This window comes from Silene latifolia, chromosome Y, assembly GCF_048544455.1.
Source record: "Silene latifolia isolate original U9 population chromosome Y, ASM4854445v1, whole genome shotgun sequence".
NCBI classification, from domain to species: domain Eukaryota; kingdom Viridiplantae; phylum Streptophyta; class Magnoliopsida; order Caryophyllales; family Caryophyllaceae; genus Silene; species Silene latifolia.
The window spans coordinates 182,924,616-182,996,704 of record NC_133538.1 but is presented as its reverse complement, the minus strand read 5'-3'; the positions used below and the strand labels follow the sequence as shown (position 1 = coordinate 182,996,704).

Here is a 72,089-nt window from a genome sequence, read left to right as displayed (position 1 = left end):
ACCAAACTTCACAAAAATTTGATCGGAACTCACCATAAATCATGACAAATCCAAGTATGTATCTCGTCTTTACTTTAATTTGCATTTGTAGCTTGAATTAGGATAGAAAATTAGGGTTTTCATCCCCAAAATAGTCGAAAATTTAGGGATTCCGTCCCAAATGAATTTGTCCCTTGAAATTGACATTAGAAATACGTAATTGAACATGCTAGGAGCATAACCATGTATTCATTTCGAATTTTCGTTGAGTATTGATGAAATGAGACCAAAATGACACGATCATTTCTAAATCACTTCAAAGGGCTCGAAAATGGTCTTAAACTATCGATTTTTGATAAAACTAGATGTTTTGGAACCCTTGGATTATGGGTAAACTTGCTATCATGTCGAAATTTTGGTTTATGACAGGTCTTCCGGGACACTTTTTGTATGGGTTTTGGCCATAATAGCGAAATGCTGCCGAAATTTCATTTTGTCGCCATGACTAAGCTAGGTTTAGATACATAGGAACATGACATTGTCACATTTTTTTACTTGCTTGATGGTAGGGCTCGAGAAAATGGCTTGGAAAGACGGCTTAAACGGCCTCTAAGTGCTTCGAATTGCTTTCTTTTGCAGAGGACGTACCTTCTACCTTGGGGTGAGACCCCATGGAGGTGGATGTTAATCCCGTTACAGCCATGGTGGTTCATAAAGGGGCCACGGAGGAAATGGAGGAAATGGAGGAAGAGGAAGAGGTGGCCAGGAGGGCCAACGTGAGGAGGAGTGGGCTTCAGCTTGTGCCTGCGCCTCAGTGGGCTGACAAATGGGATGGCCGGCATCTCATTTGGGCAGCGGAGAGCCATTTATCGTTCCATACGGGAAGAAGCATGGTGAGATTTCGATCTTGTCTTGTATCGTATTAAGTCGTTCTTTATATTATCTGCTTTACTTAGCTTAGAAGCTAATAAAACTTTGAAAATGCAAGAGGCCGGGAATATGAGGTCATTTTCCCGGTATATGACCATGATGGAGGCCTATGAGAAGTTATCGGAGGAGGAGAAGGCGATCATCGAGCGTGGGACCTTCAGATTTTTGGTGAGGGGCTGGCGAGAGGTCTAGGGGGAAGAAGATTCGGGCCAACATGTGCCTGATTTGAGCTTTCTTAGATCGCTTTTGGGATACGACCTTGACTTTCTATATGCCTTTTGGAGAGACCGGGGTTACCTTGGAGGACTATGGCATGATCTCCGGCCTGCCTTGCGGAGAGAAGCCAATAGTGTGAACTGTGACGACCATGAGAGCGGATTCAGCTGAGGCTAGGGGTTTGATCGGCTGGAACCTGGCCAAGGCTGCGACTAGGGTACCCGGCCTAGTTATGAGTTCTTACGTCAAGGATTACTTTAACGGTTAGACTCCGGTGAAGGTTCAGATGACTATAGGTGGTGGTATGGTGCCTCTTTCACCGTGTACAGCTGAGCAGCGAGCCCGCTTGTGGCTCTGGTGGTTTCTGTCTTCAATTTACTTTTGAGACAAGGGGGAGAGGCTGTCGGCGAAGCTTCTTCCTTTCCTTGCTAACTTGAGTAGCCTGGGTCATTTAGACTGGGTTACTCCTAGCTTTGCGGTCCTCGTGCGGTACATGAGGGCCATGATTCATCCCGAGCTGATGAAGAAGGGGACTTCTCCTACTATTGTCGGTTCAGGTCTCATTTTGGAGGTATGAACCTTCCATTACTTCTCTTTTATGAATTTGATGAATCTAGAAATGGTAAACCACTTTATAAATGAAAGATCATTTGGAATAAATTTGAAATAGAAAATGTCATTTTTGAAATTGAAGTAGAAATTTTGAAAGATTATTTGAAATGAATTTGAATTGTTGAAATGAGAGATCATTTTGAATATGAATTGAAATAGATAAATAGGAAAAATAGGTAATGAAAGATCATTTTGGATATGAGTTGAAATATTGGCGAGTTGAATGAAAAAAAATTGGATTTTCGGGAAATTTTTAACTGAATAAAGGATTATTCTTGAATGTACGATCATAAACCATTAATAATAAATGATAATTTCTTCTTTTAGGCATGGGTGTACTCGTACTTCCCTGGCTTCGCTCCCAAGAGGGTTGCAGATGTGGCGAGGGAGTACCCCATAGTTAGAGACTGGATCATGTGCCGGCAGAAGAGCCAACAGTCTTCTTATGACACCAGCAGGAGGGGCGTCAATGCTGTGCAGCTTGACAGTGTAAGGACTCCTTACTTTCGACATTATTTACCTTTCTTGAATAATAGTGATCATAGAAATTATCCTTGGTATCCATTTTAGTGGGTGCCAAGACCTTGGAAGGACTACGCTGGCGCTCCAGCTTTCATAGCTGACGTTCTCCGACCTAGGAGTTCGAGTAGGCTGCTTCGGACGACGTCGATGGGACCCGTGTGGTACCTGGATGAGCGATTGGCTCGGCAGTGCCTCTGTGTCGCTTTTGTGGTTTCTTTCGATCCTCCACAGACTGTGTTTAGGGAGCCTTCAGAGGCTGAAAGGACGGTGAGCCTGGGAGGAGCGAGTGGCGACGCTCTTTTCCTTCCCGAGCTTGAGTACTCGGAGTTCGTACGGAGGAGCCTAGCGTACTGGCCGATCGTGGTGAGTATACTTCTTTTTTGGCTATTTGAAACGAAAATGATGAATTCTTTTTATCATAGCTTGGAAATGACAAACTTGGCTTGACAAGAGATTGAGGTGGCGGGCATAAAGCCCCCAGCTTTTCCCGAGTCGTTGGAGTATCCAGGCCCAGCTGGTACGACAGTGTTCATGGAGATTCCGTCTTTTACTGAGGCGGTGACGGAAGCTAGACTCAACAAGTGGCAGCACGTCGTGAGGAGGATAAGCCCCCATTTTAGACTGTCTTATCTTTCTCTTCTGAAATAATCATGTAAGAACACGATATTAATCCTGGTTTTATTTTTGAAATAGAAATGTAGGTGGCACCGTCGAGGCACGCGGAGCTGTGGAGGATGGCCAACCAACTGCAAGCGACGGCTGTGGAGGCTCGTTCAGGTGGCTCGAGTCGACAGGTATGAACCTCCCTTTCTTTCTTGCATGAACATTTGAAGTACTTTCGGAGTGCTTGCCTTTTTATTCCTTGTTATTTATCATTTTTCTTCCTTTCAGAGGGAGCGTGAGCTGGACGAGTCACGTGAGGAGACGGCCCGCCTGTCGAGGGAGCTGGAGGTCCGAGATGCCTTCATCGCCATTCTTGAGGCGATGGTGAAAAAGTTGAGGGGTCGTCTGGCTGATCGTCGCAGCTAGACTTATATTTTTGTACATTTTACTTTGCTTTCAAGCATGAGCCTAATTTTGTAGTACATATAAACATTTTGCTGTGTATATATGATGGCATATGAGCTATTTATTGCTGCAGGGTGTAAAATCTATTGTACCTGTAGGTTAGCTTGGAAACAGGTTTGGCATTTTGACGGTTCACGCCGTTATGCTGCTCAAATTCACATAGAAAAATCTCTCGGCCTTACCACGTAGTTTCCAAGGATAAAAAAATAAATTTAGGGACCTTCAAGGATTGACCAAAGCTGAGGTGGACCATCTTATGACCTCTAAGAGTGTACTAATGTTTGACTTCGTAGACCGTTTCATAGATAAGGAGGACCCTTTTATTTTTGTTATGTTGCGAGGGCAGAGCTGTTGGATTTTGCTTTCTTCATTGCTTTGTCTTAAAGGGCCATGTTGATGCGGAAATGAGGGGTGACCCGCGGTTTTTGGGTATCATTGAGCAAATAGAACTGCGCAAGAGCCCAACTTGCTTGGTATTAGGAGAGACTATCTTAGGGTTGGATAACCGAAAGGCAAATCATGAGCCCCTGTATCTTAGAAGTCCTATCATTTTACAGGTAAAATGCTCCCGTCTTTTCCTTTTTGTTCTTTTTTCTCGTTTTTTTTTTCGTTTTTCGTTTTTTTGGGACATGAGATGGGGAACATTAATACTTGTATCCCTTTTACAGATTTGGCTAACGGAAAGACAGCGATTGATCGAGCCCCCAGTTGATGTGCCTGGATATCGATCACGATCGATAGTGATGGGGACAAGGCTATACATGGTAGATTTTACTCGAGTTTGCAACTATTAGGAGAAGAAACTAAAGAATGAAGGAGGTCCATTGATTAGATGGATTGTCCCTTTGTGGCACCTCAGGGCGTTGACAGAAGTATCATCTCTTGATCCTACTCGATCTATTCACGTCCCAGGTTTGGAGTTCATGGTCAACATTTTCCCAGAGAGGCTGATGAGGTAAGTTGGCATGAAAAATAAAATCCCGAAGCTTGACACCATTCCGCAGACTGCTTTGGCACATACTTCTGAGAGCTGTCGTGAATGGGCATTGCGTTCGACCCAAAGGAACATGTGGTTTATGCTGTCCCAGTTGGTTCGTTGTGGGTGTCGGATTCTTATTTCCAATGGGCCAAGGCTAGCATCTCGGAGGAATGAGAGAAGCTGAGAAAGCATGAGCCGATTGATTATAAGATCCATGAAGTGGTGAAAGAGAACCAGAAATATTTGACCGAAGAAGAAGAAGAAGCTGGATTCCGAGTCGTTCGCCCGAAGAAGAAGCCAAAGAATGCTCCTGTTAAGAAGATGATTGTGGATAAAAATGGGAAGACTAGGCCTCGAGAAAGACCGTTGGTGATTAGGTCAGATATAACAGAAGAGCGTCCCCCTCGAGGTCGAGACAAGAAGTATGACAAAAATGACAAAGGCAAGGGGAAGATGGAAAGCCTAAGTCTTTATTAATTATTGTTGTAATAAATGGTGGGATTTTTAGAATCCTAGCCTAGCATTTTATTTCAGCATTTTTTTTAAATCATTATTTGACGTATTATTAATAGATGAATAAACTGGTCGTTTTCAGTTAGGAACGTAAAATCATTTCCCTTTATTTATTCTTTCGAATTCCAAGTGCCAAAGCAAATGTCCTTCTATTTACATTTTTGATTAGAAATTGATTGGTTATATCCTTTGAAGGATTGCCTACGTATTCATTGAAAATAAAATCAAACTGATAACGTAGTTCGAAATAGAAGATGTAAAAGAATAAATGTTCCAAGCAAGAGCTCGTAATGAACATAGAGAATACGCACGGTGCTTTACTTACTCTTAAGAATGCAATTAAGTCATGTTGATGATACTGAGGATAAATAAAGAAAAAGCTAAAGTGCAAGAGCGAGGTGACACGAATCTCGATGTTGGTCGATGCCATGTATTAAATGTCGCAAGAGCGGCACATGGATTCCGCGTGGCGCGTTTTTGAGGTCAATTCTATGGGTAATAAAGCTTGAGTTGGTCTAGATTAGTTGGATTTGAAAACTCATTCCCATCTGAGTCTGTAATTCTAACCGCACCCCTTGAGAGAATAGATTTGAGTAGATAAGGACCAACCCAATTAGGCTTGAATTTTCCCCTTGGGTCGACTGGTAGAAGAGCTCGGAAAAATTTGAGCACTAGATCTCCCTCCTTAATGTTTTGGGGTTTAGCTTTCTTGTTAAAGGCTCTTCTAATTTGTGCTTGATATGTTTGAACATTATGCAAGGCACGTAATCTTCGTGCGTCCAAGAGGAGGAGTTCTTCATACCTTTCCCTATTCCATTCCGCTTCCGGGATTTTGTTTTCGAGTAGAATGCGTAGAGGTGGGATCTCTAGTTCTACTGGTTGTACGGCTTCCATGCCATATGTTAGTAGAAATGGGGGTTCTGACTGAGGTTCGATATCCCTATAATGCAAAGGGTATCTTGCTGGGCCAATCTTCATAGTTGTCGATCATTTTTTTGAGGTCAATAAGGCGAAGAATGATGATGCTTGATTTTGTACTTGGCCAATAACTGTTCAATTCGGCTTGATAGTGGGACCCGTTATCACTGATTATCTCATGTGGGCACCCATATCGACAGATGATATTGGTTTGTATGAACTTAGCCACATGTTTGGATATCAGAGCAGTATAGGATGCTGCTTCTACCCATTTTGTGAAGTAATTGATGACTACTAAAATGAAACAATGACCACCCGTCCCGGCTGGAGTGATCTTCCCAATGATGTTAATTTCCCAAGTAGAGAACGGCCAAGGAGATGTCATTATGTATAGTATAGATGGTAGGAAGTGTTGCACATTTCCAAAGATCTAGCAATTGTGGTAATGTCTTACGTATTTGATGCAATCTGTCTCCATCGTTGTCCAATAGTATCCTAGACGCATTATTTTCTTTACCATCATTGGTCCAGTCATATAAGGACCGCATTCTACATCATGGACTTCTTCCATAACTTTCTTTGCTTTTGAATGATCAGGGCAAAGCAAAATGATGCCTTGTGTTGTTCTCTTGTATATCTCCCCTTGATTTAGGACATATTGAGATGCTAATAAACGAATCGCTCATTGTCCCCTCTTATCCATATCGGGTGGGTATTCGCTGTTAGGCTTGTAATTCAGAATGGCTTGATACCATGGCTTCTCCTGATTTTCGTTTTCACCGGTAAGAAAATGCACATAAGCTGGTTCGGACCATAGTTCGATGCATAGTGGCATTTCTATCATGCCGTCGGGCATGTTGATCAAGGATGCAAGTTTCCCAAGAGCATCTTCAAACTGATTTTCTTCTCGAGGTAGATGCAAGTAGACCACTTGGTCGAAGAATTGAGCCACTTGATCTATCCTGGCTTGATACGGCACAAGATTTTCACTCTGGATTTTCCAAGATCCAGTAATTTGATTGATGATTAAAGATGAGTCTCCATGGACTCGAAGTCTTTTGATACCTAAACTGACTGCTACTTGTAAACCGACGAGGCAGACCTCATATTCTGTCGCGTTATTGGTTACCTCGAAGTCGAGTTTGATAGAAATTGGTATATGCTCACCTTCAGGAGAAATGAGCAACACTCTTATACCATATCCTCTTAGATTAGAAGCTCCATCAAAATAGAGGTCCCATGATTCTGCATTGGTGTGTAGAATATCTTCATCTGGAAATGACCATGTATCTATCACTTGGGGATCATGAATGGGGTTGTCCGCGAAGAATTCGGCTACTGCTCGCCCTTTAATGACCTTCAAAAGTACGTATTTAAGATTGAACTCTAAAAGCATCCAGTCCATATTGCCAAACGTCCATTTAAGACAGGTTTTCCGAAAATGTATTTGATGGGGTCCATTTTTGAATATACCTTGACGGAATAGCTAAGCATATAATGGCGTAGCTTCTTGGTTACCCACACAAGAGCGAGGCATGTCTTCTCAAATGGTGTATACTTAGTCTCATATTCCAACAACTTCTTGTTAAGGTAGTAGATAGCTATTTCTTATTTCCCAATGACTTGTGCGAGCATAGCCTCCATGGCCGTTTATGTGACTATGAGGTACAAAGATTGTTGGGAAATGTGTCCTCAACAATAGTACGATCACATGATTTAAATATCATTATTAAATCTCATACTAAGAATACGTGAGGGATGATTCTTTATACAGTCGACTGACCGTCATTAATCGGTAATGATTGGCTAACTAGAGTTTGACATTACTGTCGTGTGACGGTGGTGGTCAGTTGATCCCTTTAGGTCACACCTATAGGATGAGGCCCAAATAGATATTTAATTAATTGTATGCGATACGAATTAATTAATTCCTTAATTATGGGAGTGCAATTTTGCGTCTTATTTTAATGTGATTAAATAAGATTAAATTTAGTAATTAAGTGTTTTATTACTAAATTTGTTGAGGTATTATATAAGTTTTGAGGTAGAGTTAATTAGTTATTTAAAGTTACAAGAAGTTGTAATTTTAACTAACTAGTAATTATGGGACCCATTATATGTTGATATAATGGTAGTATACTACTCAAAAAGTGGAGTTTATATTATATTATTAATTGTAATATTTAAGTATTAAATGATTACTTTAATAATTAAATATGTAAGATAGTTAAACATATGACTTATAAGCATTTGTGGGACAAATGACAAAAGGCAAAAATGGACCATATAAGACCAATATTTCGGCCAACATAAGAGCACATAAGATGCTCTTTTGTCTTGTGTTCATGTTGGTTATTGTGTGATTATGACACATCATGCTAGCTCTAATCATGCCTACATCTTACACACTCTACCTACAATTCACAAACAAGTAAAAACAAAAGGCAAAAAATTCCTCCTTTTCCTTATGCTAACCGATTTTGGCATTACAAAAGGGCATTTTGGTTGCTCATTTTGCTACTACTTGTTTTGCTAGCTTTTGCTTATATCTCTCTAACTTTCCTCACATGCAATTGCAACAAAGCTCTCCGTAAATACTAATACACATCATATATTACTTGAGATAGTAATACAAGATCATTAGTATTATTAAGGTAATATTTCTACTAAATATCTAGTTAATATTAGTAGGAATTTTTGGGATTAATCTTGGGTGTAATTTATTGGAGTGGCTTCTATACTTGGAGTCTTAGGAGGATCATCCATCATTATAAGCTCAAGAACAAGTGAAGGAAGGTGACCTTACTTGTGCCCATAATTTCGAACCAACCAACAATGTAAGGAACATTATTTTTCTTGTAAATCTTTCATTTTGTTATGCATGCACTAGATCTAAAGAACAAATAATTAACAAGTTAATTAGTTCACTATTAGAGGAGTCTAATAATAGGTATATGAACCTAACAAGTGGTATCAGAGCATAAGGATGTTGCATGCATAATCGGTTATTGTTTTTCCGAGTTAAAAGGTTAACATATAAAACTTAAAAATTTGTGATTTGTAAGTATAAGCCACGAAATCACCATGCATGTTATATATTCTGGTCCTAAAATGTTTTTAGGTCATTTTTATGATTTATGGAAATTTATTGCTCATTTTAAGGATTTTTTGGTCATTTTATTACATTTTTATGACTAAAATGGGAATTAAAATGCTAAAAATAGTTAAATTTTGTTTCTGACCTTGGAAATATTATATGACCTCACATGCATATTTTACAAGTTGTGTGTAAAAGGACGTGTTAATTTGATTAATATTGCATGATTTATGATTTTTATGAAATAAAAATGGATTAAAAGAGGTAAAATGGTTAAAATTAGTTAAATCTCGAATTAAGCCATGATCTTTTAATATGATGTAACATGAAAGATTTAAAGAGTGTATGTAAATTTATAGATTGAAATATCTTATTTAGCATGATTTATGGATTTTTGAGTAAAAATGGCATAAATAGTGACTATTTTAGCAAAAAAATTAGCTAAAACGTATTGCATGGCTTGAGAAAATTATTTTAAGTTGCATTAATATCCCACTAATCAGATATAAAGTTGTAAAAATTATTGGTTTAATTTTCTTATACTTTATACATTTTATGAGATAAAAACGATAAAAATGCAACTATATTTTCTCAAAATTAATTCGAAAATTTTAACCATGATTTTTGACATTATGAGTGTCATGGATTTATTCCAGAATGTTCAAAAATTTAAAATTAAAATTTTGAAACTTTTATGATTTAATTTAGATTTATTGCATAAATATTGTGTTTTTAAGGTAAAAAATGAGCATAAAATTAAATCAAGTTGAATTATTGTCAAAAATTTAGTGATGACTGATTTTTTAGTCCTAAAATGTGTTAGGATAATTAAATTGAGCTTAGATATGATTTAAGTGTTAATTAGTGATTTTAAAAGGTTATTATCACGCATTTCCATGAAACCGGGTTATATGTACGAAATAAATTAAATAGGGCGATTTGGCACATGATTTTGCATGATAAGTACATATTATAATGCTGCATATTTCAATTGTTGAATGTCTTTTATTTATGCAATTTTGAATTATGTAATTTTATCTTAGTATGGCCTTAGTTTTAATCGATATTACCCGTAATGAAATGGAATATTGATTCGGTTGTAATTTAATGTGATCTCGTTTCACTTTTATTTTTATTTCATTAAGTTTTCCATTTTACAAATGTATAATAGGAATAGTTTTGTATTTTTATTATTATTTGTAATTATGGAGCATCTTCAAAGACGGTGCCATTCAGAAAGGTGATCCGACAAAGACGGTGTCTTGGAAGGCGTGACATTTGATGATTCAAGGGACCAAAGGAGTTGGTTTCCGAATATGTAATAGATTATTTGATTTTCTATTTTAGGAAGGCCATACTAGGAATTTTATTTATTGCTTTGCATTTCTTTTAATATGTTGCATGCAATGCCAAATCGCCATAACAACACATGCATATCATATCGAGTCATCGACCGTGTCAATTATAATTATCGTAGTTCACCGCTTTAGTTCACTTAAAACGTGATAGATAATAAATTGACAAGACCTCTCACATATAATAATTGAGATAAAGCCTTACCAAATAATAGAAACCCATGAAGTACCAATTTCATAAGGGAGTTAATCCGGCTTCACCGTAATACAAACCTTGTTACGTTGGCGAAGTGGGGTAATAAAATGTTATTACATCGAAATTTGGATTGAGCTCAACGGAAGTATTGTTGACCGTAGTCGCATGTGTTCCGGGCTAAAGATGAGAATTAGAGTAATTTTTATCGACCGAGAGTTCTAAAAGTAGAATCGATTAAAGAGTTAATCCACCGAGTTATATTAATAAGGGATGAATCGGCTCACCGTGCCCGAGTTGATATAAATTTGGATCTCGAAATCATTTATGTAGTTGGGTGGAGGTCACTATATAAATGCAATGCTTGTACTTAAATTTACGAGTATTATTAAAACGATAGATGATAATTAATTTCTTCATTTCCTATTTTGTAGTCAAATTTGTTTTATCAACCGCAATGGCAACTCCAATCGCGTCCGCATCCAATAGTTCCACCACGCTTACCAATGTGTCATGGCTCCGATCCTTTATGGATCGATGTAAGTTAGAAAACAATGGGTCCAATTTCGCCGATTGGGACGCGCAACTTCGCTTGGCCGCGCAAGGTGACGACAAGCTTTGTTACCTTACCGAGGCATCTCCCACCGAAATTACTACTAGGTCCACCCCCGCCGCTAGGCAAACCTATGAGGTTTACCAAAGAGAGTCGGCCGCGATCAACAATGTGTTGATCTTTTCTATGGAGGCCGAACTCCAACGAAGTGCTATAAAGATTAGCACCGCTCATGAGATCTATATGAAGCTTGTGAACATGTTTTCACGAGTTCCTAGGGTCATTCAATATGAGGCGGCTTCCGCATTTTTTGATCTTAACATCAAAGAGGGCCAAAAGGTGAGCCCACATGTGCTCAAGTTGATGGAGCATGTTGAGACCTTGAAAATGCATAAGGTGGAAATTCCCAATGAACTCGTAATTGATCGAATTCTTCATTCCCTCAGCAAAATCAAAGCATATGTTCAATTTCGGGTGAATTTTAATATGCAAGATAAGAAAGTTTCTCTTGATGAGTTGCACAAAATGCTTGTGCAAGCCGAAAGGGACATGGGGCTAAGTGTTAGCACCACCAAAGATGTGCTCAATGTCAATCATAAGAGCAAAGGAACTTTTAAGAAGAGCGGGAAAAAGGGAAAGAAGCGAACTCCCAATAGGAACATAGCTAAGACTTATGAAGCAAGCTCCTCCAAGCCCAAGTACAGTGCCCCCTCCAGGGACAAGTGCCACTATTGTTGTGGTGTTGGACATTGGAAAAGAAATTGTTCCAAATACCTTGGCGACATCAAAGCTGGAAAGGTTATTCTAGTAGGTATATGACTATCCCTATCTTTTATGTTTCAATCTCAATTAGTATGTGATACAAGTTGTGATGATTACCCTTTTTATTGTAAATAGGGCCCCCTCCTAGCAAGGACAAAGGCAAGGAGAAGCAAGCCTAGAGGATCATGAGGGAAGCTAGAGTAGCCGACCATGGTGATGGATCAATGGAAGCTTGGCTTTTATTTGCTTTGTCTTTAATTTTATGATGTATTTCATGTTTTTAGAACTATTTTGATTTCCTTGTGTGACTTGGAAATTGGCTTGTATCCTTTAAACACGGGTTGTATTTTGGATATTGGTGATTTGGTTTTCAACCCAAATCACTCGTTTTATTATGTTATTTGTTCTAAAATCATCATTATAAATTACTTGCATAGAGAAACATTAGATTAACAACTTAAATTGATTACATAGACGATTATGATGATGGGATCATTATATGTCCATAAGCTATGAATTTGATTCTCCTTATGTCATTATTACTAAAAGTAACAAGTTACTTATCAATTATAAAGTTGTAATGAGTTTTTGAACTCATCAAGTAGGGAATTTACGATACCATATGGACACATTATTCTAAACGGATGGTCAACCATGAGATACCTAGAATAGAGAGTCTATTAAACCAGATTACATGGATCAGACTGTCATATAATCAAGCTGCCATGTTAGGATGGCCTTTTGAAGGCTAATTCATTGTCTTGGATAAATCCTAATACGGCGTTAAATATATATGTTTGTGCCTCACAAAGCTATCTCTCAAGAAGTTAGATGTATTTCTAAGAGATAGAGTGTGAGTAGAATGTATCGTCACAAACATCTCTTATAGTTGAAATGTTACTTTGTGAAAGTAATAGAATTATAGAGTGGGAGTTGGTATTGAACTATTATCTATGAAGATAGTATGAGAGCATAGTTCAGTGGGTGTTTATCGCACGTGTCTTATTGTTCAAAAATATTACTTTGTGAAAGTGATAGTATCATGACCTAGTTACATACGAGCCGAAGCATTACGATCCGAAAATTGTTGCTCATGATTAGATTTACTTTAAAGTGAGGGTCTATTTAAAGGTAAATAAAGCTTTAGAGTACACAAATGCATAAGATTTACATGAAGATGTTGATCAAGTGTATGTAATAGGTAGCCCACTGAGTAACGAACGCCATTTTATGCATATCTTCTTCAGCCATTTTTGTTAGGTTCATAAACCCCTAATTAGACTCATCTAATTAATCTCTAAATTACTTGTTAATTTAGATTTATAAGATCTAGTGTATGTAATATATAAATAAATGAAATAAGGAGAAAACGGATTTATCCTTACTAAATGGTGGACCGATTTATTTGGGCACAAGGTAGGACACCTTTCTAACCTTGTTCATGAGCTTAATAACCTTGGGATGATCCTCCAAGATCTTCAAGTTTCAAGTATAGAAACACTGCTCTTAGTTGCACCCAAGACTTACCCTTACCACTAATAATATTATTAACTAAATAATATTAATAGTAACTTTAAATTTATTCTAATAAAATTATTATTACTACACTAGTAATGTTTTTGAGATATTAGAATTTTTAGAACAAATTTAAGTATCAAACTATTTTTATCTGAGTAGGTCCCTTTTTTGAGAGATAAGCATAAAAGATAAGATTAATAAAATGAGAACATCACATGCTCATAAAAGGGCAGGGGAGATAGGTTTTTTGTACCTTGGTTAGGGTGGGCGGTTTGCTTTTTTGTCTTACCCGAAAACTAGGGTAGCTTTTTAGGTCATAGGTCTTATGATTATGTTTTTACAATTAAAAACAATCAACCACTAAAAATCCTACCAAAAACCGGTTTCTTACACTAAAATGGACCTCCATTTTATCTTTGTAATTTGTCATTTGTAATATGTTGTGACATGTGACATGTAACATGTCATTAGACATATTAATGCATATTTAAGAAATTAAATATCATTTTTTAACAAATAAATTACATTTAACAAATTAACAAATAATTCACAATACATGTATATAAAATGGGTTACATTAAGTCTAGCTAATATAATCTACCACATTTTGTAATTATGATTAACTAACTATTCTTATCTCAATTGTTTCATAAACATTAATCAATTTTAGTAATATAACATATTAATTACTAAATTGAATCTTATTTAATCACATTAAAATAAGATATATAATTCTCACTCACAAATGAAATTTGTTCAATTTAAGGAATTAATTAATCTGTATCGTCATAGAATCAATTAGCTTATCAGTTAAGGGAATTGTCCTATAGGTGTGACCTTAAGGGATCAACTGATCACCATCGTCAAACGACAGTAACGTCAAACTCTAGTCAGCCAATCGTTACCGATTAATGTTGATCAATTGACTATATATTGAATCATCCCTTGTGTATTCTTAATATGAGATTCAAAAATGTGATCGCACTATTGTTGAGGACACATACTCCAACAATCTCCCACTTGTCCGAGACAAGTGTGCATCACCAATTCTCTTGTCCTATTACATCTCCCACTCAATGCAAGGTGTCTTGCAGGTCGTACTTGCATGTGATCATATCTAGAGTGGTTTCCTCGATCTGGAGAGTAACTGTTTGACCGGAATTATCTACCGTAGATACCTTCCGAGCGTGGCCACGTATTTCCAGTTCACTACTCCTCGAGTGGCCCTCAGATTTAGATAACCCTAACAAGGGGGTGGACAATTCCTATCGCACTATTCCCTTAGTTCAGCCACGGTTCATGATGACCCAAAAGATGCCCATTTGCACTCTATTTTCGAAAGTCGTACAGCAAAAATCAAAGCCAAACAAAAACTGTGCAAACTTGGTCGAACAGTCTCTGGTCAAAGAATCGACTCAAAAAGAATACTATAGTAGCTCTCGCCACGACCCGGCTATATAAAAATTACAAGAACTCTATAAGTGGTCACTGCCCCACAGAGTGTCCCACACAGTCTGCCTATGTGATCGACTAGTCATCTCTCATGACCCTATGGCACTTGAACTTGCCATCAATCGACTCACACTCTAGTCACTTGGAGTCGTCACCTCATATAAACAGCTGGGGGCCTATACTATGTTAATCCAGTTCACTTTAATAGTGTTCAACGTTGTCCTTACAACCTATTTGGATATAACAAAGTAAAAGAGTTTAAAATAAAACTCAAACGTCGAATGTATTATCACATATGTAAAATTAATACAATACCAATTACTACATAATCTATAATCCATAATTAATTTTCTATATAATTGTACATTTCAATTCAATTGAAATGGCATGACTTATCATGTTAAGCCTATGAGAAGGCCTTGTTCAACAAGTTTTAGCAACTTCTTGCACCTTACTTAACCACATTATATACTATTTCCCTTCGTTATCTATAATCTTGTATTATAAAACCTTTTGAGTACGTGTCTAGATCCAATCTAGACATAGGCTCTCTTTCGTTAGGATAGCTCCCACTGTCCTCAGTGTGTGGGATTCATCCTTCTTGCATATCTCACAGTTGCAAGTGTACTCAAGGGATCAACTGATCACCACGTCAAACAACAGTAACGTCAAACTCTAGTGAGTCAATCGTTACCGATAAATGTTGATCAGTTGACAATATAATTTCCATTGTATATTTCTCATTGTTTAACTATCTAAAATGTTCCTCGCAGATTTGCTCCTCAAATAATCATAGCCAAGGTGGTTCTCCAACAATCCTTATGTGTTTAGAATATGGTTTTTTTGTAACTCATTGCAAATAAATCCAACAAATATTTCTTAACATTTAGCTTCATATCTTAGTCCTTCTTGAGTACTAACGGATGAACTATATCGTTATATATATATATCACTACTACAAATGAGCACTTGGGCCACGGCTAAATTCGTGGCGCAAGTACTAAATTTGCGTGGCTAAATCATTTTGCCACGGGAATACCTTCCATGGCGCAAGTGGCCGTGGCAAAGGGATAGCCACGGGAAAAACAAGAACGTGGATATTATTGAATTTTTGGCCACGGATTCTCTCGTGGCTAATAACTCCCGTGGCCAAAGAAATTTCCCGTGGCGAAAAAATAATTCTCGTGGCAAACAATATATATGAAAATTAAATAAATAAAACGTAAAATAATTTTTTTATTTTTCACAATGGGTATTTTATCATATACGGAACCGTGACAATCTAGGTAATTATTTCGCTAGTTAACTTGATTCATTTGAACGTTATTTCGTTTCACGAGTCATGCATTTGTGAGCATCGGAGAGGCTTCCCAGGAGGTCACCCATCCCAACACTACTCTCACCTGAGCACGCTTAACCGTAGAGTTATTTTGATGTGCCACCGAAATTAAATGTTACCTTTGTTGATATAATTAGCACTTTGAATCCTTTTAAGTTTATTTTTTTCGTTCAAAAGTTACCTTTAGTACTATTTAATTACATAAATGTTAAATGTTTTACAATTTTTGAGGGGAAAACATTATTTTGGCCGAAACAATTAAATTTTCGACATTAACCTCCCGATTAATGATTTTGACATCATTTTTTTGCCCAAGTCGTAAACCATTTTCTCCAAAAAGTAAAATTAATTGTGTTTCCCTAACATTTTTTTATTTCTTTTGTTTATCGACATACTTATTTTCATTTCTCATGTACTCATTTTTTCGTATATTTTTCTTCGCAAATTCTTTTGTATAACCGTTGTACCTGCGATATGAAAAATGAGACCATTTTTTGGTAAAATAATGACCGCCTTTTATAATTAAAGGTCTTTTTTCCCCAAAGTGATCACTATTAACCAAAAAATAGTCACATTTTTACCCAAAAACCACGAAAAAGATTATTGTACAAAAGAATCGCTTATTTTCCTAAACTGATTTCTCTTTGTTATGATTTCTCGTTTCTTTTCTTACAATTTTCACATTATTTGCACATGTGACTTTAAATTATTATAATTTATATATTTTTCCGTGTGATGCGCTCATTTTCAATGAAAAAACTTTTCCAAATTTTTTTGTCAGCAAGTTAAATTTTACGTAAATTTTTCACGGTACTCTCGAATTTTGACAGATTACATATGGTACCCTTTTTTTAAATTTTTTACATATGCTACCTCTGTATTTACGTTTTTCAGTCTCAGAATACCCTTTGACAAACTTCCGTCATAACGCCGCTACTCATATACCTTGTGACGCCTTTTTTTGTTATCTAATACACTATCAATTCATCATCTAATAATACCTAAATCCTTATTTTGTCTAATAAACTAACATTTAATACCTAAATAATATAACAATAACAACATAACATGCACAATTACTCATCAAATTACTTATAAGAGTAAACACGTTATGACGAAATTTTCCCAAAGAGTATTCTGGGAATGAAAAAGGTAAACACAAAGGCAACATATGTAGAAACTTAAAATAAGGCGTACCATGCGTAATCTGGCAAAGTTCGAGGGTACCATGGGAAATTTCCGTAAATTTTATATCAAATTCAAATTTTTCTATAAATATCCTATAAATAAAGTTGGAAATAAAATTTTGAATGAAATAGTTTAACAATATATTAATTTTGGATTTTCAAAGATAGATGGTAAATAACTTTTTTATTCAATTTGATATGCTATATCTTTAAATGTGATACGATCATTTAAGATTGTTATTCAAGATTATAAAGTTTAATTTAAAAAAGTAAAAGAAATTCACGACTATAATAAATAGAGTATATATTAAAACAATTTTTTTTAAATTATCAATATTTTGAAAAACCTACAAAACATAAATGTGATCTGTAAAAAATCAAAAAATTAGACGATAAACTTTTCTTTGCTTGCATATAAGTTTATAAAATTTTAAAATTTCTTATTAAATTAAATAAAACAATAAAAAATATTAATTAAATTAATCAAAGTGTTTCTAAATTTTTATATTCAAATGTATTTTCATATTATTATATTTGATTAAATTTCATTCAGATTTAAGTCGGAAAAGATACTCGCCACAGGTGTTTGTTGTTCGTGGCTAAAAAAATATTTGCCACGGAACAATTCGTGACTAAATAAAATTTCGCCACGGGTGTGACATAGGCCGTGGCTAAAATGATTATTTGCCACGGGTGTAGCCTAATTCGTGGCGGAAGTGACTTTTTGCCACGGGAAAAGTTATCCCGTGGCATAAAGTTTTTTCCAAAATAATGAATAAGTTTTTCCCGTGGCTAAGCAAAATTTAGCCACGAATTATGAGTTCCCGTGGCATAATTCGTGGCGCAAGTGATGATTTGTTGTAGTGTATATATATATATATATATATATATATATATAGTGGCTTTCACAAAGATTCGATTTTAATTTCTCGTCATACTCCAAGTATACGAAGGATAAGAATAGTGATACATCTTAGCATAATGAATTAATCCAGCAGCGGAAGCAAATGGATTCAATTTCTACATGTTCAAGACTTTTGAACTTGCCAAGATTCTTATTAACATAAGAATATTAACTTTATGCTAATATCCATCGAACTGGATATCTTAGCGATGTATTATTCCTAAGTCTTTCATCACTTATAGTGATCAATATGTTATTTACATATAAGACTAATAATACCACCCTACTCCCACTAAACTTCATGTATAAACAAAACTACTCGACAAATCGAGAAAGGTTTGTTACATGACTAAAACATACCATTCAACTTCTTGACTTCTACTTAAGATTACTTCTTAAGTTCGCATCCTACCTTAGGATAGTTGTGATTTACAAAACTTCATGCAAGATGATTTTAAAATCCAACAGTCAAATAATATTATGAAATCCGAATTTAACGAAGCGTTGCAATTGGTGTAAACCTCTTACCACCAATCAACCAAGTCATGGAAACATCTTAATGTTTATGTTCACTTCAGACTTTTGTGGAGTTGAAACTAGATAAATCATCTTAATAAGTCACAGGTTTGTTAGTTTGAAAAAGAACATGACTCCTATCCACTTAGGTTTCGAAGAAATATTTACTGATTTTGACCAAGAAAGAACATTTTCCTACGTCTTATGATCAGTCTGTGGATCTTGACATTTTCTCCTACTCTGTCTTTAAAAAATAATCCTCTTTTCTTAATAGATAGCATCACGAGCCAGAAACCCTTCGTTCTCGTGATTATGTAGGAAAAAATGAGTACATGTTTCCTATCGAAACAAGCTACAATTTAGGTACCATGCCTAATCATATCTCATTTGAAATGTAGATGATTGCTTTAACTATGTTTTGTTTTAGTGGAAAAATTAAATGCCAGACAAATTTTATAGCAGAAACTACTTCCAACTCTATTGTAAAGATTCAATGATATCATATAGGATTCTTTGTCACATTCTAACACACCTTATCTAATATTATGTGGTTATGAAGGTGAACTTGTGATATCAAATCACACTCTTTTTAGTGCAAATCAAAGTCATTACTTTATTGTTCCCCACCTTAACAAAGTACTAATACTTTGGTTTTATAATCTCTAGGTTTTGATACTTTTAAAAATTCATTGAACTTATTCAAAGAATTTCTCTTCTTACCTCATTAGATGGATACCAAGTATCTACCTAGTTCTTTGGTAAAAGAAATGAAGAAGTAATAACCTTTTCTGATTGAAATTATATTCGACCATACATTTCAAAGTGTAAATAGGGCGAATATCTTGCTCTATTCAGAATCTTTTTCAAGAAGAAGATGGTCGGACTATCGTTTTCGGTTACTTGTCGTTAGGAGCACCTAGACCAAAGCAATATTTATAACTTCACAAACTAATCTACTATTATTAAAGAGGTAAGTAAAGGCCGGATCCCAAGGGACGGGTATTGATGTAGGATTTTTGATTGCAAGTAGTGGTATCTAAGGGTGTCACAATTTGGGTTAAGATAAGAAGATTACTAAACTAAATAACAATGTAAATAAACAAGCAAGATGATTAAAATGAGATGTAAACAATTTATTAAAAGCACTAGGATGTCATGGGTTCATAGGGGATTCATGGGAATTGATCATACAAACATATTCTCAAATTATAAGCAAGCAATTATTGTTGTGATAGGATCGAGTTGGTTAATATCTTACAATCCTAGGAAGGTTTTGGTCCCGGAGCCAGATTGATTAGATTGTACAAACCCTACAAGTCGACTTAATCCTCCCTACTCAACTATATGCATGGTCTAATGAGACTCGAGTTGGTTTATGTCTTACAAGTCTCATTGAAAAGGTAAGTGATGGGTAAAAAATGCAAGGATTCATAGGCTCGCATTTCATCAAACATAACATGTGCATAAGTTGAGATCACAACAAGCAAGCAATTAAATTATGTGAACATATTAGATTAAGCATGAATCATCCCCCATGTTGGTTTCCCCTAATTCCCCATTAACCCTAGCGAAGAGACTACTCACTCATTATCAAGTTTAACATGCTAACAAGGTTCTCAATCATATTAACAAAGCAAAACATGATGAATGAATGGAAATGATTAACAATAATTAAAAGAAGGGTTAAAAGAATTATACCTAATGATGATTCCAAAATAATACGGAAAGAATAATAGAAGTACTTAATTATTGATGGAAGGTTGTCAATCTCGCAATAATACCCGAATAGTCTTCAATTACCCAAAATAAATGACGAACAATAGAGAAATTAAGGAAATGAGATTTGTATTAATGCTTAATTAAAAGTTGATTACAATATTAGAATGAGATTAAGATTGCATAAGAAGAACATGATAATCCAATTAGTACAATGGGGTATTTATACAAAGGATTAACTACATAAATTAGGGTTACTAAGGGCTTAAATGACGATTAAAACCCTTAAGAAAAGTTGAGAAAGTGCTCCTCTCGAAGGAGATGCTCATCTCTCTTTTGCTAGTCTTCAAGGAATATGCGCATCCCGAGTGGACTGAGGAGGAGACGACTTGCACTGTGAAGGAATCCGAGCGGCCTGAGTCATGGACACTCGGATTGTAGAGGGCTAGGATGAGCGGACTGGCTACGGGACGCTCGGATTGTAGCCAACCAGGGCACTCGTCCCGTGGCCAAGACGCCCGGATAGTAGCTCAGCAAGGTTTCTTCTTCTTTTCTTCTTTTCTTCTTCCAATAATCCTCTAGGATTTTGTTGGGGATTCAAGGATCTTCTCATCATTGCCCATTTACTTCATTATTTATATAGGCCTTCTAGTCTTGTCTTTACTTTGATGCTTGGTTATTAGATTTGATCAATTTAGCTCCATTTTACCATGAAAATGCAAGGTTTGCACTCCTCTCCTACCAAGAAAACAAAACCTCAAAGAATATGCAAAACGAAAGACTAAAGATAGTAAATGACCCAATTATGCACTAAAAAGCATAGGAACGAGGCTAATTCGGGGACTAAATGTGCACAAATATTGGTCACATCAAATATCCCCAAACCGAAAATTTGCTCGTCCCGAGTAAAGAGGTGACAAAACTAGGACCCTTATTTAAACTAACCAACTAATATAGCCAATATGAGACAATTAGCGGGTCTCACTCCGCCCCTTCAACTCACAACAAGACAACCATGAGGTAGGATGCCTTCTTGCAAGGCAAGGTGGGTCTTGCCAAAATGACGATACATCTAAGCATTAAAGCACACAAAACAACTAATGGATGCATCTACAAAAGAATAGCCACTTTCCTCATCTAAGTGGTGGAAATTATCTAAAGGGGAAGCAATTCAAGGGCACACATTCCATCATAGATATGGTTTCTTCAAACTACTAAGCCTAGAATGATACCAATAAATCACCTCCAAGTTGTGTCAAGCTAGGGTACCTTTGTCCTCAATCGTTAAATGATTTTGTCAAGAATAGACTCCCTATGGTGTTACAAACACTGGAGGATCGCGAAATTCCCCTTCTTGCCTAGACAAGAAGAAGGGTCATCCCCTCTCTACCATGCACAAAAGTGGATTCGATGGAAAAGGGATCATTTGAATTTGAGTTTCATATGGGAGTTTTCTTTGTAGTTGTTCCCCCCCCCCCCAATTTCTTGTGGCATATAACATTTTGAGAACATTTCTTTGCCATTTCTTTTGATGTTTGGCATTTTCAACACTTGACAATTTTTTAACTTTTTGCATTTCTTTTGAACATTTTCAAATTCACCCCATTTGTAGTAAGGGTGCTTATTTTTGAAGCATAAGAGTTTTCATTTTTGTTACTCCTCTTTTCTTTTGATGCAATTGCAAACTTTTTCTTTTCTTTTCATTTCTTGAACTCAAATTTTTGAACATTTTTTGTGCCCATTCCCTTTTGTTGACAAAATGTGGTAGAACATGGATGATGGTTGGTTGCGTGGTTTCAAGGGTCACCTTGGAATAAATGGTAACCAAGGAGTTATCACACCACAAGTGTGGACAAGGCCCTCGGGAACTGCGTCCGTGGGATCCACACTAGGCATAATCGACTCGAGGTTCCTTCTAATCGAATTAAGACAAATTAGAGTCGCCACCAAGTTTTATGGGAACTTGGAACCGTTCAAGTCAACTTTACACCTTTCATCGAAAAGCATAAAGCCAATCGACTACGAGTGATTAAAGATAAAGACTTGTACCCTATATCACTCGATTTGAATGACTCTCGTAATCCAATGGTATTTAGACGGATCCACAAACCATAGATCTTGAGTAAGGGGTGAGGGTACGTGTTAGGAAGCCCATAAGGACACCTAACCCCGCCCGTCGATAACGGCCTCTACTAAGTCAAGTGTCGGATTTCAAACAAGGTCATAGCTACTACGATATATGATATGCAAACATCGTTTTAAACCCTAACATGTGACAACAATTTCTATGTCATTTTAGATGCAACTAAACTAACTTTGTCAAAGTTGTAATTTAGCATGTGGGTTGATTAATCTAACAACATACAAACAAAGCAAACAAGGCTTAAGGGGGAATGGGGGAGCCGTGGGATCTACCTATTACAAACCAGGCATTTCATGCCGACACAACAATAAATTAAAGATACAACTCGATCTAAATACAATTGCTCTATACGACACATGGCCATTCGGCCTAAGAAAACGTGCACAAAGGGGTGACTCACGGCCTACATGACTCACGGCCTTGGGTCACTCCTCGTAATGCGTGCTTCCACTTAATCTTATCGAATTAGACATTGGGCCACACACCAAAGCATGCATTAGCATAAATCGGGCCATGTTGCTTTAAACAACATGCGATTTACTACGCTCTCACTTGCATTGGGGCACAACCGTCTAACTAAACAAAACTAAGGTTTTTAGAAATCTTTTGACTCGATAAAGGAGAACTAATTACAAACAAGTTACAAAATGCGACTCGATAAACACAAATTGATTACAAGATACAAACAACGAGGCTAAGATAAAAAAACGAGAAAAGGGATACAAAAGACACGGCCAAACACGACCTCATACACGGCTATCCTAGTTCCTATGTTAGATTCATTAGGTTAGATGGATTTGCAAAGCGATGCGGAAAATACATTAGAAATCGATGACAAAAAGAGGTCAGAAGGCTTCGACTGAAACCGGGTGTTCTACACGGCCTAAGGGGTCAAATTAGGTCAAGTTCGCTAATTAAATTAACTCGTCGAGTGTTAATAAGAAAGTGCTAGTCACGCACTCTTATACTAGCGAGAAATTAGGTGAAACAGAGAGATGCGTTCATTAAAATACAGAATTGTCGATTGATTTTAAAAGCTATGTCGAAGCACCCTAACATGTCTAATTAGGTTATTTAAATGATCGAATGTCGCCTAAATAAGTCATATGTTAACAATCAGAGGTCAAACTAACATGTGAATGGTCCTAAGGTGGGTCGAATCACACGAAACAAAGGAGGGGTCAAAAGCGAAGAACGAAGTAAGAAATCGTTTTATTAATGCCCTACCTTGAACACGAGGATATGTAAATGAGACGGGGGTGTACGACTGACTGATGTAGCGGTTTTTTTCCCATCTCAAGTCAACGAGGGTGTTCATGGTGGTACTTTAACTCATACTCGAACTAAACTAGTTTCATAGTTAATTAAACAATCGATAAACAAAAACGATAAACGAATAAAAACAAACTATAAAAAACAAACATAAAAAAACGAAATAAAAGGGAGAAAGAGGAGGATTTGATGCACCCTCAACCTACATGTATCGTTGACACCGTCTTGGGTCATAATCGATGGTAGATTTTATCTCGAGAGGCCGTCGTCGACGAAGAAACAAAGCAAACAACACGTTTTTATCGAATCTGGACAGCAACTTTCAAACAGCGATTTCTCTCTCTTTTCACGGTGAAAATTCGATTTAAAAGATGTTTTGAAAACTAGAAAGAGAGGAGAATAGAGATATTTAAACAACCCCTGCTCGTTTTGAGTTATTGGGCACGAAAAACGAGCACAAACAGAACTGGACATACAGGAACAAACCGCGAAAACAGAGTGTATAACACTCTGTTTTTCGAGGGATTTCGTGTACTCTCAAGGGCAATTTGGCTCGTAAATCTTTATTTAATGTGTAGATGGATGTTATATGGTTAATTAGGAACAAGAAACTCGAGTTTTGATGGAGGTTTGAAGGAGGAACGAATTGTTTTTCGAAGAGGACACACAAACTGTTTCAGTTTGGATGTCGGTTTTGTGGAGGGTTTTTGAGAGGCAATTAGGGTTTATTTCTGAGGTTTAAAGCTTGTGAGTGAAGGTAGGATGTATCGAGAACTTAGAGGAATGAATGTATGGTGAAGGGGTGGTATTTATAAGGAGTTAAAGTAGGGTAAAAGGGAGGAGAGGCATACGGGCTCGGCTGAGCATAGCTGCTGTCCAGTAGCTTTTGGGGGGTTTTCTTGGGTTCGTATGGGGGGTTTTTTTTGTGGTTAAGGTAAGGTAATATGGATAGGATATTAGGGTATGGGTTAGGGTTAATGGGCACGGGTTTTGATGGTATTTGGAGCGGGTTTTGGACTCGGGTTTGAGCTGCAAAACAGGGGGGCTGCTTCGTGTTTTTGCGGGCTGTTGGGGGTGATTTGGGACGGGATTTGGGCCATGGTTATGAGGTTCGAACTGGGGTTGGATGGGTAGAGGCTTAGGTTGATTAGTGTACTCGATATTCGTGCCAACTCGTAAAGAAGAGGGGCTCAAAAACCGAGCTAAAATCGAGCTCAAAAACGTGCGGTTGAAACGAGTTCTTTTCGATTTTTAAATCGATTTTTCAAATCAATTAACACATTAAAATAAATGACTTTTCAAATCAAATATACTCATAAAATGATTTTTCAAATCAAATATTTATTTTATTTTCAATAAAATAAACTTGGGAAAATAAATTCAAAATAAAATAAAATAAATTGAATTCACCTAAAAAAAAGCCATAATTTAAATATCATTTAAATTAATAAAATGAACTCACTTAAAAAACATTAATTTAAATATCATTTAAATTAATAAAATACTTCATCGATGACGCCCATTCTACATCGTAAAACGAGCTCCAAATAATGACAATGACAACTATAGAATACATGTGTCCTATCATCATCGGGTGTTTGTCGGGTTCTCTATAAATTCCAATATCGACGGATACGGGTATCTACAGAGCCCCCACTTTGACTGAGGCTTGGACAAGGCGAAAGTCAAAGTATACCCCAGTCCCTCTCGACCGAGGATTTAACGGGTCGTTTATAGTCCATTAGACTTGCGTATATAAGCTCGCCAGCGATAAGAAGAGATCATACCTGAAACTTCGTTGGGGATTGACTCTTGCTTCTGCTGTGTCAAATTATCCTCGTTGGTCGTCGACCCACAAATTGCATATATGGTGGATTGAGCCTTATCCTTAGGCGCCTACGTATCCGTTTCTGACGAAATCAAACCGCGTCGTAGTTCAAGAATGCGACACATGCCCAAAGTTTATCATCTGCTGGCATTTGTCCAAAATTCATCATCTGCTGACATTTGCCCAAAATTTATCATCTGCTGGCGCTTGTCCGAACGGGACGGGACTTTCCGAGGAGGTTGCCGCCGCTTTCATCATTTGCTTTCAGCTACGGAATTCTTCCATTTCTTACTCTTGTAATTGAATTGAACTCTTGGTGGATGTCATCCTTTTCATCTTGATAATGGTCTACGAAGCCAACGGCTTCGAGCCCTGATTTCAATGGCTCTAAAGTCGAAGACTTTAGAGCCCCCAGTTGAAGCATATCCTGCTGTATTTGAATTATAGAAAATGTACTAGCAATAATCATCACATAAGCACATTTGGACCATCGATCTTAGAATTGGATTATTTGAAAGATTGGGTCATCGACCCGAACATTGAATTTGAAAATTTTGACTGATTGGGCCATCGACCCGAAGTTTTAATTTGAAATTTTGAATGATTGGGCCATCGACCCGCAAAGATTCTATTACTTGGATCATCTATCCACAATTCGCAAAAGGTTTTTGGAATTTTGAAATTTTGAATTTCGAAAGCTTGGGGTCATCGACCCGAAAAGATTCCACTACTTGGATCATCTATCCATAATTCGCAAAAAGTTTTTGGAATTTTGAAATTTTTTGAAATCGAACCTTGATGGGTGAGCATGAAATACGACTCAGACACTCTGTATGACCCGTAAACAACGTGGGCGTAGCCCGCTACCGTAAAACAAAAAAGGAAAATAAAACCGTAAGTGTGCACGGGTTTTAATTCGATTATTGACTTGTTGGGGGTAGAAATGTAAATTGGCCGTTCCGGCGCCAAAAGATGGCAAATGGGAATCACAAGGTCGTCGAACTTGGGACGGAGATATCGTATGCCATGGTTGTGCTCCCGAGGGCACATGGGAATCAAGATCACTTGGCATTGACAAGGTGGATTAAACTCACGGAGCAACAACGTTGGCTCCGCCCAGACACTAAACACAGACTGGTTTTATGAGAACACTTAGAAATCACACATCACTCTTGTTGGGAACATTCTGTCACTCTTCTCCTCGCCTCCTTTCTTTTCAGCGAGTTTTCATCATTTATTGCCACCGCCTTCTTTCTTTTCAGCGGGCTTTTACTATTTTTCTTCCACGCCTTCTTTCTTTTCAGCGGGTTTTTCATATTTTCTGTTCCCAACACCAACCCACATCTATATGACTCAGCATCTTTGCCTATACCATTAGATAAAGCTCATTCCGAGACTTGACATTACTCATCTGAACCTATATCCTTATCCTAGCTTACATCGAGTGCTAAGACCGACTCAAACAAAGGTGGCTTCATTTGGACTTGGTTAAGACCCGTAAGAAACCGACAAGATGACAACTTGGTTGATGAGTGGATTGAATCCCTTGTTCAGAAGGACTGCCTACGTATTCGCGTGAAGCGAAATCAAATCCGACGTAGTTCGATCAAGGTGCATAAACTTGGCATTTTGATTGTGTGTACACACTCGAAGGTTTCACCTAAGGTATCATGTCGTATCCCATTCTAGCCTGTAAAGTACCGTTAAATCCCGTGTTTAGGGTTAGGTGTAAAAGGCTTGGATTTTTTGGGATGTGGAGCTTGGTAAAAATGGGTTCGTAAGGTAAACCATCATTCTGAAGGTTCGTTTTGTGGTGCTAAGGCCAAGGGCAATGGCTTATAACGTGGTTGGAAAAAGTGTCTCGGGTTTGATGAAACCCGAGTGCAAATGGGTTGAAAAATGATGTGGGTTCAAATTTCCATGTCTGGACCCTAAAGGCTGGGTGTAACAGCACAAGCGGAATAATTCTCAAAATTCCCGACTATCCCTTTGTAACTGTCTCAGGAAGGACTTAGAGGGTAAAGAGGTTACTACTTACGCTTTTGGGCTTCGCCCATTGAACTTCAACTATGGGTACTTGACTTGACTTCTGGCTTCCGTAACTTCGATATTCAACCAAAAGCGTTCTGCAATGACTTCAACATCTTTTTTTTCTCTTTTTTCCTTTTCTTTCATCTTTTTTTCATTTTTTCATTTTTTTTTCATTTTTTTTTTCATTTTTCCAATTTTTGAAAATGATCTTCTATTCATTCTCTTAGCCATAAATGGATACACCTTGAAAACTGGGCTTCGCCAACTAATTTGGGTAAGAACTAACAATTCCTTGTTAGAACGGGTTGATATCTTCTCCCTTCGAGATGGGATGATTTTGTTGGGTAAAAGGCTTGCCTTCCATCATCGATAGGGGAAACAAGGAGCTAGTCCGGGTTTGTCATAGAATCATCTAAAAGCTTGTCATAAACATTGGTTCAGATGGAGGTTTTCTACCACCAGACACAGAATAGGTAAAGGAATCAAACACAGGATCCTAGTGTACCTTACATTTTGAAACGGGACATATTTCTACCCCAGGGATGCCTTTGAGTGTGTTGTGCATTTTATCATGCTTTCGGAATGATTGAGGATTGAAAACAAGACAAATTTGGAAACGAAACTGCAACTTTTTATTGGAATGACAAATGCTTAACAGACTCGAAGGAACGATTCCTAGGACACATCCTAGGTTATCGCGGAACAAACGACTCAAATTCAAGAAAAGAAAGTCCTAAACTCGACTCGGCTAAGATAAGAAAATAGATCCCGACTCATAACTTCAAATCTGGTCATGAGTTTTCCCTTGTTCAGCTGTCAACTTAGATGCTCGGCTTTTGTCCTTGATCCCTTCGATGGTCTGCCTCCATCCCGAGGTAGTCCTCTGAGGATCTACGCCAGTGATGAAAGTTGGTGAATCGAATTGTCTTTTATTAACTTCGTTAACGAGGGGAGTACATTCTAGAGCAAGACTCCCAACTTGAATTTCATTCTTCGGGTTTGGCAAGAATTCAAAGCAATCCACAAATATCTTCCCGATGAACACCCCTTTCAAGTGACATGGGCGTATAAGATGGGAATAATCGACATTGTCTTCGACAGAAACAAAGTTGGAGTGATCGCCAAATGGATTGGTGATGTTATTGGGTTTAACAGTTGGGATCGGGAGTGTTCCATTCTCAATCATGTCTTGGATTTCGTGCTTCAGTCGATAGCACCTTTCAGTATCATGGCCTTTCCCTTGATGAAAGGCACAATAGGCATTTGGTTTATACCATTTACCTTGTTGCTCAGCGGGAGGGTCCGGAGTTGGACCAATAGGCTTCAGCTTTCCTTGGGCTATGAGCATTTGGAGAGCGTATGTATAAGTGCATCCGATATCGGTGAATGCCCTAGGCGTTGGGCGCTGCGACTTCTTCGATTGCCCTTCTAAGAGATTGATGGCTTCATCAATATGGGTCATTGCTGGGGCCTTGCTCTTAGACGATGAGGCCCCTTGGTACCCTTTCGGCTTTTCAACCTCTGCCCTTATGACATCATCTTCTACCTTTATCCGGATTCTTATCAATTCTTTGAAAGAGCCAAAATTCTGGTATTTCAGAGCATTGCGGTAAATAGGTCGTAGATTCTTTACGAACTTATCTACCATTTCAACTTCGTCAGGCTTCTTGGCTAACTTCACGCTTTCAGCGCGCCATCTTGCAAGGAATTCGGTAAAGCCTTCTTTGTCTTTCTGTGTCATCACCTCCAATGTTCTTATGTTGGTTTGAATCTCGACATTATCAGCATAGTGCTTTCAGAACTCCACCGTGATATCTTCGAAAGTAGGGAAGTTCTTAAGGTCCAGATTGTAGAACCACGCCTTCGGGTGTTCATCCAGAGATTGAGCGAAAATTTCCGAGAGCATGTCAGCAGGTACTCCCTTCAGTGCTAAGTACCCTTTATAGGCCTTAACATGGTGGACTGGATCTTCGGTGCCCTTGAACTTTGGGATGTCAGTGAGTACCATGTTCGTGGGCAACTTGTTCTGAACCGGGGCATAGGCCCTAGCATTTTCATAGTGGATGTTCTTCCCCTGGGAGAGTTTCAAACGGTCTTCGATGAACTTGAACCATTTCTCCAGATCAGTCAGAGGTGGAGGGGAATCTTCACCCAGCTTAGATTCGATTGCATCCATTCGGGTCATCATTAGGTTCACGGCCTCAGTGAGCTTGTTAACAGCATCTTCCATTGCTTGACGTCGGGTTTTTGGCGGCCTTGCTACAAGGAAACCCCGTACTGAGTCAATATTTAAAGTAAGAGCCCCTGCACACTTAAGGACACGACCCCAACTTGACTCAAACAAAGACTCGACTTGAGACTGACTAACCAAAGGTTCGACTCACGGTTGGATTTAGACCTTGGTTCATTGGGACTCGACAAAACGACACGACCCGAATCATCATAATTCGGTTCTAAACCGGACTCGGTGTGACTAAACCCGTGATTGGACCAACATAGTCCTTAGGTTCGGGTGAAACGTCCTAAAGGGCCTAGCTTGGACGTGTCTGTGGACTATCCTAGACCAAATGGTCGACCAACATGACTCAAAGCCCAAGAGGTGAGCTTGGGTGACCCAACAGGGTCATGTTCTAGACTCTTAGAATGAAACACACCCGGCCTAACACGGCCATGACCCGGACACGACTCGACGCATTTCATGCTTGGCTGAGGTTCGAGAGGCATTTTGGATTGATTTTGAAAAACGAATGATCGATTTGAAAAATGAGATTTGAAATGGGCAGCATGCCGGCTATAAAAGCTTGTTTTGGCCGAAATTTCTAGTCCTATTTGGGCAGCATTCCGCGTTATTAAAACCATGCTAATTTTGAAAGTAAGTTGTTCAAAAGTTCGGTTTTGAAATGGACATAGAAAATTTTGAAAAGACTTGGGAAAACAACTTGCACATTGTCATTCTCATGTTATAAGGATGTATGCTCCTAGACATCTCTAAGTCTCGGCAAGTCTTCTACAAGAAGGTCTATGCCCTCCATCCTTTTGCGGTCTTATAGAGCAAGGGCCTTAAGGTAAAGTACCTAGAAGAGCGTCCCCACCATCAAGAACCACGCGAGGTGAAGTGGAAGCGAGCAATGTGCAGCTTCCTAGCATAGTGGGACGTCGCCCCCCACGCATCACAAAGAAACGCTGGGACGGCCCGGGAAAATCCTTAAGGGTTTATGCATGAATCGTAGCACTATGAGTAATGTTTTACTTTCCAACACTTTCTTTTCAAGTTTCACCTCGGAGGAAAAGACCCTAGAAACAAAGTGTAACTAGTCCTCTTTTCCCCAATGGAGTCGCCAAAGCGTGGACAAGGCCCTCGGGAACTGCGTCCGCGGGATCCACACTAGGCATAATCGACTCGAGGTTCCTTCGAATCGAATTAAGACAAATTAGAGTCGCCACCAAGTTTTATGGGAACTTGGAACCGTTCAAGTCAACTTTACACCTTTCATCGAAAAGCATAAAGCCAATCGACTACGAGTGATTAAAGATAAAGACTTGTACCCTATATCACTCGATTTGAATGACTCTCGTAATCCAATGGTATTTAGACGGATCCACAAACCATAGATCTTGAGTAAGGGGTGAGGGTACGTGTTAGGAAGCCCATAAGGACACCTAACCCCGCCCGTCGATAACGGCCTCTACTAAGTCAAGTGTCGGATTTCAAACAAGGTCATAGCTACTACGATATATGATATACAAACATCGTTTTAAACACTAACATGTGACAACAATTTCTATGTCGTTTTAGATGCAACTAAACTAACTTTGTCAAAGTTGTAATTTAGCATGTGGGTTGATTAATCTAACAACATACAAACAAAGCAAACAAGGCTTAAGGGGGAATGGGGGAGCCGTGGGATCTACCTATTACAAACCAGGCATTTCATGCCGACACAACAATAAATTAAAGATACAACTCGATCTAAATACAATTGCTCTATACGACACATGGCCATTCGGCCTAAGAAAACGTGCACAAAGGGGTGACTCACGGCCTACATGACTCACGGCCTTGGGTCACTCCTCGTAATGCGTGCTTCCACTTAATCTTATCGAATTAGACATTGGGCCACACACCAAAGCATGCATTAGCATAAATCGGGCCATGTTGCTTTAAACAACATGCGATTTACTACGCTCTCACTTGCATTGGGGCACAACCGTCTAACTAAACAAAACTAAGGTTTTTAGAAATCGTTTGACTCGATAAAGGAGAACTAATTACAAACAAGTTACAAAATGCGACTCGATAAACACAAATTGATTACAAGATACAAACAACGAGACTAAGATAAAAAAAAAACGAGAAAAGGGATACAAAAGACACGGCCAAACACGACCTCATACACGGCTATCCTAGTTCCTAGGTTAGATTCATTAGGTTAGATGGATTTGCAAAGCGATGCGGAAAATACATTAGAAATCGATGACAAAAAGAGGTCAGAAGGCTTCGCCTGAAACCGGGTGTTCTACACGGCCTAAGGGGTCAAATTAGGTCAAGTTCGCTAATTAAATTAACTCGTCGAGTGTTAATAAGAAGGTGCTAGTCACGCACTCTTATACTAGCGATAAATTAGGTGAAAGAGAGAGATGCGTTCATTAAGTTACAGAATTGTCGATTGATTTTAAAAGCTATGCGAAGCACCCTAACATGTCTAATTAGGTTATTTAAATGATCGAATGTCACCTAAATAAGTCATATGTTAACAATCAGAGGTCAAACTAACATGTGAATGGTCCTAAGGTGGGTCGAATCACACGAAACAAAGGAGGGGTCAAAAGCGAAGAACGAAGTAAGAAATCGTTTTATTAATGCCCTACCTTGAACACGAGGATATGTAAATGAGACGGGGGTGTACGACCGACTGATTTAGCTATTTCTTTCCCATCTCAAGTCAACACGGGTGTTCATGGTGGTACTTTAACTCATACTCGGACTAAACTAGTTTCATAGTTAATTAAACAATCGATAAACAAAAACGATAAACGAATAAAAACAAACTATAAAAAACAAACATAAAAAAACGAAATAAAAGGGAGAAAGAGGAGGATTTGATGCACCCTCAACCTACATGTATCGTTGACACCGTCTTGGGTCGTAATCGATGGTAGATTTTATCTCAAGAGGCCGTCGTCGACGAAGAAACAAAGCAAACAACACGTTTTTATCGAATCTGGACAGCAACTTTCAAACAGCGATTTCTCTCTCGTTTCACGGTGAAAATTCGATTTAAAAGATGTTTTGAAAACTAGAAAGAGAGGAGAACAGAGATCTTAAAACAACCCCTGCTCGTTTTGAGTTATTGGGCACGAAAAACGAGCACAAACAGAACTGGACAGACAGGAACAAACCGCGAAAACAGAGTGTATAACACTCTGTTTTTCGAGGGATTTCGTGTACTCTCAAGGGCAATTTGGCTCGTAAATCTTTGTCTAATGTGTAGATGGATGTTATATGGTTAATTAGGAACAAGAAACTCGAGTTTTGATGGAGGTTTGAAGGAGGAACGAATTGTTTTTCGAAGAGGACACACAAACTGTTTCAGTTTGGATGTCGGTTTTGTGGAGGGTTTTTGAGAGGTAATTAGGGTTTATTTCTGAGGTTTAAAGCTTGTGAGTGAAGGTAGGATGTATCTAGAACTTAGAGGAATGAATGTATGGTGAAGGGGTGGTATTTATAAGGAGTTAAAGTAGGGTAAAAGGGAGGAGAGGCATACGGGCTCGGCTGAGCATAGCTGCTGTCCAGCAGCTTTTGGGGGGTTTTCTTGGGTTCGTATGGGGGGTTTTCTTGGTGATTAAGGTAAGGTAATATGGGTAGGATATTAGGGTATGGGTTAGGGTTAATGGGCACGGGGTTTGGTGGTATTTGGAGCGGGTTTTGGACTCGGGTTTGAGCTGCAAAACAGTAATGCTTCGTGTTTTTTGGGTCTGTTGGGGGTGATTTGGGACGGGATTTGGGCCATGGTTATGAGGTTCGAACTGGGGTTGGATGGGTAGAGGCTTAGGTTGATTAGTGTACTCGATATTCGTGCCAACTCGTAAAGAAGACGGGCTCAAAAACCGAGCTAAAATCGAGCTCAAAAACGTGCGGTTGAAACGAGTTCTTTTCGATTTTTAAATCGATTTTTCAAATCAATTAACACATTAAAATAAATGACTTTTCAAATCAAATATACTCATAAAATGATTTTTCAAATCAAATATTTATTTTATTTTCAATAAAATAAACTTGGGAAAATAAATTCAAAATAAAATAAAATAAATTGAATTCACCTAAAAAAAAGCCATAATTTAAATATCATTTAAATTAATAAAATGAACTCACTTAAAAAACATTAATTTAAATATCATTTAAATTAATAAAATACTTCATCGACGACGCCCATTCTACATCGTAAAACGAGCTCCAAATAATGACAATGACAACTAAAGAATACATGTGTCCTATCATCATCGGGTGTTTGTCGGGTTCTCTATAAATTCCAATATCGACGGATACGGGTATCTACAACAAGGTACTCTTGACTAGGCCTTAATTCATGGGTCAAAGGATACTAGCATGACACATCCTAGGGTGTTTTACAAGTATTCTAACAAGCAAAGTCTTAAGAAATAAAAGTATCTACAAGGGCCTTATATACACTTGTCAAGCTTCCCAAATAGATGATTTCACAAAAAATTCCTAAATGCAACTATATGCTATGATGCAACTAACATTTATACAACCTAATGCATATGCTTCTACCAACTAATATGCCAAATAATCTAAATGCAATCCTAAATTCATATTGTTTATACCGCATCAATCAAAATTAAGCCACATAGTCATTAACATAAAGAGGAAAAAGGAGATTGGAAAGATCATACCATGCGGTCTTCTATATCCTTATGTCTCGGATTTGGCGTAGTCGGTCAATGTGAAAAAGGATGAACAAACACAATATGTACAAATAATATATACAAGACTACACTACAAAGGAAATGAACATGTTTTTGGTTTTTTTTGAATTTTTGAATTTTTTGTATTTTGTTTTAATTAAATTAAAAGAAATATTTTTGGATTTTTCAAATTTTTCGATTTTTATCATTTTTGTTTTAAAAAGTCAAGTTAGAATTTCCCATCCCCACACTAGTATGGGCATTGTCCTCAATGGCCAATACGATAGGAAATTACGCAATTTATATGAAAATGCATGATTTCTAAACTAAATGCAAACTATATGATATATAAACAAGAGTGAATGCAAACTAAGCTATGCTATATGATGCATGGTTTTTGTTATGGTTGAGAGCATAATTTAGATTAGCTCTCAATGCATATGCGTAAACTTCCCCAAACCAAAATACACACTATTTCTAATGTCAAAAATTGGGGGAGTTCATGCATAAAAAAAATGCAATGCATGAAACTTAAAATTTGTCATTTTGGATTTTGAAAATGGGAACGATAAAAATGAGCACCTTAATGGAACCAAGGTGTTAGTCCTCCAATGTTGCTAGGACTCCTCAAATATGATCAAGATAAAATAAAAACAAGAGAAGTAGTCAAACCATAAAGGAGGTGTAAGCATGTAAGATCCTTCAAGAGTTTTCTAGTCCTCACCCATCTTGTCAGCATCATCGTCTCCATTATCATCATCAACCTCCTCACTTGAGGCATCATCAACCTCCATGGATGTGGAGTCATTTCCACTCTTACTTTCACTTTCTTGTTCATCCTCACTTTCCTCTTCTTCTTGAACTTCTTCATCTTCACCTTCTTGCTTATCACTCTCATCAATAACCATCTCCTCTTCACCCGGTCTACCACCTTTAGAAGTGCTAGGAAAGAATACCTTCTTATCCGCCCAACTAGGCAAAGGACAAGATGGATCGAGAAGTCCTTGCCTAGAAAGATGTATAAGGGGCGGATATTGTGCCTTGTAAGCATCAAATCTATCATTATAAGCTTGTTTATGCATTTCCCTCATCAATAGATTCAAGTAATCGTTTCCCGCTTTGGCATTTTTGGGGTTGAACTCGTGGTAGTAAAATGGATAAGGTGGGGTGATAATGGAGAAATAGGGCTCGGAAAATTCTTCCCCTTAGTGTTGAATGATGTATTCGGATTCTTCGGAGAGTGGGAGAAGGTAATTCGGCCTATGAACATTCAAGCGGCAAATCTTGCTAGGCAATGTGAAGGATTTAGCTTCATTTGTCAGCCACCCAAATTTGTTATCAAGAGTATCATTCTTGACCCATTTGAACTTTACAATCATGGTGGGCAAATCGATGAGATGGCCTCCTTTTAAGGGTGTATAAGTGTTATTCTTGTTGAAATTCCGGTTAAAGTGCTTAGCCAAATAAGTAACTAATCCTCCATTGGTAATAAAGGTCGTGCCTTCTTTGTCACAATCAACATTAAGCCATTTATCAATTAAAAATCGTAAAGCATTGTATGGCTTGGTGAACTCTCTCCCAATGTTCAAAGCTGATTTAAGAAGAACAAAATCAAGTTCGGTAAGATGATTTGTGCCTTTCCTAGCTATCAAAGTATTCCCAACAACCTTATGACATACTTTTATGCCCGGATGATGGACTAAGAGAGCACGACAATCATGATAAGATGTGAATTTCTTTCCGGAAACGGCCTTCCATAGAGGAGCAGGGTCGTACTTGGTAGGCTTCTTTGTAAAAGTCGGGTTATCACTAAGGCCAAATATCTTACCAATTTCGTCATAAGACAATTTTCTATCAGCATTCTCGAGACGAAACTCATTATTGGTTAGGGTATCCACCTTTGTGACTTTCAAATAGCTCAAAAACTCTAAGGTGAGGGAGGAGTAGGTCAATTCTTGCATTTCAAACAATTTACTCAATCCCATAGACTCAAAAAAGGTCTTTGTTTGCTCAAGAACACCCAATTTTGACAATGTATCTTGACAAATGAACTTGGTAGGCATGATGGTTTTCTTAGCAAAGAGAATAAATTTCTTCCTATGGGAGTCGGAAGTGAAAATTACCTCCGGATAATCGGCTAATTGTTCAATGACCGGAGTAGTATAAGTAGTAGCTTCCATTGGAGGATCTTATTCTTGAATCTCCAACCTTGCATTATGGATTACCAATGCCTTTGATGCTTGTTTGTCTTGAAGAGCTTGTTGTCTCTTAGAAAGGTTCTTCTTTTGGGGTGCCTTGCTTCCAGCTTTTGTTCTTGCTATACTCCTTTGCTTAGTAACACCAAAGAAAGATTGAAATCTTCAATTTCTAGTAATACCCAAATTTATTTAGGATAGATGAATGTTGCCTTGTATCCCAAAAATCGACTTAAAACTTGAAGATTTTGGTGTTTTAAGCACTTGTTGCTAAAGGAGTGATTAATTTTTGTTTTGAGGAAGTTTGGATTTGATTTGGTTGATTTTGGTTGAGAAATTTGATTTTTGTTGATGGAGAGGATAAGGGTTTTGGGTAGTGTTTGTGTTTGAAATAATGAAAATGAATTGGGAAGGAGGGGTCTAAAGACCCGTTGAATTTTGAAAACCAGAGGGAGACGAGCGGCCTGCCCTCGGGACGCTCGGATTCTTCAGTTTATGGGTTTAGGAAAAACGCCTCGGGACTAGCGTCTCGAAGGTAAGACGAGCGGATTCTTGAGCTGGGACGAGCGTCCTATGCTGGAGACGCTCGGATTCCTTTCCAAGGAGAAATCCAAAAATTGGCAGTGTAAAGACGAGTGTCTTTTCCTCTGGGATGACCGTCCTGGCTGAGACGAGCGGATTCCTTACTGGGACACTCGGATTCTCAGTCAGACCCAAAAATTAATTCTGCAGCTTCACAAGACGAGCGTCTTATGCACTGTACGCTCGGGTTCATTTCAAGACGAGCGGATTCTCCTCGCGACGCTCGGATTCTGCCTCTTCCACACGGATTCAAGTCCATCTGTGGGTGTTTCGTAACCCATATTATTTCATTCTTCAATTCTTGTGTTCTTCATTGTGGGGGCACTACAAAGGCATGGATAGCCAAGGCAATTGCTATCCCCACACTAAGGCAAAACACTACACATCAATAAACTCATAAGTCCCGCCCTCACTTCTCTCAAAATGATGAAAATCTTGATCAAGGCATAGAAATATAAATCCAAAAATGACAAAAATGCAAGTTAGGGAGTTAGAATATTTACAAATGGTGGTTTAGGGAGGACTCCACCAAACTCTCATCCAATAATGAGATGTCAAGGGGGCATGTTCAAGGTGTTATTGATGTTACTCAACACCTTGAAGAAGTAGTCGAAAGCTTGTTCATTATCATGATAAAGATTTTCAATAGACCTTTGCACTTGTTGCTCTCCATGATGGTCTTGGGCCATAGCATTACCGATATAGGGATTGAATATCCCTTCAAACTCATCATCCCAAAGACCGCATACTTCGTCCACTTGATCACTAAAAATGTCTTGAGTTGATGAAGACAACTCTCCTTATTTCTTTTCTTGGCAAATGAGGCCTTCTTCTTCACTTGTCATGGTTGATATTTTCAAGCTCTCTTTGTTGCAATTTCCTTCCTCGTTTGATGGAACATCATCCGCTTTCTTCTTCCATTGAGATGCCAACTTCTTTCTATCATCTTTTCGGCTATAGTGATCAGCCATAAAACATGGCTCCTGCAATCGCGGAGCTCTCATAGTTTTGTCAAGATTGAAAGTGATGGTTTCATTTCCCACTTCAAGGGTGAGCTCTCCATGTTTTACATCGATCACCGCTCCCGCGGTGTGCAAGAAAGGCTTCCTAAAATAATAGGAATGTTGGAGTCTTCTTCCATGTCAACAATAACAAAATCCACCGGGATGAAGAATTTGCCAATTCTTACGGGAACATATTCCCATAGCCCTAAAGGTGTGTTTGTTGATCTATCCACCATTTGAAGCATGATGTTGGTGCATTTGATTTCTTCAATTCCTAGCCTCTTGCTTACCGAATATGGCATGACACTAACACTTGCCCCAAGGTCACATAAAGCTTTGTTGATCGTGGTGTCACCAATAGTGTATGGAATGGAGAAACTTCCCGGATCCTTGAGCTTTGGAGGTGAACTTCCTTGTAGAATAGCACTACTCACTTTAGTGAAAGCAATAGTCTCAAGCTTCCGGATTGATTTCTTCTTTGTAAGGATATCTTTCATATACTTTGCATAGGCCGAAACATGATTGATCAATTCCGTGAATGGAATCGAGACTTCTAAATTCTTCACAATCTCCATGAATTTTCCAAGTTGGTCATCAAACTTAGGCTTAGCTTGACGACTCGGGAATGGAAGTCTAATCCCAATAGGCTTCTTTTATTTGGCCTTCTCTTCATCCTTCTCTGAAACTTCTTGAATGGTGGGTTCTTCTTCTTTAGAGTTTTCAACAACTCTTTCCTTGTCACTAGCATTCACAACATCTTCATCAACGGGCTTCTTCGGCCCTTCATACCTTGTACCACTCCTCGAATGGATGGCACTCACCGATTCTTGTCTTGGGGGATTACCTTGAGGTGGTAATTGCCCCTTTTGTCTTTGTGAACTTGAAGATCCTAATTGAGACATTTGGGTCTCCAACATCTTTGTGTGAGCTAGTATGTTGTTAATGGTGATGTCTTTTGCTTGGCTATCCTTTTGCATTTGAGTGAAAAACTCTTGTTGGTTATTTTGCATTTGGAGGACCGCTTTTTGAACATCAAAACCTTGGTCATTTGATTGAATGTATGGAGTTTGATTTTGGTAACCTTGGTTTTGGTTGTAAAAGGGTCTTTGATTTGGGTTTCTCATTGGAGGTGGGGTGTATGTTGGTTGAGGGTTTTGAACATTTTGGCTTTTGTATGAGAGATTTGGATGGAATTTGGTGTTTTCATTGTAATAGTTGGAATAAGGGGTACCACTCTTATATGCTTAAAAAGCATTCACTTGCTCACTTGTTCCCCTACATTCACTTTGGTCATGTCCCAAATTTTCACAATTCTCACATATTCCACTTGGAATTGATGAAGATGCCACCATGGCATTAACATGTTGCTTAGGTGATTTGGAGGCTTCTTCAAGTTTAGCCATAGCCTTCTCAAACTTCAAGTTAATGGCATCAATATGAGCACTAAGTTGAGCACCCCATTGAGTAATAGAGTCTACTTCATGCTTTCCTCCTCTAGTAGCCTTTCGAGGTCTACTATATTATGAGTTATGGACCGCCATTTCTTCAATCTTGTTCCATGTTTGATTATCGTCAACTTCGGTGAACATACCATTTTATCCCATGTTGAGAATGTTTCGGGAGTCTTCATAAAGACCATTCCAAAATTGTTGTACCAAGAACCACTCGCTAAGTCCATGATGAGGACATGAGCGACAAGTTCCTTTGAATCGCTCCCAAGCTTCATACAAAGATTCTTCATCCCTTTGTTTGACCCCGTGATTTGGGCTCTTAGCATGTTAGTCTTTTCCGGAGGGTAGAACTTTTTGTAGAAAGCAAGAGCCAATTTCTTCCAAGAGTCAATACCAAGAGTAGCCTTATCAAGGCTCTTTAACCATTGTTTCGCGGTATGAATCAAAGAAAAAGGAAATAAGACCCATCGAATTTGGTCTTCAGTCACTCCGGTTTGTGAAATCGCATCACAATAGTCACAAAAAGTCTCCATATGAGAATGAGGGTCTTCACTAGGCATCCCCCCCAAATTGGCTTCTTTCGACTAATTGGATAAATGCGGATTTTGCAATGAAATTACCGGTTAAGTGTTGTGGTGTGGGAGTACCATTTTGTAGGTTCTCCTCGGTTGGTACGGAATGTGATGAAAATTTAGGCATTGTGGGTTGATTTTGTGGTGGGTTTTATGTTGGGTTCTCCTGTCCTTCTCTTGCAAAACGGTTGATGAACTCAATATTGTTTGGATGAATGTCTACAATTTCACCAATACCTCTCAAAGTATTTCTAGCAAGTCTTCTATTGGTTGTCAAAGTTCTTTCAATTTCGTGATCAATGGGTAACAAGTTACCTTGTGATCTTCTAGACATGCAAAATATCAAACAACTTGAAAAAAATTAGAACAAACCTTGAGGAGTTTTACTTCCCGAAGGCAAACAAAGACAAAACTAATAACAATCAAAGAAAATCAAATCAAGTTAACACCGTCCCCGGCAACGGCGCCATTTTTGGTCGGACTATCGTTTTCGGTTACTTGTCGTTAGGAGCACCTAGACCAAAGCAATATTTATAACTTCACAAATTACTCTACTATTAGTAAAGAGGTAAGTAAAGGTCGGATCCCAAGGGACGGGTATTGATGTAGGATTTTCGATTGCAAGTAGTGGTATCTAAGGGTGTCACAATTTGGGTTGAGATAAGAAGATCACTAAACTAAATAACAATTTAAATAAACAACCAAGATGATTAAAATGAGATGTAAACAATTGATTAAAAGCACTAGGATGTCATGGGTTCATAGGGGATTCATGGGAATTGATCATACAAACATATTCTCAAATTATAAGCAAGTAATTATTGTTGTGATAGGATCGAGTTGGTTAATATCTTACAACCCTAGGAAGGTTAGGGTCCCGGAGCCGAATTGATTAGATTGTAAAACACCTACAAGTCAAATTAATCCTCCCTACTCAACTATATGCATGGTCTAATGAAACTCGAGTTGGTTTATGTCTTACAAGTCTCATTGAAAAGGTAGGTGATGGGTAAAAATGCAAGGATTCATAGGCTCGCATTTCATCAAACATAACATGTGCATAAGTTGAGATCACAACAAGAAATCAAATAAATTATGTGAACATATTAGATTAAGCATGAATCATCCCCCATGTTGGTTTCCCTAATTCCCCATTAACCCTAGCTAAGAGACTACTCACTCATTATCAAGTTTAACATGCTAACAAGGTTGTCAATCATATTAACAAAGCAAAACATGATGAATGAATAGAAATGATTAACAATAATTAAAACAAGGGTTAAGAGAATTATACCTAATGATTATTCCAAAATAATAAGCAAAGAATAATAGAAGTACTTGATGATTGATGGAAGGTTGTCAATCTCCCAATAATACCCAAATAATCTTCAATTACCCAAAATAAATGATGAACAGTAGAGAAATTAAGGAAATGAGATTTGTATTAATGCTTAATTAAAAGTTTATTACAAGATTAGAATGAGATTAAAATTGCATAAGAAGAACATGATAATCCAATTAGTACAATGGGGTATTTATACTAAGGATTATGTACATAAATTAGGGTTACTAAGGGCTTAAATGACGATTAAGACCCTTAAGAAAAGTTGAGGAAGTGCTCCTCTCGAAGGAGATGCTCATCTCTCTTTTACTAGTCTTCAAGGAATATGTGCATCCCGAGTGGACTGAGGAGGAGACAGCTTGCACTGTGAATGAATCCGAGCGGCCTGAGGCATGGGACGCTCGGATTGTAGAGGGCTAGGGCGAGCGGACTGGCTATGGGACGCTCGGATTGTAGCCAGCCAGGACGCTCGTCCCTTGGCCAAGATGCCCGGATAGTAGCTCAGCAAGGTTTCTTCTTCTTTTATTCTTCCAACAATCCTCAAGGATTTTGTAGGGGATGCAAGGATCTTCTCATGATTGCCCATTTACTTCATTTTTTACATAGGCCTTCTAGTCTTGTCTTTACTTTGATGCTTGGTCATTAGATTCGATCAATTTAGCTCCATTTTGCCATGAAAATGCAAGGTTTGAACTCCTCTCCTATCAAGGAAACAAAACCTCAAAGAATATGCAAAACAAAAGACTAAAGATAGTAAATGACCCAATTATGCACTAAAAAGCATATGAACGAGGCTAATTCGGGGACTAAATGTGCTCAAATATTGGTCACATCAGAAGATCATGAACTATGTTGCTTTGAATACAAGATTCGCACATACCAAGAGATTCCCAATCAAATGGTTTGGGACACTAGTCAAGACTAGTTTCGAAATGCGATTTTCAATCGAGAATTGAGAAATGATTGGGGTCACCTACTTGAGTCTTGTATATATGACATTTTATTTCTAGTTTGAATATAATACCTTGATTTGTATGTGTTTGAGTAAGTGTCCTCAACAATAGTGCGATCACATGTTTAAATCTCATGATAAGAATATGTAAGGAATGATTCAATTATATAGTCAACTGATCAACATTAATCGGTAATGATTGGCTAACTAGAGTTTGACATTACTGTCGGTTGACGGTGGTAATCAGTTGATCCCTTAAGGTCACACCTATAGGACAATTCCCTTAATAAATAAGTTGATTAATTGTATATCGATACAAGTTAATCAATTCCTTAAATTTTAACAATTCATTTGTGAGTGAGAATATCTGTATCTTATTGTAATTTGATTAAATAAAATTTATTTTAGTAATTAAAAGATTTTATTACTAAAATTAATTATTGTTTGTGAAACAATTAAATTAAGAATGATTGATTATTTATAATTGCAAAATGTTGTGAATTATATTTATATGACCCATTTTAATAATTGTAATCATGTATTACGAGTTAATTTGTCACAAGTAATTTATTTGTTATAAAATGATATTTAAGGGGTTAAATATGCATTAAAAATAGATATGGGCATGGTGTGTGACACATGACCTAACAAATGACATTTGACAAAATTACAAAATAAAATGGAGTCTATTTTATAGTAGGGTACCGGTTTTTTAGAGGTGAATGGGATTTATTATATTTGTTAATTTTGAATGGCAAACATAATGATCACCCTAATTACCCTAGCCTTACACACCTATTTTTTAGAGAAGAGAAAAAGGAAAAGAGGAGGCCATGCATTGGCTTTGAGACCCACCCCAACCGGCTCCCCTCTTTAAGATGAGAAAAATGTTCTCATTTTTCTCTTAATCAATAATACACATTCTTACATTATCAACTCATCTCTCTAAAATAGTTTTAGAAACCTTGATTAATTGTTCATCTAATTTCTAATATCACATAACATTATTACTAATGTAGTAATACAAATATTTTTAGAAATATTAAGTAATCTAATAATAACATTTAGTTAATATTATTATTAAATTTAAGGGATTGTTTTGGGTGCAATCAAGAGGAGACTTTCTTATTTGAAAGTTTGAGTTTATGGAGGATCATTCCAATGTATTAAGCTCAAGAACAAGTGAAGGTAGGAGACCTTACTTGTGCCCAAAATCTGGTACATTTACATGTAAGGAAACTCTATTTTCTTACTTATTTCATTATTTTGTTATGCACGCACTAGATCCACATAAATATAAATTATGGGTAATTTATAAAATGAATTAAATAAGTTTAATAGGGGTATTTGAACCCAACAATTGGTATCAGAGCGCTTTGGTGTTGCATGCATAATCGGTTTGGTTTTTCCGAGTTAAATGTAACTTAATTAAAACTAGTTATTTTGTGATTTATGTGATAAAGCCACAAAATTATTTTGCATGTAATATATTCTGATCCTAAAATGTTTTTAGGTCATTTTGATGATTTATGGATGATTATTGCTTATTTTAATGATTTTTAGTGAAATAATTACATTTTTATGAATAAAATGAACTTTTATTTACTGAAAATAGTTAAACTTCACTACTGGACGTGATTTTTTAGTATGGCCTCACATGCATATTTTATGTATTGTATGTAAAATTTCGTATTAATGTAATTAATATTGCATGATTTATAATTTTTATGTGATAAAAATGCTATAAATGGAAGATAAATGACTAAAAATAGTTAAGCTTCGAAACAGACCATGAAATTTTAATATGATGTCACATGAATATTTTAAAGATTGTATGTAAAATTTGAGATAAATGTGATTTATTATGCATGATTTATAATTTTAATGGTTAAAATGATATAAATAGTGACTATATTTTAGCAAAAATAGCTAAAATGAATTTTATGGCATGAAATTTTCCCTAATGTTGTATATATGATATGAACATCAGATCTAAAGTTGCATTATTAATTTTGATTAATTTGTTATGTTTATTGATTTTTATGTGATAAAATCGATAAAAGGGCAACTTTATTAGTCATACAAATAAATTCGAAATTTTTGGTTGAAATTTTGCCATTTCCAGGATTTGGAAATTATTTAATAATGTTCAAAATTTTGATTTTGATTTTTCCATAATTTTTATGTTTAATTTGGATTAAATGGTAAAAGTTATGATTTATACGATTTATTAATGAAATAAATTATAAATATTTTGTGGGAAAATTTTACTAAGTTTTTGGAATCTTGGTAATATTCCAGTATTTGCAAAAATGTAATTTCGAATTTTTCTAAATTTTTATGACTTATTGTCAATTAGTTCATAATTACTATGATTAAAAGAAGTTTAATAAGCAATAATATTAAACCAAGTTGAATTATTGTAAAAAATTGAATAAAGACTAATTATTGAGTCCTAAGAGAGTTAGGGTAATTAACTTGAGCTTAAATTTGATTTAAGTATTGATTTTTGATTTTAATAAGTTATTATCACGCATTTCCATAAAACCGGTTTATATACGATATAAGGTTTAAGTAGGGCGATTTGGCACATTAATTTGGCATGTTAGTCACATATAATAATGCTGCATTTTTATTGATGAATGTCATATTTTATTTATGTAATTTTGAATTATGTAATTTATCTTAGTATGGCCTTAGTAATAATCAATATTACCAGTAATGTAAGGGGATATTGATTCGGTTGTAATTTAATGTGATCTCGTATCACTTTTATTTTTACTAGTTTTACATATTACAAATGTATAATAGGAATAGCTATGTATGTTTATTATTATTATTATTTGTAATTCCGGAGTTTCTTCAAGACGGTGCCATGCGGAAAGGCGTTCCGACGAAGACGGTGTTCTTAGGAAGTGTGCCACTTTAAGTTCAAGGGACCAATGAAGTTGGTTTCCGAATTTGTAATAGATTATTTGATTTTCTATTTTAGGAAGGCCATACTAGGAAATTTATTTATTGCTTATGCATTTTTCATTATATGTTGCATGCATTGTCAAATCGACATGAACAACACATGTATATCATATCGAGTATTTGACCGTGACAATTATAATTATCGTTAGTTCGAAAATTTAGTTCACTTAAATTTGATAAATAATAAATTGACTCGGCCTCTCACGTTATTAAAAATTGAGACTTAGCCTTACCAAATAGTAGGAACCCATGAATCCCAATTTCATTAGGGGTACAATACGGTATTGAAGTATTATACCGGGGTGCTGTCTTTGACGTTGGGTAAGTGGGGTAATAAATAGTTATTACACTTCGAAATTTGGTTGATCTCAAAGAAAGTATTAGAGGGACCGTTATCCCAATAGGTTCGGGCTAAAGTTAAACTTAACGTAAATTCATCGACCGAGAGTTCTAATTGTAGAATCGCTTAAAAGAGTTAACCCACCAAGATTATATTAGCAAGAGGTGTAGAGGGCCCGTAGGCTCGCATCCAAGATTTAATATAAATTTTGGGTCTCGGAATCTTTTATATAATTGGGTGAAGGTCATTATATAAATGCTAAAACATACTTAAATGTTTTATATATTACGATGAATGTTGTTTTTTCCCACTATTTCGTTGTTTAATTTGTTCTAGATCTTTGCTCCCAGACATATACGATGTCATTTCGATTTTAACTTATGTCTCCATTAAACCACTATAGTTAAAGACAAATAGAATCTCCTTTCTAAAAGCCTCAATTGAACCGTTTAAATAAGGTATGGACTAGCTCCATAGGAATCGTTCTATTCCATAAAATTCCATAAGAATTGTCCTATGTCATATAAGATTGGCATCTTAAATTCCTAACATACTTATGTATGATTTCTTGCGAAGAAATATGACTAGAGGTAATGATTAGTCAAAATATGTTTTGATAAATGTCTTCTATGCATCCACGGTTCAAAAGTCTTATTGCTCAAAATAAACACTTGTCATCTAGCACTTAAGTAGTTAAGAACATTACAATGTTAAATTGGTAAATTGATTTGTGAGAAATCTTGATTAACCAAATACCACAAAGTGGGTTAACTCTTGTGAAGGATTAACTAGGAATTTATATGAAGATAACTCTTCATCAAGTAGAAATTCTTAAAGTGAGTGGGAGCAATAAGAAGTAAGTACCTATCTTAATTGTTAAGGATAGAACTAGGCACGAAAGAGAAGGTGTTAGACACTAAAATAGATACAAACCCCAATAAGTAAAGATCAAGGAAGTTGGTCGTGTGACTCCAACATATTCCTCCTTGAATATCTTTGACATTGACATTGCATTCTTGCTAATTACCACATCATGAGTATTTGATACAAATTTGTGGATTTCATTATAATATTTGGCATTATCGTTTGACGACTAGCAAGAATAAGTTCAGAAATTTGCATGAATGGAACTAGGGTAGTTGCCATTCCATCCATGAACTTATGAATGTTGTAATGTACTCATTTTAGTTTAGTATTTAGAAATGTACCTCAATAATTGTTATGATGTATAATATGTCTAAATAAAAATATAATTTGAGTTTTGCACAAAAGGTAAAGGGTTTTACCATTATGCAATTAAAACAAGCGTTGTACTCTTACATACCACGATTAGTTTATGGTGAGACCATACAAGTCAAAGTAATTATATTTAAACTAGAAATATAATGTCATATTTACAAGACTCAAGTTGGTGACCCCAATCATTTCTTAATTCTTGATTGAAAATCGCATTTAGAAACTAGTTTTGACTAGTCTCCCAAACCATTTAATTGGGAATCTTTTGTTATGTGCGAATCTTGTATTCAAAGCAACTTAATTCATGACTTTTTCTGGAAAAGGATTATGAATAGAGCAAAATATTTGCCCAATCTACACTTTGAAATGTAATGGTCGAATACAATTTCAATCAGAAAAGGTTATTACTTCTTCATCTCTTTTACCAACGAACTAGGTAGATACTAGGTATCCACTTAATGAGGTAAGAAGACAAATTCTTTGAATAAGTTCAATGAATGTTTAAAAGGTATCAAAACCTACAGATTATAAAACCAAAGTATTAGTACTTTGTTAAAATGGGAAACTATAAAGTGATGACTTTTATCTGCACCAAAAAGAGTGTGATATGGTATCACAAGTTCACTTACATTACGATATGATTGAATCTTTACATTATAGTTGGAGGTAGTTTTTGATATAAAATTTGTCTGGCATTTAAAAATTTTCCACTAATATAGCACATGGTTAAAGCAATCATCTACTTTTCATATGAGATATGATTATGCATGGTACCTAAATTGTAGCTTGTTTCGATAGTAAACATGTGCTCTCTCTTCCTACATGATCACGAGAACAAAGGGTTTGTGGCTCGTGATGCTGTCTATTAAAGAAATGAGGAGTATTTCTTAAAGACAGAGTGTGAGAAAATGTTCAAGAGCCACAAACTGAGAATAAGACGTAGGAAGATGTTCCTTCTTGGTCATAATCAGTAATTATTGATTCGAAACCAAAGTGGATAGAAGTCATGTTATTTTTAGAAGTAACAATCCTGTAACTTATTAAGATGCTTTACCTAGTCTCAACTCCACAAGAGTCCAAAATGAGCATAAACATGAAGATGTTTACTTAGCTTGGTTGATTGGTAACAAAGGGTTTTCCACGCAACAACAACGCTTTATTGAATTCGGATATGATTTGACAGTTGGATTTCAAAATCATCTTGCATGATTTTTGATAATCGCAACTATCCTAAGGAAGGATGAAAACTTAGGAAGAAGTCTTAAGTAGAAGTAAAGGGGTTGAATTGTATGTTTTGATCATGTGATAAAATTTTCTCAAATTATCGAGTAATTCTGTTTATACATGGAGTTTAGTGGGAGTAATATGGTGTTACTAGTCTTATGTGTAAAGGACATATTGATCATTTTGAATGATGGAAGACTTAGGAGAAGAGTAATACATCTCTAAGGTATCTAGACCTATAAAGATAGTTCTAAGAGGATATTAGCGTTGAATGAATATTCTTATGTTAATAAGAATCTTGACAAGTTCAAAAGTGTCGAACATGTAGAAATTGAATCCACCTGCTTCCGCTGCGGGATTAATTCATTACGCTAAGATGTATCACCATTCTTAAATTTCGTATACTTGGAGTATGACGAAAAGTTACAAATCGAATCTTTGGGAGAATTCTCTATATAGCCACATGGTTCATTAGTTAGTACTCAAGAAGTACTAAATATATGAAGCTAAGCATTTAGAATTGAGATGGATTTATGTGCAAGGAGTTACACAAAAACCATATTCTAAACACATAAGGATGGTTAGAGAACTATCTTGGCTATATTATTTAAGGAGGATATCTGCTAGAAACATCCTAGGCAGTTGAACAATGAGATATACACAACGGAAATTGAGTACACTTGCAATAATGAGATATGCAAGAAGGAAGGGATGATGTTAGGATTCGGTTTTGTGAATTGGAGGAACTATATGATAGTTCGTTCCAATAACCGAAGGTCCTATCCCTATACACTGTGAGGACAGTGGAAGATATTTTAAGGTAAGAGAGCCTATGTCCAGATTGGATCTAGACACGTACTCAAAGAAGTTCTTATAATACAAGATTATACACAAGAATGGATTATAAAGGCAAGTAAGGTTAGGGAAAGTGCAAAGTGTTGCTAAAACATGCTAACCAAGGCTTTCTCATAGGCCAAGCATGATAAGTCATGCCATTTCAATTGAGTTGAGATGTATAGTTATATACAATATTAAGTATGGATTATAGATTATGTAGTAATTTATATGGTATCAATTTTACATATGTGATAATGCATTCATCGTTTGAGTTTTATTAAAAACTCTTTTATTGCTTTGTTATATCCAAATAGGTTGTATGGACAACGTTGAACCCTATTAAAGTGAACTGGATTAACATAGTATTGGCTCCTAGTTGCTTATATGAGATGACGTCTTGAAGTGACTAGAGTGTGATACGATTGATGCCAAGTTCAAGTGCCATTGAATCATATGGGACGACTAGTCGATCACATAGGTAAACTGTATGGGACACTCTGTCAGGCAGTGACCGCTTATAGAGTTCTGGTAATTTTTATAAAGCCTGGTCGTGGCGAGAGCTGCTATAGTATTCTTTTGAGTCAATTCTTTGACTAGAGACTGTTCGCCCAAGGTGGCATAGTTTTTGAGTGACTTTGATTTATGCTCTACGATTTTCGTAACTGAGGTCAAATAGGCATCTTTTGGGTCATGATGAGCTGTGGCTATTCAAAGGGAATAGTGCGATAGAAATTGTCCACCCCCTTGCCAGGGTTATCTAAAATCTCAGGGCCACTCGAGGAGTAGTGAACTGAAAATGCGTGACCACGCTTGGAAGGTATCTACGGTAGATAATTCCAGTCAGACAGTTACTCTCCAGAACGAGGAAACCACTTAAGATATGATCTACGACCTGCAAGACACCTTGCATTGAGTGGGAGATTGTAATAGGTGGTGTGAACATTATTTGCGCACACTTAGTCCCTTAATTGAACCCATTTTGCATACTATTATAACATTCCATAGCCATTTTATCCGTCAAATGGTTTCTATTTTGCTTTTCTAGTGCATTTCATATGTTTTGTAGAAAAGGAGATAATAAGGCGGAAATTCCTGTCTTTCATGCATATTTGGAAGCTTTTTGATGATATTGGATGGACTAGTATGAAGAGAAGGCAAGAATGATGACCAAGGACGTAGGAATAAAGAGTATATAGAAGGATCATAGGGTTAAAAAGCAAGGATGACGAGAAGGAAGTCAATGCAAGAAGAAATTGCTCGGAACCAAACCAAGAGTTTCTACTTTGGCTCTGAAAGTATGCTAGATGGAACGGCGTCGAAAAAACAAGTGATCTAGGCTTTTGAATCACTCCAATAGGAGTACGGATGAGAAAATGACGTCCGTTTTACAATCCGAGGTCAAACAAAGAAGCTGTCCGCCAATCCGCTCGTCCCGAGACACAAGACGCTCGGATTCCTGGGACACAATCCGCCCGTCTTGCCCTCAAGACGCTCGGATTCCTGAGACCCAATCCGCCCGTCTTCCCCTCAAGACGCTCGGATTGTTAGACAGAAAGAAAAAATAAATATACAGCCCAGAATCCGAGCGTCCCGAGACCAATCCGCCTGTCTTCCCAACAATCCGCCCGTCTTCCTACAATCCGCCCGTCTTCATGCCTTGGACGCCCGGATTCCCTTACAGCAACTTTCGTGTTCTTCTTGTTCTATGAAGGATGCGCATATTTTTCAAAGACCGGCGAAAAGAAGACCGGAGTCTCCCATGAGACCGGCGATTCCCTACTCAGCAATTAGCATTGTTAAATTACTATTTTACCCATGCTTAACCTAATGATGCTCTACTATATATACCCCATTTGTAATAATCAAAGGAGGAAGTTTTTCATGAGATTAGAATCAAGTTTCCTTAGATTAAATCAAGCTTTCTTAGATTAGATTAGGAGTAGATTAGAATATATTAATCTCAATCTTTCCACAAAATTACACATTAATCTTTCCTTAATTATTGTTCTAGTTTATTATTATTGGGTAATTGAAGATTATTGGGTTATTATTGGAGGATTGACAATCCTTCATCAATCAATCAAGTTTCTTCTATTATTCTTTGCTTTATTATTTGGAATCATCTCAAGTTTGGTATAATTCTTTTACCCTTTACTCTTTATTGTTTATTTCCTCATTCTCTTATCATTTTTACACTTGTTGTTATGTTTGACACCATTAATGACATGTTCTCCATGATAATGAGTGAGTAGTCTCTTAGCTATGATTAGTGGGTAACTAAGGGAAACCAAAGATGGGATTTATTCATGCTTAATCTAATATGTTCACATAATTAATTTGCTTGCTAGTTGTGATGTCTACTTTATTGATGCGTGTCTATAATATGATATTTTACATCTTTATTTCCACGCATTTTATGTCTATTATTAGTAGTTTATTCTACTATTTGCCCCTTTTCGTCGACTTCCGCCTTTTTATGTAATATTGCAGATTATTGCGGAATTGAGTAGATAATGAGCCAAATCCATCCCAAAGTGTTTAGCATAGGATTTTACATGGAGTAGAGACTCGAAAAGTGAGCTTGGCGCGTGTTTCAAGGCCCTGGAGATAGCAAAAGCATGGGTGCGTACAAGTTACAAGAAGTTATCAAGCAAAGAATCGCTTCACATTACTGCAGCCTACTTCAAATGGCTATATCTCGAGTTTTATAGCTGATAATTGAGTGATTCTAATTGGAGGTGAAAGCTTATCCTCTTAGCTTTCCAACACCGCAAGAATCGCTTTATTCCGATAAGTAACGAAGAAATGGCAGCTGTTTTAAGATCGGCGCGCGCTGCAGAATTCGTCAGAATGCATTACTGCACCCAGACCTTTGGTCGATCGATTGGGCACTATGGTCGATCGACCAAGAACGCTGAAGCACGAGTTTAATTTTCAAGTCTGAAGCTTCTGAAGCCCTGACCTTTGGTCGGTCGACTATACATGTTGGTCGATCGACTGGCTATCGGCAGCGAGGAGGATTTTAGTCGAGTTTTAATTAGTTGTTTCTTATGTTTATCTTAATAATAGTTAATAATAATTTGCTCTTGAGTATAAAGAAGAGACGAATTTAGACCTAGAGACTAATTCCCCTTTTGCTCAGTTTTGGGGTGACGTTACTTTGCTTATTTCGTTCGGCGTTGCTCTTTCTTTTCTTTCTAGATTCAATTGTAAACTTCTTCTTCCCCTAATCTTCTTCTTAATTTACTTCTTGTTCTTAATCTCTTCTTAATTACTGTTTTATTCTTAATTTCTTGTTCTCCTTTAATTAATTTATGCAATTAGTTTAGTTAATTCCTTTCGTTATGCATTATTTAATTAATCGTTTCATTATTATCGTTATTAGATTTATCGCTATGCTTAGGTAATTCGTTGCTAGGATTAGGGGAATTGATGGAATAACGATTTTTGCTAATTAAGTTTAAGATCTGTTGATTAGATCGTTTCTATGTTGTTCATCGCTGTTTTGATTACAATTAGTCGCTTGAGTTAACGCTATTCGACTGATTAGTTTCGTAAGCCTTGACCTAGATCTGATGATTGGGAAGGGTGAGACCTGCAGTGAACAATATAATACTTTAGTAAGGGCGGAAGCTAGACTAATAGTGTTTTAAGGCGAATTGAGACCGTTAGGAGATATTCGTTGCCCCTTAGACTGATTTATGAGACTTATCTGTGACCTTAACTGTTATTATCTGTTTCTTTTGATGACCCGAAATCCTAGTTTCCTTCTCTTATTGTCAATCGTTTATTTTATCTCCTTGCTTTAGTTAGTTTTAGTCCTTTATCTTATAAAACCCCCAATTGTGACAAAGCCGACAGACTGAGTTAAGCAGATATATAGCAACCTAGCCTCCCTGTGGAGATCGACCCTACTTACCGCTGACTTCTGTTAGTAGTATCTAGGTATTTTATTTTTGGTACATAACGAAGGTATCAAATTTTGGCGCCGTTGCCGGGGAGACGGTGTAATTCTGTTTGCTTTTTTTTTTAGTTTATTTTTCTTGTCTCAAGGAACTTTGGTTCCTTGAGGCCGTTGCTTACCCTTGCTTCTAGTTTTGCTTTTGCACAGTTAGAAGACAGGTTTTTGAGAGGAAGACTTGAGTACTCTCAGTTTTGCGAATATGGCTACAATATATGATAATCTTCAGCCAAAGGAGCACCACCTTCCAAAGGGGCACGTGTTACCTACCCCTACTACAGGTAACTTCGAATTTCGTTCCTCTTATATCGATTTAGTGGAGCGAAATCAGTTTGCTGGTCTACCAGATGAGGACCCCTTGAAGCATATGGAAATTTTCACGGACTCATCATTGCTCCATACCTATACCGGCTGGGGTGACTCAAGATGAAGTAAAGGGGGTGATGTTCTTATACTCCTTGAAGGATTCGGCGTGAGATTGGTACCGCTACCTTGATAAGGTAGCAGCTGGAGTCACAGATTGGACATCTCTAGCATTAGCCTTCTACAAGAAGTACTTCCCACTTTCAAAGACTGATGCCTTGAGAAGTAAAATTACAAATTTCCAGCAAGGAGCTGATGAGGGCTTTTGTGAAGCATGGGGACGTTTTAAAAGTTTGGTCCGAGCTGTCCCTCACCATGGTTTCCAGCAGTGGTATCTTTGCAATTTATTCTATAATGCTTTATATGATGATTACAAGGTCATCCTGGATGCAGCTGCGAATGGTAGGTTCCAAAACAATACCGGTCAGAATAAAGGTTGGAATACTATTGAGGAGATGGCAGTCCATAGAGCTGAGTTTGGGAGTTCACGTGGAAAATCACGAAAGCAAAGTGATGAAATGAGTGTCGTTGTGACACTCATTACTTCTATTACTACCCGTCTCGAGAAGCTCGAGGCCTCTGAAGTTTCCAAGGAAAGAGTTGAAATTCCTGTCCATAATCCATATGAGACCGCGGAGTTGAGAGAAATGGTCCAAACTCTTTTGGTTCAAGTGGCGAATATAGAAGCAGCCGGGATTGAGTCTTCAAAGAATTTTGTGAAGCAGTTGGAGAATATAGAGGCTAAGCAAGTCGCCAATTCTTCGAGCAAATGTGAAGGGCCAATTGAAACGATTAATGCCATTAATCTCAGAAGTGGCCTCTCTTATGAAGGTCCCGACAAGCCAAGTGGAGACTCGGGAGACGATGAAGAAGCTAGTTTAATTTCTGGTGAAAAAATGAGCTTATTTGCCAGTACCACCAGTCGATCGACCAACAACAGCAGTTGATCGACTGGGATGTCAGATGGAAAAGTTTCTGATCAGAAACTATTCACGCCCAGCATAAGCAGTCGATCGACTGACACCAATGGTCGATCGACTGAGATTCCTGACGAAGAGGTTTCTGTCCAGAAACTGTTCACACCCAGCCAAATTGGTCGATCGACCACTCCTATCAGTCGATCGACCGGATCTCCAGTGCAGGACGCAAATCCGTCAACTAGTTTGCATGATTCTACACTCATTGATGATTTGAAGGAAGTTTTAAACTTACGGAAGCCGAAGGTTGTTGATCCTACGGCTAGTGTCGCACTCCCGTATCCGGAGCGTTTAAAGAATACTAAGCTGGAGCGCAAGTTTGGTAAGTTTTTGGAGATGGTCCAGAATCTCGAGGTAACGATTCCTTTCACTGATCTAATTACCCAGGTACCCTCTTACGCTAAATTTATGAAAGACATTTTAAATCGTAAGAGAAATTTTCGTGATGATGGTAATGTTGCTTTTGTGGAAGAATGCAATGCTCTTTCGCAAATTAATATACCACCCAAATTAAAGGACCCGGGTAGTTTTTCAATTCCTTGCACTATAGGTAACCACGAAATCGGAAAGGCCCTTTGTGATTTAGGGGCCAGTGTCAGTGTCATGCCGTATTCTGTTTGCGAAAGGTTAAATATTGGTAGACTCAAGGTGACCGATATCACCGTTCAAATGGCAAATAGATCGACTCAGAGACCTATAGGAGTTCTAGAGAATGTACCCGTTCGAGTGGGTAAGTTTTTTATTCCTGTCGATTTCGTTGTTTTGGACATTGCAGAGGATAGTCAGATACCTATTATTTTAGGTAGACCATTTTTACATACAGCTGGGGCTGTAATAGATGTCAAACGCGGAACAATAACCTTAGAGGTAGGGGATGACACCATTGAATTCAGTCTTGCTCACAAGGCGACTGAACCTGCTGATGATGATGCATGTTATTCCATTGATATTGTTGACAGGGCTGTTAATTATAACTGGAGGGAATCCTTAGCCAAGGATCCCTTAGCTGATCTAACTCGTTCAGATGAGTATGCAGGTAATACAGCGGAGAATGCTGAGGAGCCAGATGCTTTGGTAGCCTCAATGGAAAGCTACGAGCTCACAGAGGAAGAAGATGGGATGCTCTTGAGCCTAGCCAACGAGAATTTGGTAAACACCTGTTATTCCATTGAAGCCGATTCCATCTGCGCTGTAGAGGTAAAGGTGCCTAAGCGTAAGCCACTTCCTCCTAATCTTAAGTATGTTTTTCTAGATGATACGGAGCAGTACCCAGCTATTGTTAGTGCTAAGCTTAATGATGACCAGCTTTCTACTTTGATGTGTGTGCTTAAGAAAAACAGAAGGCTCTAGGTTACTCTTTGGATGACATTAAGGGCATCAGCTCTGATGTTTGTATGCACAGGATATAGCTGGAGGAAGGCCACAAGCCTTACAGACAGGGTCAACGCAGGTTGAATCTGAAGATCCAGGAAGTTGTTATGGCTGAGGTGATGAAACTACTCGATGCAGGTATTATTTACACAGTTGGCAACTCCAAGTGGGTTAGCCTAGTTCAGGTAGTTCCGAAGAAAGGAGGGACTACTGTGGTTAAAAATGAGAAAAATGAATTAATACCAACACGAGTTGTGACAGGGTGGCGGATGTGCATTGATTATAGACAGTTAAATGCCGCCACCATGAAAGACCACTTCCCCCTCCCTTTTGTTGACCAAATGACTGAAAGACTTGCTTCTAACAAATTCTTCTGTTTTCTAGACGGATATTCAGGGTTCTTTCATATCCCTATTCATCCAGGATGATCGAGTAAGACCACTTTTACGTCCATGTGGTGTTTTTGCATATCGTAGAATGCCTTTCGGATTGTGTAACGCCCCTGCTACCTTTCAGAGGTGCATGATGGGGGTTTTTCTGATTATATAGAGAATATTATGGAGGTATTCATGGATGATTTCTCAGTTTATGGTAATGACTTTGATCGTTGTTAGCTAATCTTGATAAAGTCATGCAGCGTTGTATAGATGTTAATCTTGTTTTAAACTGGGAAAAATGTCAGTTTATGGTCAATGAGGGAGTCGTGTTAGGGCATCTGATTTCTGATAGAGGTATACATGTTGACAAAGCAAAAGTGCAGGTGATTGAGCAATTGCCTCCTCCTGTTAATGTTAAAGGAGTGAGGAGTTTCCTTGGTCACGCTGGTTTCTATCGGCGTTTCATTAAGAATTTTTCAAAAATTGCTAAACCGCTTACACAATTGCTCCTTAAGGATGCTGTCTTTGACTTTACTGATGAGTGCCTTTCAGCTTTTAACAGGTTAAACGAGGCTCTAGTTTCTGCACCTATCATTCAGCCGCCTGATTGGGATCTCCCATTTGAGATTATGTGTGATGCCAGCGATTATACGATCGGTGCAGTTTTGGGACAGCGGAAGAACAAAGCTTTGAATGCCATATACTATGCGAGCCGAATTCTGGATGAGGCTCAAGTCAATTATTATACCACTGAGAAGGAGTTTTTAGCTGTAGTTTTTGCCTTAGACAAATTTCGGTCTTATTTTTTAGGTTCTAAGGTTACTGTTTATACTGACCATGCAGCGCTGAAGACTCTCTTTCTTAAGAAGGATGCGAAACCGAGGCTTTTGAGGTGGATACTCCTCTTGCAGGAGTTTGATTTGGAGATCAAAGATAAGAAAGGGGCAGAGAATGTGGTGGCTGACCATTTATCTACCCGGTGACGTAAAGGAGGATTCGTTACCTATTAATGATTCTTTTCCGACGAGAGTCCGTCGGCCTATTACTACTTTGGGGTCTTATCCACCTCCGTGGTTTGCTGATTTTGCTAACTTTGTCGTGACAGGTAGGATACCACCCGAGCTTTCATGGCGTGAAGAAGCGGTTTGCTTATGATGCTAGACAATATTTTTGGGATGATCCTTATGTTTTCAAGGAATGCGTAGACGGTCTCATCCGGAGATGCGTGCCTCAATGGGAGGTGAAGGATATCCTAGAAGCTTGCCACTCTTCTGCTTATGGTGGTCACCATGGTCCGTCCAGGACTGTAGCTAAGGTACTCCAATCTGGTTTCTATTGGCCAACTTTGCATGCAGATAGTCGCAATTTTGTTGCTGAGTGCGACGCTTGTCAAAGATCGGGGAATATTTCCAAGAGACATGAGATGCCACAGGTAGGCATTCTCGAGGTTGAGATTTTCGATGTCTGGGGCATTGACTATCAAGGACCTTTTCCGAGCAGTCAAGGTAATAAATATATCCTCGTGGCTGTAGATTATGTGTTCAAATGGGTGGAAGCTATTGCTACTCCCCATTGCGATGCCAAAGCCGTGATTAAACTGTTTAAAAAGATTATTTTCCCTCATTTTGGAGTCCCTAGGGTTGTCATTAGCGATCGGGGAATGCATTTCAAAGAGAAACAACTTAGTGCTTTATTGACTAAATTCGGTGTCCAACATCGTCGAGGTTTGGGGTATCATCCCCAAACTAGTGGTCAGGTTGAGATTTCTAATAGAGAATTGAAAGAAGTCTTAGCTAAAGTTGTTTCTAAATCACGGAAAGATTGGAGTCTTAAGTTAGATGATGTCTTATGGGCTTATAGAACCGCGTTTAAGACGCCAATCGGGATGTCACCATACTAATTGATTTATGGTAAGACATGTCATTTACCTGTTGAGTTGGAACGTAAGTCTTGGTGGGCTATATGTGATTTGAATTTGGATCCTAACCTCTCGCGTGAGAAACACATGACACAGCTGAATGAGCTGGAGGAATTTAGGCTGCTGGCTTATGACAATGCTAGGATCTGCAAAGAGAAAACAAAGCGCTGGCACGATAAGAGAATCATCAATCGCGAGTTCCATATTGGCGATAAGGTACTTCTTTTTAACGCTCGTATCCGTTTATTTCCTGGTAAGATGAAATCCAGGTGGACAGGCCCCTACACGGTCACAGCAGTTACAAAGTTCGGATCAGTTGAATTGGAGACCTCTGTTGGAGAAAGGTTCAAAGTTAATGGCCAATATGTGAAGCATTATCACGGAACAGATGAGTTTGTTGGGAAATTCGAGGTATTGTACTTTGACCCGTTATCGGATGATGCAAAGTGAGGTAAAAAGGTCGTGCGGGACCTCTTAAACCAGCGCTAATCGGGAGGCAACCCGGCTTGTAAACTTTTGTAATTAGGATCTTTACAGTTTTATTTCATTTTTTTTTGCATTAGGACCTTTAGCTTGTTTCCTTTTAATTAGCAATTTCTTGGTTCGGAGAATATGCGTCTTTGAAAATTTTTGCAGGTGACTATTTTATGCAAAGTGTGCAGGTGATTTACTGAATGTTTGTGAGAGAAAGACGGGAAATTATGATGGCAAAATGAATTTTTGACGAATTTGCGTTTAATTGCCAGCGTTTGCAGTCGATCGACTAAGTTACTCAGTCGATCGACTGAGGAGGAGAAAGCAGAAGCTACTGTGTAAAGGGGAGTGGTCGATCGACTGGGTTATGTAGTCGATCGAGCACCACGCGAAAGGACAGAAGGGATGCATAATGAAGACTGGTCGATCGACCGAGTCAAGTGGTCGATCGACCATTGCACGGGATCAGAATGCAACTCATAAGGGAGGTTTTACTTCATCCTTCATTCATTCTTTCACTCCCTCTAAATCAGAAAATCAAGGGCAAACCCTCTTTTCTTCCCCTTTTTCGCGATTTTCATCTGCAATCCCCTCTTAATCTTGATTTTTCTTGCTTTAATCTTCAAGTTATCTTCAAGGTATGTCTCTAATCCTATTTCCATGCTTTATATTCGACTTTTACTGAAGTTTCATGCCAAATTTTTGAGCATTGTTCCTTTGAGACGGAAAAATCGAATTGAAGAAAATCAATTTCAGGCCATTGTCTTTCGTTTTTTATGCTTTAATTACCTTCAATACCTTTTTCCTTTGATTTTCAAGTCATATTAGCAATTGTAGGATGCTTAAATCAATTTCCCCCAAATTTTGGAAACCCTAATTTCGATTTCAATTTCTGAATTTTGTTAGGGTTTCATAACTTGTTAATGCTAAAGGTTAGGGGAGGCTTGTTGCTAATTTGAATGTTTGCAGGAAACAACAATGTCAAAGGGAAAGCAGCATATGTTTGAAGGGCAGTCGAGTCAGTGAGCTGCCAAGCGGCCGCGAGGTCCGCCACTGATGATTGAGGATACTACGGATAGTCTACCTGACTATCCGCAGGTTATTTTTTCCACTTCTACTCAGCGCGCCAAATTCGCTCTTTTTGTCGCAAAAATGAAAGTTACTGCCACCCGTTTTTTACACAAGCCTACTTTAGAGAAATTAGGCTGTTTTGAGTCTGTTGTGTCTCTGCTAAATGGGACAGGAATGACGGGTCTTGTGGACATGGCTGAGTTCACATATTACATTCTGACCCTAGAGTTCTTTTCGTCTTATGCTTTTGACTCGGCTTATTTTGAGGAAAATAAGAATAATGCTTGCATTTCTTTTCGGCTATTCAATGTCAACTACTCCCTAACATTAGCCGACTTTGCTGGTTTTTTGGGTCTTTATTTCGAGGGTAAAACCTTGGAAACTTCTGATATTCACCGAGTCATGTGGTCATGTATTAGTGACTTTAACACGCCTAAGAGGACGGGCACTTCCGTCCACTTGCCCCCTCTTCGTTATTTTCTACGGCTAATGGGTAATACCATTTTCGGCCGTAAGGAGTCGAATAATGTGAATACTATTGAATTGTCGATCTTAGCGAGCGGGCTATCTGAATATTGAAAGTCGGGTAGCCCGTATTTATAATATAGCTTATTTGACTGCCGCTCACTTTCAGACTGTAAGTGAGGGCACTTTGGCCACTATTGCTTATGGCGGGTCGGTGAGGCGTATCGCCAACCGTCTTGTTCTACTTTTCCCTCGAGAGGAGGCCCCTATGGACCCTGACCTACGCTTCATGGATCTTGTCTACGCGCAGTCCGTGAAGTGGATCGATAGTAGAAGTCGGTGGAAGATTGATTCTTTCATCTGCGACCCCATCCCTGTCCTAGGCTACCCTCCTATCCTTCCCCTCACCACTGTTTCGGGGGCAGCTCGCCCGCCCTTGCCTAGTTACAGGCTCCCTATTGGGGCGGGTACTGCTACTGCTAGCACTTCGAGGAGAGCTCGTGCCTCCTCTTCACAGGCACCCTCTTCCTCCACTCCTGCTCCCATCGGCTTCCCGGTCACTTTCCGTCCCCCTCCACCTACTGTTATCCCTCCGGTCATGGACCAAAGGGGGATATCACGTGTGTTGAGTGACTTGTGCAGGAGCTTTGACCAACACCGACTTGACACAGCCTTGGCCCTGTACCCAGTTTACGAGGAGTTTGCCCGGACGGGGATGCTCCCACAGGGTGCCTGGACTCACCCGTCCTTCTTTGTCCCTCCGGTGGGCGGTTACCCTCAGCCTTCCAGGAGACCTCCTCCCACGATGACTACTACTACTGCCGCTGCTGCGGAGGAAGAGGAGGATGACTCAGGGTCGGACGAGTCTAGTGGTTACGAGTACGACGGTCGCAGTTAGATGCTGGTGACCTCCTTGTTTTTGGCTGGTTTGGGGAGGTATTCTTTTGTGAGTTTCTGATCCCTCTTTATTAGTTTCTTTTTATTTTGTTTTGCTTTTATTCTTCCCTATTTCTGCTGGTGATTTGTTGCTGAGCAGAATGAGGGCATTGTGCGTTTTGGTTTGTGGAGGGTATTTGCATATGTCTATTGCATCTGCATTTGTTTTTTATTGCATTTCAGTCACATGTTTATTGCATTTTCGCTTGCATTTGTTTTTCAATTCAAAAAAAAAAAAAAAAACAAAAATATCACGTTTACTTTTGCATATAGTCGAGTCGGATTGGAGTTTATTAATGATGATATTGCACTATTAGCCAAATATGTCATTCCTTGCCTTTTCACAGCTGCTTAGCGAGAATAAAAAGTGATTTCTCAAAGTTTGTTATGGAATTCACTTCGGGCAATTAGACTTGACTCATTACTTTTGGCAAACTACTTATACTTTCTGAGATATAGAGCCTATTACTGGTGACATTCATGACCGGTTAATTTAGGAATGAGAGTAGCACTCCCTTCAGTTCATGTTTTGCACGTGTATGAGTTTTGATTACTTATTGCCTATACGCATCGGTTTGTGGTCGGTATTACATGTTTTGAGAACTATTGCATCTCCCCCTTTCTCATTTTGCCCCATTTAACTCCACTATAAGCCATAACTGCCAGTTGCCCTCAACTACATCTCATACTTAGCTTACCATTATGCCGAGCTAGATAGTAGTAGAGGAAATTGTCGAATTATAGCAGTCTTGGTTCGTTTCTGCACTGTTGGAGTGAGTATTCATGAGAATTGCTGGTAATGTGTCAGCCTGAAGAAAGAAAGGAAGAAAAATTCAGAAAAAAAAAAAAAAAGAGAGGAAGTTCACCTGGGCAGAAGCACTAGAATGTACAGGGTGGTCGATCGGCTGCCATCAATGGTCGATCGACCACCAGCTCAGAAAATGAAATGAAAAAAAAAAGAGAAAAAGGAATTTGAAAAAAATATATAATAATTTGGCTGAATTAAGAACACACCTCATGTGCTTATTTCATGAATTGGAGGTGTCGGTTTTGGGATAGTGTGTTGGCCTAGACTTTTAAAGGCATTGATTATTTTCCGAGTTGAAGGAACGGGATACGGTTTATGATGGTTTGTTAGGTCCTAGGTTGGCTCTTACCTTCACATTTCCATACTTGTTTTGCCCTTTCCTTCCCACTTAGCCTCACATATCCAAATCTTGCAATAGTTCGGCATGTAGTAGTCCTTGACGGTGGTTATGCGTATGTATGGTAGCTAGAATCATTATTCATACTAGTCAAGCATACATGTTTTGTCGGTCGCAGTCTAGGTGAGAGTCTAAATTTTCTTCCCTCTCTTCTACATATATTCTTACCATTTGCCTTGCTGAGGGAAGAGTGACCTGGGAGAGTCCGAATGTATGAGTCTTGCAAGGTTGAATGCCCGATCTAATTCCATAATATGTATAAATTTGCTCACTTGCTTTGAATTTTGCAGTAGTTGGTTATGTGCATTAAACGGTTTGGCATTGACTTGTAGGTAGCTCTGAGATATACTCCTTTCCATTAGGTTTTTATTTGGGTCATAGTGCTTGCTTGGGGACAAGCAAGGTTTGGTTTGGGGAGATTTGATACGTGCATTTTCTATACACTTTATTCGCAGTTTTGGCACGTATTTCCATGCATATTAGCTAGCTTAAAGCTATTATTTCTCCCGAAACGGTTTACTTTGCATTTTCTATGATTTATTGTAGGAATGAGTGAAAGTGAGCTAAATCAAGCCTAAACCGTCCTCCGGAGGCAACTTCAGGGAAGCTTGGAAGAAGGGAGTTCAGATTCACTCACCTTGGGATGCGCGCATTGAAGTGAAGAGCTGATTTGAAGAGAGAAAGAAGCCACTACACAGCTCAGTCCAGTCGATCGACCCTGCTACGCAGTCGATCGACCGTTGAAGTTCAGCAGAAGCTACTGTTCTGAATTGCCCAGTCGATCGACCATGCTCTTCAATCGATCGACAAGTCTGCGAGCTGCGTTTAATTATTCGTGTTAGACTTTTAAAAGCCCAATTTGTAATTAACTTTTGGGCATCGCTTATCAGTAGAACGCAGCTACACTTTTAGGTTATGTTTTTCTTTATTCAAAAACACAAGTTTTAGATCTAGTTTTTGGGAGAGACGACGGAATTCGAATCTCAATACTTTTGTTCATCAATCCTTAGTAAGCTTTAATCCAACTTACTCCTTCTTTAATTACTTGTTAATTCATTTCTTGCTTTTACGAATTTAATTTTAGCAATTCAGTTTTTATCCTTTGTCTTTAATTCAATCCAATCATGTCAAACTTGTTCTTTGCCTTTAATTTTGCAATTGTTGTAGTTTTAGTCATGAGTAGCTAATTGTCTTGATTGGGAACGAGGTGAGCCATGGCATAAATTAGGGTCGACTTATTAGTGTAATATTCTTCCGTATCTATCTTATTGTCTTTTGATAAACCTTTTTACTAGATTGAAAGATTAGTAATTTAAATTATCATTAGATTGGAATTTCCTTTGAGCGAAAGCTTTGAGAAATTCTTGGGAACTAGAAGACCGTAAGGTTAATTTGAGCATTGATCGAAAGGCTTGCCCATATTCCCTGAGACCGTATTATAGGACCTCTGCTACCTTATTGACCTGACCTTAGCCATGGTGAACCGAAGTTCCCGATATCTCTTTTATCTTGTTGAGAAATTTCATATTTAGCAATTGGTCATTAGAATCAACCAAATTCAAAACCCCCATTTAATTGTTACTTTTATAGACTGAAAATAGCAAACAAAATTGATCTTGTCTCTCTGTGGTTCGACCCTTACTATCACTAGCTATAGTTTTAGTTTGGAATTATAAATTTAATTTTGATACAAAACGACGGTATCAAATTTTAGCTTTATAAACTGGTGTCATTCATGACGAGTTTCATTTAGGATTGTGAGTAGTTACTCCCTGCATATCGTGTAACATTAATTTGCACAAGTATGACATTTAATTTCTTTTTGCCTGCATACATTCGGGTTAGTGGTTGGTATTGCATGTTTGGAGAATGCTTGCGAAAATCCCTTTTGTTCATTTTACCCATTACCTTCACATTAGCCAAAAATTGCCAGTTGACCCTTTAGCTACAATCTATAAACTAAGCATACCCTTTGCTGAGCTAGTTTAGTAGTTTTAGTGGTATTCGTTATATTGTATCAATTTTGCCTCGATTTGCACTCTATGAAGTTGGTAATGAATGAAGGAGAAAAGAAAAAGAAAAATGAAAAAATTGAAAAATAGTGACTGCCGAAAAAAAAACGGAAAAAAAAAAGAAAACAAAAGAAAAAGAAACAGCAAAGAAAAAAAAAAGTTTACGCCTATGTTTGCTTTATATTTTATGAGGAGTGTTATTTGGATTAGTGAAGTGTTTGCCTAATTCATTAAGGCATTTGAGCTTATTTCATTGAGTTAGAAGTGGATGTATTTATTCGGTTTGATAGGATGCTAGCTTGGCTATTTCCCTCTCATTCCCATATCGCTTTGCCTTTTCTTACCCATAGCCTCACTTATCCATATCTTTGCAAGTATTCGGCATGTAATGAACTTTGATTGGTTGGAATGTATGTGCACGGTAGCTAGAATTACTTATCATACTATATTGCATGCACGATTATGTCGGTCGTAGTTTAGGTGAGTGACTCTTATTTCCTTCTCTCTTACACATATAATTGCTTACCATTTGCTTTGTTGAGAGAAGTGTGACTCGGGAGAGTCCAATTTTGAAAGTCTTGCAAGGTCAAAAGTTCAACATCTTTTTGGAATATGCATAAATTCGTTTGCTTTACATTGCGCTATTAGTAGTTGATTCATATGCATTAAATTGGTTTAACTAGACGGTTTCAGTTTGTCCATGTTTTGCTCCTTTCTATCAAGATTTAGTTTTGCATTTAGTTTGCTTGGGGACAAGCAAATGTTTGGTTTGGGGAAGTTTGATGCGTGTGTATAAAAAGATATTTTACATCTTTATTTCCACGCATTTTATGTCTATTATTAGTAGTTTATTCTACTATTTGCCCCTTTTCGTCGACTTCCGCCTTTTTATGTAATATTGCAGATTATTGCGGAATTGAGTAGATAATGAGCCAAATCCATCCCAAAGTGTTTAGCATAGGATTTTACATGGAGTAGAGACTCGAGAAGTGAGCTTGACGCGTGTTTCAAGGCGTTGGAGATAGCAAAAGCATGGGTGCGTACAAGTTACAAGAAGTTATCAAGCAAAGAATCGCTTCACATTACTGCAGCCTGCTTCAAATGGCTATATCTCGAATTTTATTGCTGATAATCGAGTGATTCTAATTGCAGGTGAAAGCTTATCCTCTTAGCTTTCCAACGCCGCAAGAATCGCTTTATTCCGATAAGTAACGAAGAAATGGCAGCTGTTTTAAGATCGGCACGCGCTGCAGAATTCGTCAGAATGCATTACTGCACCCCGACCTTTGGTCGATCGACTGGGCACTATGGTCGATCGACCAAGAACGCTGAAGCACAAGTATATATTTCAAGTCTGAAGCTTCTGAAGCCCTGACCTTTGGTCGGTCGACTATACATGTTGGTCGATCGACTGGCTATCGGCAGCGAGGAGGATTTTAGTCGAGTTTTAATTAGTTGTTTCTTATGTTTATCTTAATAATAGTTAATAATAATTTGCTCTTGAGTATAAAGAAGAGACGAATTTAGACCTAGAGACTAATTCCCCTTTTGCTCAGTTTTGGGGTGACGTTACTTTGCTTATTTCGTTCGGCGTTGCTCTTTCTTTTCTTTCTAGATTCAATTGTAAACTTCTTCTTCCCCTAATCTTCTTCTTAATTTACTTCTTGTTCTTAATCTCTTCTTAATTACTGTTTTATTCTTAATTTCTTGTTCTCCTTTAATTAATTTATGCAATTAGTTTTGTTAATTCCTTTCGTTATGCATTATTTAATTAATCGTTTCATTATTATTGTTATTAGATTTATCGCTATGCTTAGGTAATTCGTTGCTAGGATTAAGGGAATTGATGGAATAACGAATTTTGCTAATTAAGTTTAAGATCTGTTGATTAGATCGTTTCTATGTTGTTCATCGATGTTTTGATTACAATTAGTCGCTTGAGTTAACGCTATTCGACTGATTAGTTTCGTAAGCCTTGACCTAGATCTGACGATTGGGAAGGGTGAGACCTGCAGTGAACAATATAATACTTTAGTAAGGGCGGAAGCTAGACTAATAGTGTTTTAGGGCGAATTGAGACCGTTAAGAGATATTCGTTGCCCCTTAGACTGATTTATGAGACTTATCTGTGACCTTAACTGCTATTATCTGTTTCTTTTGATGACCCGAAATCCTAGTTTCCTTCTCTTATTGTCAATCGTATATTTTATCTCCTTGCTTTAGTTAGTTTTAGTCCTTTATCTTATAAAACCCCCAATTGTGACAAATCCGACAGACTGAGTTAAGCAGATATATAGCAACCTAGCCTCCCTGTGGAGATCGACCCTACTTACCGCTGACTTCTGTTAGTAGTATCTAGGTATTTTATTTTTGGTACATAACGACGGTATCATTTATGCACATGTTATGTTTGATGAAATGCTAAGCCTATGAATCCTTGCATTTACAACCATCTCTTATCTATTCAACTTGACTTGTAAGATATAAACCAACTCGAGTCTTGTTAGACCATGCATAGAAGTTGATTAGGAGGAAAGTAAGTCGACTTGTAGGTGTTGTACAATCTAATCGATTCGGCTCTAGGACCCAACTCTTCCTAAGAACCGTAAGACATAAACCAACTCGATTCCTTCACAACATTAATTGCTTGCAACTTTGTAAACATGTTTGTATGATCAACACCATGAATCCCCTATGACCCCATGACATCCTAGTGCTTTTAGTCATTTGTTTACATTTATTAGTTCATTGTTTGCTTTACTTTATTGCTTGCATTAGTCTAGGACACAACTACAAACCCAAACAAATTGTGACACGAGCATAAATTGAGATAGATAGACTTAGAACCCAAAGCACACCGTCCCATGGATCGATCTCGACTTAACCACTAACTAGTTGTTTGTTGAGTATTATAAATGTGTTTGATTGGATGTGACCCGACGACATCACCCATCAAAATGGCGCCGTTGCCGGGGATGGTGCTATGTGATTAAGTTCTTACTTGTTTGTCTATTTTAATTGTGCTTTAACCTTGAGGAACTTGTTCCTCAAGGTTCGTTTTTACCATTTTCTTTTAGTTTCCATGTTTGTAGTTGTATCTTTATCTTGGCTATGATGCAAGACTTGGTACATGGAGTATGTGGTGGATCTTTTGAGTATGACTATGGGTATGGGGAGTTTGAGGAGCAAGTCAACACAAGCTTACCTTACAACTCATACAATGAAAATCCTAACTACTACCCCAACTTTTCCCACCAAAATCTTCACATCCAATATCAACAACAACCATCCACCCAAAACTCACTTTGCAACCAATTCCAAATGCTACAATATGAGCACTTTCACACCCACCCACAACAAAAAGATGAGCCCAACTTTGACATTCAAGATATGGTTCTCCAAATGATAGGAGACCAACAAAATTTCTTCACACAAATTCTAGAGGAGAGCCAAAATAGGAACAATGTTCTCCAAAGCATTATTACCCATGGTGAGGAGTTTGCAATTCGAATTGCCCAAATGAAAGCAACCCAAACAAACACTCCCCACCAATCCTTGAGCATTGAACATGAAGGTGAATTTGAGGCAATGACCTTTGATGAAGAAGATGTGAAGTGGAAAGGGCCAAACTCCTTGAGCTCTTTTGAATATGAAAGTATGGTATTTGATGATGAAGACATGAGGTTGATTAAGCTAAATACTCTTAGCCTTTGTGAGTATGAGGGTGTGACATTTGATGTGAACATTGAGGTGTTGGAGAAAGAGTTAATGCCCCTATTTATGATTCATATGGAGAAAGCGAAGATGATGCATCTATGGAAGAAGATGATGAGGGAAATATGGACTCAAATAATGAATGGAGTTATGAGATTAGCTTTCTTGAGGAACCCATCCTTGAGAAGTTTGAAGATTGCTTCGATGAAGAGGAGGAATGCCTTCATGAGAACCTTTTCACACCCACTATGGAGCCCATGATAGTTGGATATGACATTATGGACCTTCTCACGAAAGTCAAATCGTCATACAAGAATTACTTAGTGGGGAAGCTCAAAGAAAAGGTTAAGAAGGAGTCTATATGTGGAAATTTGGCATCCACTATCCCAACTCCTAAGACATCCCATCATCAACGCCATGAAAGTTTGCCTTCTATCCTTGAAGAATTGACTAGTCCAAGCATTTGCGTCATCAACTTTGGAAGAAATAGGAGCAACTGGAAAAGCCCCAATGACAAGAATCTCAAGTTTGCTAGTTTTAAGAGTCGGGAAGGCCATCATCACAAAGCAAAAGAGAAGGGGAAGGAGTTCAAAGGTAGGTCCCTCATGGATTGGCCCTACTCCATTTTGAAATGGTTCAAGACTTATTCATGCTTACTTGAGGACCATTCACAAACCTTTGATCAACTATTGAGAGCATTGAGCTCCATGGATAATGGAATATGAATGAGTTTGGTGGAGTCCTCCCTCAAACCACCATTTGTAAGATACCCTTTCCCTTGACCTTGAATATACATTTAGCTTGCATTTGTATTATATTTCATATTGCATTTACATTAGTTAGTTCATATAGTATAGTTGCATTGTAATATATTTCATATGATTCATGTAGATAGTTGCATATATACTAGAATTCATGCATAGTCACTAATAGCCAAACCTATTCTTTTCTACACTAGAGATAGTGTTTAAATCGGTTTGGGGAGGTTTGATCATAAGTGACCATAGTTTACTAGAAATCATGCATCATATAATATAGTCTAGATTACATTCATTTGTTATATATGTCATATAGAATTGTATTTAGTTAGAGCATGCATTCATTCATACCATATCATTGCATTTGTACTTTATTTCATAAAATCAAAAATCCAAAAACATGTTTTCCTTTTTTCCTACTCCTACATGTACATTGAGGACAATGTCCAAAATAAAGTGGGGGATGGAAATTTATACTCCAAAAACACATAAAAATTGAAAATTTTTGAAAAATACAAAAATATGTCTTTTTATTTAATAAACATAAAAACCATAAAAATTTGAAAAATTGAAAAATCCAAAAACAAGTTCATTTCCTTTGTAGTGTAGTCTTGTATATATTGTTTGTATATATTATGTTTGTCTATCCTTGTTCACATTGATCGACTACGCCACATCCGAGACATGAGGATGTTGAAGACCGCATGGTATGGTCTTTCCAATCTCCTTTTTCCTCTTTATGTTAATGACTATGTGGCTTTATTTGATTGATGCGGTATAAACAATGTGAATTTAGGACTTGCATTTACATTATTTGGCATACTAGTTGGTAGAAGCATATGCATTAGGATGTATAAATGTTAGTTGCATCATGGCATATAGTTTGCATGTTAGAAAAATTTTGTGAAACCGTCTATTTGGGAAGCTTGACAAGTGTATATAGGCCCTAGTAGATGCTTTTTCTTCTTAAAACTTTGCTTGTTAGAATACTTGTAAAACACCCGAAGATGTGTCATGCTAGTATCCTTTGGCCCAAGGATTGAGGCCTAGTCATGAGTACCTTGTGGTGTGATAACTCCTTGGCTACCGTTTATTCCAAGGTGACCCTTGAAACCATGCAACCATCATTCATCCATGTTCTACCATATATTTTGTCATCAAAGGGAATGGGCACAAAAATTGTTCAAAAATTTGAGTTCAAGAAAAGAAAAAGTTTGCAAAATGCATCAAAAGAAAAAAGGAGCAAAAATAGAACTCCTATGCTTCAAATATAAGGAACCCTCACTACATATGGGGTGACTTTGAAAATGTTCAAAAGAAAATGCAAAAAGTCGAAAGTTGTCAAGCATTGAAATGCCAAAAATCAAAAGAAATGGCAAAAAGAAAGTGCTCTCGAATGTTATATGCCACAAGAAATTGGGGGGAAAAACAACAACAAAGCAAACTCCCAAATGAAACTCAAATACTATCGATCCCTTTATCCATCGTATCCATTTTTGTGCATGGTAGAGAGGGGACGACCCTTATTCTTGTCTAGGCGAGAAGGGGAATTCCGCGATCCTCCAGTGTTTCTAACACCATAGGGAGTCTATTCTTGACAAAAGCATTTAACGATTGAGGACAAAGGTACCCTAGCTTGACACAACTTGGAGGTGATTTATTGGTATCCTTCTAGGCTTAGTAGTTTGAAGAAATTGCATCTATGAAGGAATGTGTACCCTTGAATTGCTTCCCCTTTAGATATTTTCCGCCACTTAGATGAGGAAAGTGGCTATTCTTTTGTAGATGCATTCATTACTTGATTTTGTGTGCTTAATGCTTGGATATGTCGCCATTTTGGCAAGACCCACATTGTCTTGCAAGAAGGCATCCTACCTCATGTTTGTCTTGTTGTGAGTTGAAGGGGCGGAGTGAGACCCGCTAATTGTCTCATATCGGCTATATTAGTAGGTTAGTTTAAATAAAGGTCTAGTTTTTGTCACCTCTTTATTCGGGACGAGTAAAGGTTCGGTTTGGGGATATTTGATGTGAACATATTTGCGCACATTTAGTCCCTTAATTGAACCCATTTTGCATACTATTATAACATTCCATAGCCATTTTATCCGTCAAATGCTTTCTATTTTGCTTTTCTAGTGCATTTCATATGTTTTGTAGAAAAGGAGATAATAAGGCGGAAATTCCCGTCTTTCGTGCATATTTGGAAGCTTTTTGATGATATTGAATAGACTAGTATGAAGAGGAGGTAAGAATGATGACCAAGGATGTAGGAATAAAGAGTATATAGAAGGATCATAGGGTTAAAAAGCAAGGATGACGAGAAGGAAGTCAATGCAAGAAGAAATTGCTCGGAACCAAACCAAGAGTTGCTCCTTTGGCTCTTAAAGTATGCTAGATGGAATGGCGTCGAAAAAACAAGTGATCTAGGCTTTTGAATCACTGCAATAGGAGTCCGGATGAGAAAATGACGTCCGTTTTACAATCCGAGGTCAAACAAAGAAGCTGTCCGCCAATCCGCTCGTCCCGAGACACAAGACGCTCGGATTCCTGCGACACAATCAGCCCGTCTTCCCCTCAAGACGCTCGGATTCCTGAGACCCAATCCGCCCGTCTTCCCCTCAAGACGCTCGGATTGTTAGACAGAAAGAAAAAATAAATACACAGCCCAGAATCCGAGCGTCCCGAGACCAATCCGCCCGTCTTCCCAACAATCCGCCCGTCTTCCTACAATCCGCCCGTCTTCCTACAATCCGCCCGTCTTCATGCCTTGGACGCCCGGATTCCCTTACAGCAACTTTCGTGTTCTTCTTGTTCTATGAAGGATGCGCATATTTTTCAAAGACCGGCGAAAAGGAGACCGGAGTCTCCCTTGAGACCGGCGAGTCCCTACTCAACAATTAGCATTGTTAAATTACTATTTTACCCTTGCTTAACCTAATGATGCTCTACTATATATACCCCATTTGTAATAATCAAAGGAGGAAGTTTTTCATGAGATTAGAATCAAGTTTCCTTAGATTAAATCAAGCTTTCTTAGATTAGATTAGGAGTAGATTAGAATAGATTAATCTCAATCTTTCCACAAAATTACACATTAATCTTTCCTTAATTATTGTTCTAGTTTATTATTATTGGGTAATTGAAGATTATTGGGTTATTATTGGAGGATTGACAACCCTTCATCAATCAATCAAGTTTCTTCTATTATTCTTTACTTTATTATTTGGAATCATCTCATGTTTGGTA

At 37.8% G+C, this 72,089-nt stretch overlaps 2 non-coding genes across 2 annotated transcripts; one reads left to right on the top strand and one right to left on the bottom strand.

The window, feature by feature from the left end:
* The first annotated feature begins 39,982 nt into the window (after positions 1–39,982).
* Positions 39,983–40,088, top strand: LOC141635296 (small nucleolar RNA R71). The gene has a single exon (XR_012539995.1). It is a non-coding gene; the product is annotated as a small nucleolar RNA R71 (small nucleolar RNA).
* A 13,690-nt stretch (positions 40,089–53,778) lies between these two features.
* Positions 53,779–53,887, bottom strand: LOC141635319 (small nucleolar RNA R71). Its single transcript, XR_012540016.1, has one exon. It is a non-coding gene; the product is annotated as a small nucleolar RNA R71 (small nucleolar RNA).
* Between the last annotated feature and the right edge of the window lie 18,202 nt (positions 53,888–72,089).